Source organism: Falco peregrinus, chromosome 4 (assembly GCF_023634155.1).
Source record: "Falco peregrinus isolate bFalPer1 chromosome 4, bFalPer1.pri, whole genome shotgun sequence".
Classification (NCBI taxonomy): domain Eukaryota; kingdom Metazoa; phylum Chordata; class Aves; order Falconiformes; family Falconidae; genus Falco; species Falco peregrinus.
Window position 1 is genome coordinate 44379044 of NC_073724.1, and position 72089 is coordinate 44451132.

The window sequence follows — 72089 nt, forward strand, 5'->3', positions numbered from 1 at the left end:
ACAATGGCCAAAATTGCCCAAGCACTGGGGTTACCACTAACAAGTGTCATTTTGGACTGTGGTCTTCAAGGTTTGGTAAACACACAGGTGATAGCAGCACCACCACTGAGAACTAGCCATACTGACCCTCCAGAGAAGTGTGGTGCTTGGGACTTAGCTGCAGGATCATGAATCCAAACAGCATTTGTCTGAGTACAGGTAAGGTCTGCACAAGTCTCTTCCAAGGGAACTGGCAAATCCCCCATTTATGAGCTGCTTAAGGCTGGAACGGGCAGAGAAATGGGGAGCACTGCATAGGGACAGGCCTCACTGGTGGCTGTCACTACTCCTCACTAATAGGAATCTTCTTCCCTCTGAAAACATAAGTCATGGGATGGGGACACAGTCACGATGCTGGGCTCTAGCTGGGAATTTTAGAGATTGCTAAATGTGTAATGAAAAGTGTTCATGCATATGAAAGCAAGAAGGAGGGATCTGTGAATTCTGGAAGGCACTGCCTGTGGAAAGTACACATCCTGAGCTTTCAGATCCTGGCGAAGCATCTTTAGGAGAAAGTGGAATTTTCCCTGAATAAAGAACAATGCCTGTATTTGTTTAAAAGGAAAAAAAGTGTTGGGAAGCCAGCAGATGTAGAGTCCTGATGAGGAAGAAAGGGAGCGTTGTGCCCAGGACATTGGGGAAACTGCTCAAAACCAGTTCATCCTTACGACGAGCTGTCCCATTGGCTCGCCAGTGGTCGCTCAAGCTAGGGCTGGCTGCGGGGTGGGCAGCATGCGAGGCTGAGACCAGGGGGTTTGGGACCCGGTCCTGACTTCAGCAAGAGACATGCATTCTTGGCATCTCCCAGGGGCTGGCACTGGAGATGGGGAAAAACAAACAAACAGGTTTGTTCGGAGGCATGTAGGAGGAATGATATTTCTTTTGGAAGAACTTCTCTTCCTCCGCAGGGCAAAAAGCACCCTGTAAGAGAATGAGAAGTCCCTGCGAATGGGAGGGAGATAAATGGAAGAACTGCATCTGCTAGAATGCTCTTTGCCTTCTGTCAGTAGGGGGAAAAAAGTAAGGAAGAAAAAAAAAGGATTGATTCAAGATTCATCAGACAAAAGAGAGGCAGCACAAATGGGAACAGGTCTCTTTAGCCTAATAATCAGGCATCCAGCTGAAGGAGAGGGGGAATTCTGGTCTCTGCACCTGAGACTGAGTTTTAACCTACAATCATTTAATGGAAAACACTTTCCTCCTTTTCTGCACTTCACTCAGATGTCCAAGGTGGGAGATGGGTTCTGGAAACCTTCCTGTGGCAGTGATCCCAACCCAGACCTCACCAAGCAGGCGAGTTGTACATGAAGCCGAGTAGGAGCCATTGCTCCACTACCATCCCTCTTGGCCATGCTTCAGGAGGGCAAGCCCAGCCCCTCTTCTTCTGGGAAGAAAGGGTATGACCACCAGCTCTCCAGAGGGATTGCAGGTTTTAGCCCCTGTCCGTGTTGCCTTTGGCCTCATGCTTGAGTACCTGGGATGGGGCTAGGAGAGCGGGGTTAGCTAGCCCCAATACACAGCAGTGGTGGCCTGGGAGAGAGAGATCCACCACTTGGTGTGATGGCTCCCTCCGTTTCCAAACAACATGCTTTCAGCTCAGCTTGCCCACCTCCCTCTGGGCTTTGGATTTTCCTCCTCAGTCTAAGCACTGAAGGTTAAGTAACACATAGACAAACCTGTTTTCTTTTGTAGTTTTGCCCACAGTGAAAGAAAATAATCACCAGGTTTTGGATATGCAGGCTTCAGAGAAATTGTATCAGGACTTTGGCATTTTCTCTCTCATGTTAGGTCATGATGCAGAAAATCATGGCAAACCTTCTATATGGGAGTTTGGGCCATTTTGCTAGCTATCTAGAGAGAATCTGAGAAAAACGCCTTCCAAAGAACATACCCTTTTGCATGTGCAGAGATTTCATTATACTTGTTATAATTGATACTCACTGTATTTTGTTAAGCTCACCATTTACCTCTTTGTAAATGCCAAGAGAGACAGACGCAGAAGGAAGATGGTGAAATCTGATGCTTCTTCCCGAAACCACAGGATTATCTTAAAACTCTCCTATTCATAAATAGGACACCACTTGAAAATCTCAATTTGCACAGGCCAAATTATGCTGTCACTGGCCAAACCATTTTATTTATTTTTAATAATATCCCATTTTATGTGGTTCCAGACTATACATCACATGGCATACATTGCAAATGAGATACTAGACATCTTTATCAAAGATTGTGTACCCTGAGCTGAATTTTTCATTCCTCTTGCTTACAGGGATGCTTTTTATTCCCTCTAGCTTTTTGAGCATTCACGTGTCTAGCATGTGAAGCACTGCTGCAGTCACATGGCTGTGTGAACATAGTTCAACTAGTGCTCTGCTTCACACAGAGGAAAATATAAACAAGAGACACAAGACAAACTGCAATGGCTGAGATCTGGCAATTCTCTGTCAAAATTCGGACCATCCTTGGAGAGGGCATCAAAAAGGTTCTCCACTAATGCTGTGAACATGTAAATTAGGTTTTAGTTCTTGCTTCCTTTTCAATTCCAGGAGGCTTTTTTAGCAAAAAAGCACGAAGTTCCAGTGTCTGGTTGACATTTAAAGAGTACCATGATTTCAGAGCACTTTGCTGAACTCTCTTGAGGGCCAGATGCTGTGTTTCCATATTGTATAAGCTGCTGCTGATCTTGTTCATTGCCAAATGTGGTCCTGCATCACAAGAGTGTTGGCCCACAGTCTACTCATGGAGAGGGAAAGCCCAAAAGACATTTGACAGAACACCACCTTGCTGCTGCTGCTTGCATGCATGAGGGTGAGTGAATGACTTTTACACTAGAATAGCAGCAGCCCAAGGACTAGTCTTGAAATGTTTTACCTGAGGCCACCCAGTAAACCTGTGGAAGAGCTGGGAACTGAAAAGAGAAGAAAGGCTGAATCCTGCAGCAGCCCTCTTGGCCCTTAGCATAATAACGGCCACCTTGGCTCTGACCAGGGCCATAAATCCCAGGTTGATGACAAGACAGTGAAACGTCCAGGTTTGTAGATGCTACTAAGTAGTTTGAATGATCAAATGCCACGCTGCTGGTGAGGAGCTCCAGGAGGACATCACAACATGGCATGAGTTGGCAAAAAGTTGACAGATGAGTATCAGTATAGGGTAATTCAAAGTAATACACTGAAGGAAAAATAACCCAAACAGAGTGTATGTGATGCTAAACTCAGAAATGGTACTTACCAGGAAATGGATCTCAGAGTCATCACTGGCAGCTCTCTGAAATCATCATCTCAACATGCAATGACTGCCAAAAAGCCCAAAAAGTGTAAGGTACCATGAGGAAGGGTATTGAGATGAGAGCTTTGTCTTGCTGCTGAGCAAAACCTTGGTGTACCCTTACTTCAGACCATGGGTGAGGTGCTGTTCTCCAATGCTTGAGGACAAGTCAGTAAAGACTGACCAAGGGATCTCCTTATAGGTTGAACAACGTAAGAAGTCCTTAATGCAGCAGTAAAAGAAATGGGCAGGGTAACCCCTCCAACAGGGTGAATACCATGGGGGCGCTGGGGGATCACATGGGGAATGGACCAGCAGAAAGTGGACAGGTTTACTCAGTCCTTCTCCCACTGGTGAAGACACAGTACTGGGATAACTGATCCATCACTTGCCCCATTTCTCAAGCTTCTAACCTGTACCTGACGGTGACTGGCAGCTGGGACCTAAGGCAAGAGTAAGAATAGGGAGCACCAGGCCGATGTTTCCCAGAATAGCCTGCTGGATATCAAGTATTTGTGGCTCACAGCTCTCCCAACTTAGAACGGGTTTCTACCTTTTTTTCTAAATTTAAAAAGAAAGAAAAAAAAAAAAAAAAGAGCAAGAAAGGCTTTGAAGTCGAACTTTGTTATTGGAGGTGACATGCCAACCATGGATAGGTGCCAACTGCAAGACTCTATTTTGACTGCTGTCTCATGAGGAAAGCTGGCAGCTGAAAGGGCAGGAAGGCACGTCTTGAAGAAGGTGAAGAATTTAGCCAGACTGCTTTCAACAGCCTCTTTGATGCTGGGTGGCTGAGGAAACAGTGGTGTTTTCTGTGTGTGCTGTGACAAAATATCCTTTAATAATTGTCTCCTGGGTCGATTGGGTTACAGCTTGGGCTGCTACATTGATCCGATGCACTGCAGGATACCAGGTTTTGCTTCTGGGAGACACACTAGTGTGGGTTGCCTGTATCGGGATACTTTGTTGGTTTTGCTATCATGAGATTTCTTTTCTGCTGAGGGAGGAAAACAAACAACTTCCTTTTAGTCTCTAGGCTGAAGCTAACACTGACCACGCACACAAGAGGCAACTGAACTTTCAGTCTACGTGACATAAAAGTTCTGTGTTCAGGGAAAACAGATTGAGAGGACAGTTGGGGTTCTGCAGCCATGGTGTGAGAAAGTCACCCAAGGGAAAAAAACACATTTGTCGTGACAGACCATACATTATTTCCTGCATAATAAGGTATCTCCCTTCCTTAGGATCCCAGCTCCAAGACAGGTAATATATAGCACTACCTTTTCTTAAGGGTGTCAGCCAAAGCCCAGGATGGCTTGTTGGTTTAAGGGTTTGTTGGGTTTTTTTCCCCATCTTTGTGCTAAATTCTGTCTCAGCTCTGGGGATCGCAGCCCTCCATGCCCTCACACCCTTTTCATTGTCAGCGTGAGATCCATCTGTGGGCCAGCACCCCCTGAGATGCATCCAGGCCTGCAGCAGTAGCTGACGTGAAGGAAGGATGTGGGAGGCTTCTTTTCCTTTGCAGACAATGAAAATTAAGGCTGAAGGACAGTGTAGCAACTGTTCAGCAAGGCCATGCTGCAAGATGCATTGCCTACACGCTCAACTCCATCCATTTAGAAAGAAAAATTCTCAGAAAAAAGCCCACCCTTTCTCTCCAGAATTTTAATCATGCTGCCAAACCAGGGTAACTAAAATGAAAGCAACATCAAGAGATAGCTGCCATTTTGTAGAGAGATCAAGAAGTCTAGGAGAAGCATCATGTTTGGGGTTTTTTGTTTTTAATAACTACATTTTCTACTTTTAAAATGTGCTTAAGAGCAAATGTTTCTGTATTTCCTGGAGAAGAGTAAGAGCTAAAGATAGTTCAAACTATAGGATTCCTTTGTGGAGGATATGCTCAGGAACAGTTTAGGTGTAAGTAGCCTTAATATGCTTCTGTTCTTCCATGTATTCCTAAATCAGTTTACAAAACACAGTTCAGAAAAGCTGGTTTTCTTCTCAAGAGGCACAGCACGAAGTCATTAACTTGAATTTATATCTAAGCAAAGTGGTTGCATACATTTAGCTTGGTTCAAGACTACAAGCCCATACACTCCAACAGAATTTTTCCTCCAACAAACTTCCTACTCCCATAAGTCTCACTGGTTGGGTTTATTTTGTTTTTTTTTTTTTTTATGTGTTTGTTTTTTATCCTGCATAGGTTTAGGGGGGTAGTATGGACATGGGTTGAACCAACAAATAAAAAAGGAGCTCCTCTAAAACTTTCCATAAAAAAGCACACACACTTTTTCTTGTCCAAGAGGTTTTTATGAAGGCTCATTTTTAAACCTCTTACACCATACAACACATTTAAATGTACATCAAGCTCAGATAAAAAATAAAGCTTTCTTAAAGTACATTTTTCCAGTGAATTTTTTCTTTTTTTTTGCAGTAAAAATAGCTGCTACATAAATCCCTCCTGATCTTTGAAAAGGAGTCACAGTTATTTCCAAAAATAGAATTCATATTTTAATCATACAGGATAAACTGCAGGAAGAAGAGACAAGTCAACTGAAAAAATAAGGCTTGTATATAAATTTTCTTAAAAGGACATGCATAGAAGTTGAAAAACATATGCCATTTATAAAGGAAAAAAGGTAATTTTATCCGTATTAATATTTTCATTTTCAGTTACAGAAGAAACCACAAACAGGCCCTTTATGTCCCAGAATATAACATCAGTTTCTTGTAAAAATGCCAAAAATGCACAAAGAATTGCCAGCTTCAGTCTTGGCAAAATACTGAGCCAGCCCCGCCCCCCCCCCCCCCCCCCCCCCATTTCATACCATAGGCATACCATATGCATGCATACTGAGTACTTATGTTGTGTCTCAGGCCAATTAAATATTTGCAGAAAGTTGTATATCCTAGACAAACATGAAAAAACCATTTGATAAGTTTACATTCATCCTATCTCAGAACACACATACAATTAATTTACACTATACAGTATCTGTTAAATAGGAACATTACAGAGTTTCAAAAAGAATCACAGAATATATACAAAGTGAATATTGAAATGGTATGATTTTTCCTTCCCTTCTTTGAAAGGGTTTTGGGGTTGTTTTTCTTGGGTTTTTTGTTTGTTGGTTGGTTGGTTGTGGTTGGTTGGGTTTTTTTGCCAACAGTTGCTACATCTGGTTTTGGACATAGAGTGTTTATGTACCTAGGCAGCACATTTCTGGAGTACAACTAATAAAACGTACTTTAAAACAAAACTAAAATTTATTCTCCTTGCTGCTAATTTAAAATAAATTAGTTTTTTTAAATAAATTGCATGATACAAGACATAAGCAAGGATGATGGTATTTTAAAAACATCTGCATAACTGGTTTCTCATCCAACCTTTGGTTTTAAAGCCAACCCATTATTACATGGCAGTGTAAGTAGCCAAAACACTTTATACGACAGTACAGGTAGTCGAAATGCTTAAACCAAGAGCATTTCCATGTCTTCATGACAGAGCTAGGGTCTGTGCTGACTTCCATGCTGCTCAAGTGCCTGACATGGCAACACCCAAAGCCACTGATGAAATAAGGCCACTTCCTTCCAGCTCTCCCTGGTTACAAAATCGGTGAAGGTCCTTATTTCCCAACAGTTGCACGCATCTGAACAGCCAGAACTGACTGCAGATGGTTCCTAGACACAGTCCCAACACATGATCTTTGCCCCTGCAGCATCACATCATCAGGCTCAGTCCTCCGTGTCAGGCTGCACCCCCAGCATTGCATGCAGCTCTTCTGCTGTGTACCCCAGCAGGTTCTGCAGGTCACACACGAAGCGATACACGTAGCGTTTCCCTGAAGTCTTGTGGATGATGTTCTTGTCATAATAGTAGCGTAGGCCTCGGCTGAGCTTCTCATAGTTCATTTTTGGCTTGTTTTTTCTCCTTCCCCACCTCCGTGCCACCTGTCAGTCCAAAAAGAAAGCAAGATGCAAATGGTTTATTCAAGTCATGTTCTTCTAGTTGGCGGCTGATAAACACAGTTATTAAAACCCTTGCTCAGTTAGAGCATTTTATTTGTTTTGGAGGTCCCAGACTTAGATAAAAGAAGAGCTGGTGACTGATGCCACAACTGAACATGATCTGAGACCATTAACAGTAGCAGCTTCAGCAGAAAGTGGCTGACAGCAAATATCAGTGAAAAGGATATCTACAGTGGATAGGCCGAAACATGTTTAAGGAGATCAAGTTTATGGGAAATACAGTCTCCTCTCTTTCAAGAAGACACCATTTAACCATTAATTTGCTTTGGAGCAGCATGGGACAGCTGTTTAACCGGAAGTTGAATGATATGAAGTTCCTTGGAGTTAATGATTTCCCTCCCTCTTTTTTTTTTTTTTTAAAACTAAAGGCTTCAGTAGACTTTATATCACATCTTAGTAACTTTCCTACTGATGACAGTATCAAAAAATGAAAATGCATTATATTTATTTTTAATGACTACAGCTATTAAGTTGCCAAAATATTTCAAAAGCAGCAATACCATATTTGTTGTGTATCTAGAAGAATGGCGATACCTTTTCCCCCCAAGCCTTCGTGCAATCCCAGACACTGTTGATCAAACTACATCCAGTAAGCTAGTCTACAGTATTACACTCTGTCAAAAGAACTAATTTTGTATACTACCTTTAAGTTTCAAGCTATACAACGTCTTCTCCTAGCTACAAGCATATGCTGATATCCCTGGGTGGGAGGAGAGGGGAGAACAACCCACAGTAATCCTGACTGTACAATAAAGCATTTGCAGATGAGATTTCAGCAAGTATCTGATCGAATATAAAACATTTACACAACGCTGGGACCACAAATGGCAGATTAGACCCGAAATCTTTCTGTTCGTTACAATTAGCCACATACCTCATCTGGGTCAGCAAGTTTAAATTCCCAACCATCTCCTGTCCAACTAATGAATGACTGACAGGACTTGTCAGTCAGTAACTCCAGAAGAAACTGCCATAGCTGTATAGGTCCACTGCCTGTTGAGAGAGGGGGGCAGGGAGAAACCACAATTAATATTTCTGCAAGCTTTTACCACAACCAATGTACGTGACCACACTCATATCACAGAATAGATCTGTAATTACTCTTGATTTGCCTTGTTTTTAGTATCAAAATTAAAATCTTAGGTTTCTTTCTAATATGTTTAAAAGCAGATTTGTGTTATAAACAAGTCAGCTTTTTCATGGTAACACAAGATTTGACATAAGCTATGTCTTTCGCTTTCACATGGATCCCCGCCACCCTTCCACTTCCCATGAGCTGCATTTCAAGCTCCAGGACTTGTCCTGCGGTCCTTGGCTTGGCAGACATTGTAGAGGAAAAAAACAATTTCAGTAAGGACTATAGGAACAACGTCTTAACAAGCAGTGTCAACACCTGCAGAAACTCTCAAGTGTGCAAGATTTTGTCCAAGTTTCCCTCTTTTTTTCAAAGAGATCAAAGGGCATTTAATTTTCACGTGTTCTGACATACCAGCCTAGATGGTTTAGATGCTTTAGATGGATAGTCCTGTAAGACTTTCTTTGTTAACACTTCAAATTGTAAGTCTTCATGAATAGTGGTCTCTGACTAAGGTGTAAGGCATACCTTACAACTACACAACTATCACCATGGTACACTTTTATAGAGAATATTGACGTTATGTAAGAAGAGGAGTGACCATTTTGCTTCACTACTTACCGGTAAAGCCAGCTAGAATCGCTGCTGGTATAACTGGTTTCCCTTGCTCTACAGGATCACTTCGTTCTTGAATATAGTCTTTGAAAGACATTGTAGGTTTGCTCAGGCACAATGACTGGCTACAGTCATCTTCAAAACTCTCATAGGATGGCACACGCTGTAAATCCACTAATGACGACTGGCTGTTCCAGGACTGTAGCATCGAATCTGAGCTTTCATAACTTTCTGCACCACTGTCACTAGATTCATGTTCTCTAAGCTTACCTTTATAAAACAAAACACACAAAAAAAGTGTTGGTTTTTTTCTCCTCCTCAGTCTAGCTTGTACATATAAATTATGCAAAGCAGGAAAAGACATATAGAATATGGACTTGGACCCATGGTTATCATGCAGATTATGACTCACCAGAATTATCTATAAGCAAGTTCAGATTGCTTCTTGGGAAATCTTGATTTACTGCACAGTAGTTCACACCAACAGTATCTGCTTGGGTTTTAGGGAACAATGAAAACTCTTGTTCTGGACTGAGGAGATTCGGTCCTGTGGAAGTCTGACAGACATCAGTCAGGAGACTGGGTTTGGGATAACCAAGGGCTTTAGGGTATCCAGGCATTTGCACACCATAGGAGTTCTGATCTACATTAACAGCTGAAGAAAGAAATAAAAGAATTGATTATTTTCCCTGCAGACCCTTACATAGACTAATACACCTCCAGCACCTCACCACAGTGGTGCCACCAAGAAGTAATTCACCCATGAAAATCTGACTAAGCGATAGATGCTACAGGCCTACTGGAAAGGCTACTGAAGTCAGTGATAGGAACTCCATCTAATGGGCTCCAAACCAGATTCTGTCAATCTCCTTCTATAACTTGCTGACCACAAATATGTCTATTGTTGGTTCTTCTAGGAAACTACAGTGTTACAGAAAAAACTGGACAAGCTTCAGTGGTTTTGAGTAAGGCCTCACCATTAAGTGGTATAACAAGGTTGAGCTGGAGATTGACTGTGGTAGAATGTAATACAACACCAACCAAACAATCTGAGGGAGCTAGCACCATGTCCTACACACTTGCAAAAGCTCTATTACACTTCCATGTTCTTCAAAAATGCATAAAAATAACTCTTGCTGCTCCCCAGCAATATTAGGTTTTGACTGTGTAAAAGGTGGGAGCAGTCATTCTGCTCCACAGATGTGGGCTTTGGCATACCAAGAGGAAATTTGACTTTCTCAAAGCCTTTGCTCCTCAAAAGGTTTCCAATATGAATTGGATGATGCTTAAACAATACTAGGAAAGAAGGCTGCAGCAATTCAAGTCAAGTGTTCTCCTCAAACACAGTAACTATTCTGGTGCTTTTTTTTTGTTTTAAAATGGCATCTGTGACATGCTTACAATAAACCAAGGGATGTAAAATATCACATTTCTTAAAATACTTACTTAAGGAATTATTATTGACCCAGTGAGGAACTGAGGTGAGATGAGAGTTCTCCACATATTGGTCCTGTGTTTTCTCTTGGCTGTCTGGGGAGAGGAGGGGGAAAAAAAATTGTTCTTTTTATTTTGAAGATATGACCTGTATGCCATGAAAAGCTTCTGACTCTCTTTAGGATTGAGAGGTCATCACTAACGTAAATTTTCCTAGTGTACTGCATTGCACTCTAAAAAAAACCCCAAACAAAAACGAACAAAAACAAAACAAAAAAACCCCAACCACCCAAAAAACCTAACCAACATCCAACAGGCTTGAAAACCATCATACCAACTGAGTAATACAATGAAAAAAACCAGAAACAACAATAATTGTACTGTGTTTCAAGGTCCAAGTCCTTAATATATGCAACTATTGAATGCTACAGTTCAAACCCAATGGAACTCACAAGGCACTGCATGTAGGGTTTTAGCAATTCCATCAGTGGTCACTTAAGACACCTCTAGGTGTCTTTGACTTCTTTGCATTCATTCACTGAATTATCTCAAAACACTACATTAAAGCAACTAAACTGAAAACTTGTAATAAGAAGTGAAGAAGTTTGCCCAACTCTTGGTTATTTTTTTGAAGGGGTATTACAGTAGCCTTGCTCTAATCTCATTTGTTTCAATGATTATTCCAAATAAAACTTGACCGCAATAAGTACTCAACTTGAACACGGTATGGTTTCTGCAGATACTTGCATGTGTGCTTTGTGTACCAAGGATGTTAGGTTAATAAAAGGTTAGGATAATAGGTTAATAAAAGCATTAATCAGAAGAAGTTTTGAAGTTAATTTTGAGTTTTCATATGTAATAAAAGTCCTCCATAGTGAAACAAGCGTTGAGAGTCCTACTTTATTAGAAAAGCCTTAAAACAGAAGCTCTTTCTGTAACTACCTTTTATCATCTGTTCCAGGTGTTCCCACAGAATATCACCCACATAGTCAGGTGCCAGTTCCAGGAAACGCTCCTTGCCCAGGTTGCACAAGTCTTGGCCACTCATAAGAAACTGATGGAAGTTCACATTTGCCAAGCTAAACTCATTGGTAGCCCATGAAAGCCATTGGCACACTTGCTGTTCAGTCCACAGCCAGGGATCTGCAAGACAAAATATCCAGAATTTAGAGATAACTCCTGACCTTTGTCAAATAATCTTCATTAGAAGGCAGTGAATGAAAAAAATTGTTTACCCAAGTTGCTTCATTCTGAATGAATTCAGAATGAATGTATTCTTGAATTTAAAACAAAAAAACCCCCAAAAAACGCTAACAACCAAAAAACACCAAAACAGTCCTCTATTTTCCATCTGCACTCACTTGTAAGCAGAGACATTCTCAGCTTACTTGATTCTCTTCTGCTGCCAAAGCATGAGCTCTCCATGCACCCATTTTTAATACCAGCAAGCCTGGTCTTTCCAAGTCAAGCTGTGCCAGATTCACATAGGATCCATTCTTGTATTTCCTACTGACATCATTCTTTCTCTTTTGAAAGAGCCGCTATTCAGCCTCCTCCATAGCATTAAAAAAAGGAGCTTATAAATAGAAAACACTTACTATTTGGGATACCCAGCCGACACTGTTCCTTTGTGAAACCACTGAAAGTATCTTTCAAGGCTTGACTCATCACAGCCTTACTGCATGGGGTTAACAGAGGCAATTCACAGTTGTTCGTCTCTACAAGAAAGAAAAGGGGTGGAGGGGAAAAAGAAGATTCACTGGCCTAAAAGTTAATGTAAGGAGTGACAGGTTTTTGCTGCACTACTTGAAGAATAAGAGAAGGATGTTAGAAACTAAGTATTTAAAAAACCAGCTGATCTGTTTTCTGATACATTATCTCTGACTTGATATATCAACACTAAAAATCTCTGTGCTACCTGTTTGATAAAATTGCATCATACTAAAAGGTTTGCAGCTTTCCATGAGATAGACCCTCATTTACTCTTAGTAGTTACATGAAGTGCTTTTGTTGCAGGGAAATTTTACTATTACTTTTTCTTTTAAAGGAAACAAGAGACTGTTTATCCTTTTTAGCCACCTATAGTTTGACATCAGCCTTCCTTATAGCCCCAGACAGTCTTCATTTAGTTTGAGAGCAAAGTGAGTGATAGTAGGGTTGTGAAGAACCAGCTTGCGCTATTTAACACTGCTTTCCAATGGACTGTATTTCAAAACTTCCCATGCAACTCTCCAACACCCTAGTACATGGTGCATTTATTCTGTCATCAGAACTAAAGAAGCATGACTGGTAACAAGCTGGTACCCAGTAACAAAATAATGCCACAAAATCCGAAGTCAGTAATTTATACTGGCATATGATGGTTCTAATCGCTTAACTGATCTTTAAATTTGCAAGTAGATTCTATTTTAAGGACAAATTCGGCTTCCACTCAGTCTTTTTAATAGGGCAATTTTCACCAGAACATGCCACTTTTTACTCTGAAGGAACTGAAGAAAGCCAACCATGCTACCTAGATGTTTTGGCTAAGGAAACCTTCTACTGATATTTTGTTTGTGATTAGTGTCATTAAGCTACGGGTAATTTGAAGACAATTTCATCAACTCGCTACTGCATCCCTGAATATTTGAGAGCCTCTGAGAGCTCACACACAGGCTGCATTTGAAGGAGCTCTGCTGTGGTAGAGGCATATAATGGTGGCAGGGGATATAAAGGTGATGCGCTTGATAGACTCCAAGTCAGTTCATAAAGCTGAGCGGCTCTTCTTGTTCTCCTAGACTACCTACAGGCTCCACTTGACCCAGCAAGTAGAGCTCATTACCAGCCCCTGCTTAACTTCTGTTTTTACCACACCCATCCTCAATATCTGCTAGAACTTGCTTTGCTGACCAAAGCAGGTGACTGATTAGAATCACATTAGAACAAAGGACTGGTGGTTTCCAGAGGTTTGAGGGTGTTCTTTTTTCCTTCCCTAAGGGTAGATAAAGGCAGAATCAGGTAAAATATCTACATTTTGGACAAAACTCCCCGTTTTGTCGGGGATTTTAGGCAAAGATTTGTAAAGAGTTCTCAGTAGGTACTGCCCTACATACAACAAACAAACAACAAGATTCCCATCCCTGTTTTGTAAGGTATGGATTAAAACATACTGGGATTTAATATAAAAGGGTCAAGAAAGGAACTTGCAGAACACTTGCATTTTAATTATGGTTGAGATGTTCAAGTCTAAATATACATAAAACTTTATTTTTATACTGTCTTAGCTCTGTTTTACTATCTGCTAAGGCTTCATCCATGGACAGTCTGTCTATCAGGCCACTGAATCCCAGTTGCTGTTCCTTTTCAGTACAGCAAACAGCAACTGTCCACGGAGCAACTCACATGGATAAAAATCAAGCGTGTACACAGTGTACTAAACCACTTTTTAGGGAAATCCATGGTGCACTTGTAAAAGTATAGCCATGAAATTTAGTTAGACCCCTCAAATTTCTGATCTGTTGACTGGACTATGGAACAGAGTGAAGAGTTACCATATGAAGTTGAATCAAATCCTGTTGGCACTTCCTGAAGGGTTTGATCTTCATTTAGTGAGAAAAAATATCCAGCAAAGAGAGAGTTTGAGCTATCAAAGGTGTCAAACGCTGGCTGACGCTGCAAAGCAACAGAATAGATAAGAAAAAACAATGTAAACATATTGCTAGAGCACTGTCAACTTCATTGCTAGGAAGTAACTGAGTTAAGTTTCCTAGATTTGGAGATCATACACAACCACTATCTTGAATCAGCTAATGTGCACCTTTGAAATAGAAACACAGTAATAGTATAGCTTCTTGTCCATGAATACAAAACAACTAACATTCAGACCACAGTGCTAAGTGGGTGGCATGCTCTGAAGGTTACAGAAAAGGCAAGTAAGGATATTCTTAGTTTTCCTGTCATTGAGGCTTTAAACAATAGAGAATGCACATGTGTGCATAGATATTTACATATCTTTATTTCCAGGTATATTTTAAAGAAATCCTTATTTCCTTAACCCTTCAAATTGACTATCTGCTTGATTACTTGACAGAGAGGCAGGATCTGTACATTATGGAAAAACAACTGCCAGTGCAAGCACTACAGCAGATTGATGCAGTTGATTTTGTGTGTGTGTGTGTGTGTGTGTGTGTTGTGGGTTTTTTTTAAAGGAAAAGTTTAATTTGAACCACATCATTTGAAGCCATACAGCCAGCTTTACAGGACTTGAGGAAAGATGTTACTTCTTTGCTGCGACTTTTATACTTTTGAGTTCCTGGATTTACCAGCTACACATTTTGCAGCCTTTCAAATCCTCAGATGCTCAGTGAAACACTGCTAGTTTTATTACACAGAAAGTGATAAACAGGACTGACAAAAATGTTCCAGATGAAAGAGGATTCTACTGATATGTTGGCAACATTCAATAACTATTGTTATGGTTTTGAAAACCTAACTTCTTTCAAACTTGTGTATGCTAGAAACATTAGTATATTTACTAGATCCCCCTCAGCTACATTAGTTTTCAGGGGTGGGGGTGGGAGGTAGGGGCAGAGGGTATGTTAACAGAAGAGGAAATAACTTTAAAAACAACTTATGCAACTTGTCTGCTAGTCACAAGGAAATCATATCTGTAATATCTAGAGGCACAGATAGATAGAAGTTGCCACTGAGATTTTTCAAAGCGCTTGAGTTTAGAACACTGTTCTGGAAAGCTACACTTTGCTCGTGGCAGCTACTGTAGTTCAGGGAGCTGGAGATAAAGGCATCTTGTTTGTTTTAGGCATCCACTGGTTTGCCAGCTTATGCCAAGATAGAGGATTTAGCCGAGAACAAGGCAAAGATTTTTCAGGGCGGTATTCATGTACAACGCGAAGGCAACCTGAACTGTGTTTCTGGCATAGCATATGAGAAGTAGTATTTCCTCACATTTCCTAACGTTCCTTTTTGTGTCACCACAAAGTTTCAAGTGGCATGGAGTCTTTTTGCACCAGGTGCCTTATGTGCCATCTGTCACAACTTACGTGCCCCTCCCCAATCTCCCCAAATTACATTAAATCTAGTAACAAACAAGAAACCATAATTTTTTAGTTGTATTTTGTAACAAGCTGCAATGCATCCTAGTACATGTATTATGAAAGCATACGCTCCACAGAAGAAAAAGCTGATAAACAGTATCATGCTTCAGTTAACTGAGTTCAAAAATTGCCCTCGAGCACTGGCCAGTGGAGACAAATTGTGTACAGTTGGTTCAGGTACCCCCCACAACTAGAGTCAAAGCCAGCCTGTGAAAAGCCTCACATTTGAATGAAACAAGTTAGTAACAATTGCCAAATCTGCTAGTAAAAGATTCTTTATACATTACTAGATAAAAGCATTGACTCATCACTACTACCTAAAAGAAAGGGCAAGTTCTTTCAACACAATCTGGAAACTCCTGCGTTTTGTGTAAATAGCTGACCCTTATCCTGAGTCACTGGAAAAAATGCTGTGGCATGTGAATGAGTAAAATCCATACTGTGCTAGTTTCATACTTCAAAAAGGAGAAAATTAATGTTTAAGCAGGTTCTTGATTTAATAGTAATAAAAGGGGGAAAACCCAATGTAGAATGAATTCTGCTTTGCCCTATCAGTTATGCAACCATCTTGTTTGGCTTTTCAACATACATAAGAGTAATTGTTACTGAACAAAACAAAATGAAATGTTAACAGCTACAAAAGTAGTAGAATATAGGTCTCTATTTTGACCTAATTATATGACAACTGAATACTGAGTAACTGCTTAGAACAACCACTGTGTTACAGAGCACACAGCTGTAAATTTGGGGGATCTCATGGATTTTGTTATTGTGAGCATGACAGAAAGTTAAGAGGGAACATAAAACATCAGAGAAGTTAGCACACCAGAGTCTCACTGATTCTGGTGAGACCTGGACATTACTCAAAGTTAATGAGAGCAGAAAGTGCCTTCCTAACCTTTACTTGGCTTACATAAATCAGTATTGTGTAAAAAATTGATACCAGGACTAAAAAGCAACTTGTATAAATGGGGAGGAGGGAAGCCCTTAAAGACTGAGTATTTATAGTCTGCTTCTCATTTATCCTTCGTTTTTAAGTTCCTTTCAAAACAAGTTAACAGACACAGTCCATCTAAAGATAAAATATATTTAGTAACTACCCTTGATTTCTTACAACGCATTTGACTTATATTTTACATAATTATATGTAATAAGTGAATAACCATTATTTTATTTTTTTTCATACAATGCTCTTCAGTCCATGAGACCTAACCCATTGTATCAGAACGTCCCTCCGTCAGTTCCACGAAATTGAGGATACAAAGACCACCCCTACTGCCAGTTTAGGCAAAAGTTCCACCAGCTCCAACAAATCTGAGCTCAGTCCCTGTCCGCCTCTTATTTTCAGCTTCTTAGGATTTGAGGGAAGGAGGGAGGGAGCCTCTTTGGGGGAGAGGGTTGGGGGTGCAAGATTTACATGTTCCTATTACAGTTCAGCTCTTCACATCTCTACTGGACTCAGTAGAAATACTCTAGAAGAAGATTAGGCATTACAAGCCAAGCAATTAAAACCTGAGTATCTGTGTTCACCTTGCCGTGGTTACACAATTCCTGTTCTAGCATTAAGAAGAATGTAATAAATGCATTAGCTGGGAGATGCCCCAGTTGGGTTTATGAGGTTACAAGAGTACTCACCTTGAGCATTCCTCTGTACATGTTAGACACAGGAGCTACTTGATCCATGTTCCTGATCCCAAAATCACTCATCTGAAAAATGAGAGGGGTCACATGAAAAACGTTGCCACCGACAAAGCAAGCATGTTAACAGATATATCTCACCGCTTCAGTACAGATTACAGAACAGCTCTTGGAATGAGACACAGGCAAAGCTTTCCTTCTCACTGCTCACATGCCCACCACACAGGGCACAACTGTCTTGCTTAAGCAGCTTTTTAACTGGAAGACCTTTCACAGGCATCACTGGTGTTTTATGAAATGAGCAAACAGGAGGCTCCTTAGCTTCTGATATCCAGTGTGAGGACTTTTAGTATCTGACTCTGTGAGCCTGGAAAGCCTACAGAAGTCCTTTGTCCACCAAGTATCTATCGCCTTGAGATACTTTCCAACCTTCACCCATTTTCTTAAACATTGTTTTGTGTTATTTTTGCTTTCTATATTCCTGCTGACACGCCACGATTCACTTTGGACTTTGGCTTTCAAAGGAAGGAAAATGAGTGACGGAGCACTCCCCGTGATACACCTTCACGTATAAGGTTCACCCCTTTATGACCAACCACTGAAAGCCAATACTCAGTATTAGCAACCTGCTTCCTTTACTAGGCAAAGCATGTCCAAACCATGTTATCTTGCACATTTTGTAAACACAGGATTAGCATATTTGTAAAGCTCTAGAGGGCCCTAAATTTTAATTGAAAATGGTTTATGCAGTAAAATACCCTTTTTATAGGTTTGGTAATGGGACCACCATCAATACGTTCATGCTACTGAAGTCAAAGGTATATCATGTTGCCTGTATTACCAGGAACAGGGTTGAGTGAGGCCTGTATAACTTGTTCTCCTGTATAGCACTTAAGAAGAGCGATAAGATGCATATCCTTTTACTGGCTTATGGGAGAGATCAAACATAAGAAATAAAGCCGGTTTTATGGCCATTGTTCAGGTTTATCACAATGCTGTAATTCAGGTGTTGGTGAACTATACCTTATCAGACTACTCCGTGGCAAGCTGTCTCTCAACAATTTTTGTTCTGCTTTTTCACAGCATTGGGCTAAATTCTCTTGCTCCACAGAAACTGTCTAATCAAGCATTTGTATTTAAATAGTCACACAGGACACTATTCATATTTCCACAAAACTGATCACTTATTACAAGCAAGCTCTCTTGTTAGCCATGTTAACACAAGAAGAAATCAAAATACAATCTTAAACTCAGAAAAAGATGGCAAATTAGGAGCTTAACAAAATAAGCCCAGCTTGTTAAAATGACATGTTCAAATGCCATCCATATAAGCAAAAAGGAAAATAAAAACATCCAACAGCCAAAGACAAGGAAGCCTTTCACCCTCCTATATAGTCGAACACTTAAAAAAAGAAAAAAAATAATCAAGAGTCCTTAACCCAAAAGGCCCGTTTCAGCTTCACTGTTATCAGATGTATGGGGCTGATCTTTGAAATAAAATAGATCAACTGACTATGAAAGGAATATTTGGCTTACACTTCATTAATGTTACCCAAAAGCGCAATCTACTGAATGATGGTTTTTACCTCAAATAGCATGTACAAATATTTGATCTGAATTACACATCTCATTGAGCAGCAAAGAATTTTACACAGCATGAGTCTCACTCAGCAAGCATCCTAATCTTTTCATTAAATTTGCCACAGTTTAAACAACTGTTTATCCTTGCATTCAGCTGGGCTTTAAAAAAAAAAAAAAGTATAGGCCAATTTCTAATACCCTTTGTTTTGCCTTTGAAATCTGCTCTAGTGTCTAGGTATAACTAGCTGTAAGCCTTACCAATCTGAAAGTACTTGTGGAAACATTATACGTATTTTCAGTTGTTTAGTTCTGATCCCCAGTTAGGGCTACAAATAAGACTTCGACACTTTCAGGTGTAATCTTGGCCTCTACATGAATCCTGTCAGGAACTTCCCATTGACTAGAAGGACTGCGATTCTCCCCGTCCTGGCTTTTTGTTTTGTTTGTTTCTTTAGAAATGTTTAGGGTCCCAAGACAAAAGGTTGATACGAAGTCTTCGTTACATGGTATTGCTCGTTAACCCAAGTCACTGTTTCTCTGTGCTAGGCTGCCAGTTCGTTCTGTGGCCTTGCCTGTGCACCACGCAACTTATGAAAAACCAGGTATCAAGCTCTAAGAACAAATGAAGACCTGCACCATGTTTTGTAACACTCCAGTTTTCCTCTTCCAACAAAATCTCTCATCTTGTTATGAATTTCAATACCCTTTGCTCATCACGCATCAGCTTTCTCCCCATCTGCAGCACACCTTTCCAGCCCTGTGATGCCAAACCCTTACAGAGGTAACACCAGGCAAGCGGAGCTGAAGAGGCAACATGGCTTTTCGTGACACAAAGGGTTAAAGGTGGCTTTCTGCTGGACTTGGAAAGCTGCTGCTTACGTTCAGAAAAGACACCAGGGCACAGCACTGGCGAGACTGGGCCTCACATCCAACTCCTCCACTAACGCTGATGACTGCTACTTGCCAGCTATAATTGGTTTAACTGGCAGGACACCTTCTTCAACACCCCCGCATAGCTGAGTGGGTGAACCAGAACAGGGTCAACAGGATCAGGCACTTATTAACTAATACTCCTGAATTCTGATCACCTTCTTTTCAGCAATAGCCAGGTGCTTGCCCACAGCTGGATTCGGCTGGGAATCATCCACATGGAGAACTAAACCCTGCTAGTGTCCACAGCACACCTCCACTGGTTGCGTTTGGGTGTTTTGTTTGTTTTTTTTTTTTGTTGCGGGGTTGTCTGTTTGTTGTTTGAGTTTTTTTGGGGGGGAGGGGGGAGTGCCTGGTTGTTGCTTTGCTTTTAAATGGCAATTTTTTCAGATTAAAAAAAAAAAAAAATCGTGCCACTCAGTGAAGAGACAAGCGCCTGCCTCCGGCGCGCCGCTCCCCCGCGCAGCCGGCCAAGTACCGAGGGGCGAGCCAGCCGAGACCGGGGTGGCTCTGGCACATACGACACACTCGCCCACATGAAATTCAGATGGGGAGATCACACAGCCCAACAGTTTTGAAGTCCCTTTAAAGTACTAACCAAACCCAGAGTGCGCGCTGCCCATTAACCCCTTCCTCCCGGGCGCGCAGCCGCCTGCCGAGCCATCCCCGTCCGCCGCCGCGGCGAGCGCGGCCCTCCCGCCCCCGGCTCGGCCCCGCGGGCTCCGCTCCGCCGCCCCCTGCGCCCGCGCCCCGGCCATCGCCCCCGGCGGGGGTCGCTCAGGGGGCCCGGCCGCGTCCCCGCCCGCGGGGGGCTGAGGGTCACGCTCGGCTTCCCCGGGCCGCCCCGGAGACCCCCGCCGGCAGCGCGGGTCGGTGCGCAGCGGCCAGCCGGCCCCCTCGCCGCCGCCGCCCCCGCCTCACCTGGCTCCCGAGCCCGGTGCTCGCCCGCTCCTCCGCGTCCCTCCCCGGCAGCGGCGGCGGCGGCACCGGCACCACACGCAGAGTCCAAAAAAAGAGGCGCCGCTGCCTCTCCGGGAGCCAAGATATCCTCGATGTGGCAGCACCGGCCAACAACAACAGCGGCGACGGGCTGATCCCAGCGGAGAGTCCCGGAGGAAGAGGAAGGGGGGCGGGGGGCGGGAGGGAAGGCTGCTGCCCGGCGGCGGGTACGTGGGCGCTGCCGACCGAGCCGCTGCCGCCGCCAGCCCGCGCCGCGCCGAGCCGAGCCGCGCTGTGCCGCGCCGCCCGCCCTCGCAAGCGCTCTTCAGCGGGGGGGGGAGGCGGCGGGTCCCGCCTCCCCGCAAGCCCGGCCCCTCTCGCCGCCACGGGCCCGGTTGTTGTCGTCGTCGTCGTCGCCGTCGCTACGGCGGCGGTGGCCACGCTGCGGGCTGCGCCGATACCGGCCGAGGCTCCCTCGGCCCGCGGGGGCTGCCCCACGGCCGGGCCCACCCCCCCGGCCCCGACACCGGCTCCGACACCGGCTCCCGGCCTGGTGCTGCCGGGCGTGGGGAGAGGGAAAGCCTGAAACTGCTTGTCCAGAGACAGATACATTTTTTTTTTTTTCCTCTGGCTATGCAGGAGCTAATTCAGGCTGGATGTTCTCCATGCTTATTTTTAATTAATACCTGTCCTCGAGGTAGATAAGATTAAGAGTATTAACCCATAAGATCCAGGTATCTGTGTAAACAGTCTGTTTTCGTAAGTCGCATATGACACTTGCTGCAGTGGAAATTCAGCAATGATGTCATGTTGCATCTTCTGTGGATGTTTTGAGGAGTTCTTCACTTGAGCTAGGTGCAACGTGAAAGCTGTACCAACTGTCTCATCCCATGAATTGCAGATCCAAGCCCCGCAGCCAGTAAAGCAAGAATTGGCTTGCTCTGACCTTGAAAAAACTCTGGTAGCCCTTGGAAGGTTGCAAGGAGCTCTACTCTACCAAACTATAAAGTAAACTCACTGTTACATTTATTTTGTCAAAGTGAGCTCCCCCTGAGGGCTTGGAGAGCCTCAGTGGGCAGGCAGACAGGAGGCATGGGCTGCTTTTCTTCCTCTGCTCCGCACTCCTTGGGGCCACCTAACTTTCCCCTGTTGCCACATTACCTACGACTGGCTGATTTTATGTGGTGTTACAACACATTGGGTGCGCTTCACTGGTGGGATCTGTGGGGGCTTCCCAGCTCCCCGGCCTGGCTGTGCGTTGGAGGGCTGTCCTGGCGGTGGCTTGGTGTGAGACCCGTCTGTGTACCCTGCATGCCCTGGCTGGGAAGAAGCCACAGCGTGTCCATCCGGCAGCCATCCTGCTGTGGGCACCCAGGGGACCTGACAGCAGGCTGTGTCCCGCAGCACCCACTGCGCAGCTGGCAGATGCAGTCCTTGGTAGCGGTGAATCGCCCAGCCATAAGCAGAAAGCAGCCTAGAGCCACAGTTTCTTGCTGCTTCCACTCTTGACTTCTCTAGATTTTCAGTGAACACCAGAGACCTAAACTGCACTTAAAAAGTTGTTCTTTAGGCTTGCTATTACACCTTGCTTTATTTAAACTAACTCCCATTTCAAATTAACACTTGTGTCATGTGGTTGTAACTTTTGTTATAATAGGAGCCCAATAACTGCTACCTCTCAGTTCCTCACCAGATTTCAGCTAGCTGACACTTTACCATGTGCCTAAGCTGTGATCATTTTTGCCATTAAAGAGCCATAGTTTCTTTGGCTGTTCGTGATGCAGTTGTCAGGGCTCCCTCCTATGTTTTCCAGCTATTTCTGGCCATAGCAAAAGCTGGACCACGTTACACCAGAGTAAGATGCTCTAGTATTTCTTTCCAACTCTTCAGAAAACTTTCTCCTTAGAAACGTGGGATATATTTCATTCCTTAGGGTCAAATGTTACCAGGCAAATTGTGACAGTCTACTTTGAGAGACTGAAAGAAGTGTCTTCATTATGCCAATGACATTTCTTACTTTAGGAGACTCCTGATCTAATAAGACAACATCTGTTATAATCCTAAGGGAAACCATTAAAAACTGTATGTCAGCTGCACAGCAATTTTAATTATAACACTCACAAAAACAATTCTGCCACCCTTTATATAGGGGAAACATCTGTCAAAAAGATAAGATGAAAGGCTGGGAGTTATTTATTTCTTGCTAAACTAATGGTCTGGGGTCCAGAGCAAAATTATTAAGCTGGCCATATTTTGCTCTATCAAAATTTCTTATTTTTAGAGTAATTCTTTTTACGTAAGAGTATTTAATTTCATTAAGTAATACTTATTGTTAGTATAAAAATACACTATTGCTCCATTAGAAGCGGTACATGCTTAGTGGGCTGGAGCACATGATGCATGAGGAGGGGCTGAGGGAGCTGGGTTTCATTAGTTTGGAGAAGCGCAGGCTAATGGGGAATCTTGTTGCTATTTTCAAGTGTTTAATGGGAGCTTACAGCAAAGAAAGAGCCACACTCCTCTGGAGGTGCACAGTGGCAGCAGGGGAAATGCCAACAGGTTATTTGGAAATAAATATTCCCAGTGTGAGTGAAAGCTTCCTCCATGGAGAGTCTCTGATCTTGACTGGCCAAAGCCCCAAGCAGCCCCTGCAGAAGGTCAGAACAGAGACCTGCAGCACTCCTCTCCAGCCCAAGTTTATCGTTCTGTGATCCCTCTGCACTGCTCATTTTCAAATGGTAACGTCTTTAAGCTAGAGTCAAAGAAAAAGTAGATTTGGTTTTGTTTTGCTTCTGTAGCGTATCTGTGTGTTTTGTTCTATTCTGGGAATTGTCCATCCTCGCAAATTCTTCAGCATACAATTCCTTTAGCTTCTTACCTGTGCTTTTATGCATGTGTGTGTTGGTGTGCATAGAGGCAAAAGGGGGAGTTCTGTATAAACTGAAGAATAATCACAGTACCAGCACCATGCTGCAAACTTTTGAGATTTTGTTGTTCTTGTTGTTGCAGACCTACTGGTACTTCTTTTTTTCTTTTTTTTTTTTTCAGAAGTGAGGGACAACCAGCTGTAGTACTCAAGAGTGAAGTGACTAGAAAGGGAAAAGAAAAGGGATAAAGACTGTAGAACAAATTGCTGCAAAGTTCTTGTACTGGGATTCTGTGACAGTCCAGATAGATAAGAATTTTTTTCAATCCTTGCTCATAAGTTTCTTGTTTGAAAGAGGGCCCATGCTGCAAGTGAGTGTTAAGGGGTTGTTTCTGTTTTTTTAAATTGCCTTTCTTTGCAATGGTGTCTCAGAAATATGCTGGAGAGTTACCTTCTTGTAGTGAATTAAGGAACTTGTTAGATATTTTTTTTAAGTATGTAAGTACATGACATTTTGCTCTGAAAGCAATGGATGGTTGTCTGAGGGGATAATCTGATCTGAGCAGCTGCAATGTTGATTTGTGAGTTCATTGGCAAAGACGGGGAGAAGAGCAGCAAGATGGTCAGGGCATCCCAGGGAAGGGCTTCACTCAGCATCTGCACACCATATTCTCACTGGGGCTGACAAAGAGAGGGAATAAGATCCTAAAAATGTAGAGGTTTAAAGCATAGAGAGGGAATGCGAGGTGGCAGGTATGTGGAAGAGCTGCATTGCAGCCAGTGCTCCAGAGCAGCTGTGACTTAGCCCTCCAGAATTTCTCTTGCGCCATGGGAGAGGACACACAGGAGTGGAAACCCTGTCGTGCTGTCAAAGTACGCATTGTGAAATCATCTGCATGGTGGCTCAGCTACTCTCCCTGAGTATGTTTGGGGTGCATGTGTCGTTCCTCCTCCTCCTTCTCCTGCTCTTCCTGCTGCTGCTGTGGGGAGCAGCTTGGCTGTGCTGGGCTGGAGCAGCTCTTGCTGTGGGAGCCCCACGGGTGTCTGGTGGGCACTCAGGGGTGCTGTATGGCTCATAGGCCCGCACACCCTCCCACTCCCCCTCGCATCCCTGCAGTACTGGGGATACCTCGCTGTTCATTTGCCTTCAGTAACATAAACAGAGTCATCGTGAATTTGAAAGAAAAGGCTGTATATTTTTGCCCCTAAAAGACAATTAACAATGAAACTCCAGTAGTGACCATCTATAAGTTCACAGTGTAAAGGGTCTCAGGAAATAACATCTTTGAAGAATAAAGTCCCAGCTTTCTCGGTTTGAAATAGCAACTTCAAACCAGATGCTATTATGATTGAAACAAAGGATGAAACCCATTGACTCCACCATTCAAACACAACTAAACAAAAATATTTATACAGGGTTGGGAAAAGTGGGGTATCAAATGACCTTTCACTCAGACATATATTCTTTTCTATTAAAATATAACACTGCTGACTGTGCCCACCAAAAAGTTCTCCCCATGGTGTTTGGTGCACAAAGTGTGACCAAGATCATTTCTGTGAAGGCATCTCGGTGAGTCACAAAGTATGGCAAGTTATTCATGTGCGTGCCATTATTCTGAGCACATGCAAACCAACATGAATAATTACTGTGGAGAAAAAAATACTATGTCAAAGTTCTGTTGGCATGTTTGAGCAGTAACAGAAATTGCTACATTTTGCCCATAAAGCGCTACATTTCACCTTCATAAAACTGAAGGAAATCAAGTAAACCAAAAGCTCTGTAATATATAAAGATTTGAAATCCTTATGCTTCTGATTTTTTAATTAAGTGAAAATATTACAGGCATGCCTCAAATAATGTTGCCAGCAGACAGGAGAGATGCCTAACACATGAACTGTAGGATGGTGTCTCACATGATTGGAAAGCCTAAGCCTTTACCTTTCATACTAAAGCAGAAGATTAGTCGTTAAACTAGCTAGTGCTTAAGGACTTGTTCATACAATTTTGGGCATATTTAATTCATTTCAGGCAGTCTGAGGCATAAAATAAAAAGCACATGTTAATATTTTAAGGCCAAGTGTATTCAAAAACAGCAGAGTTTAATAACAGCTTTTGGATGACTGTGTTCAAAAAACCTACACTTGAGCTTCCTTTAGCAACAGAGCTTTTTCTTTTATTCTCTGCATTTCATGCACTGGTTTCATTTAAGAATTAGCTTGCTTGTGTACAGGCTTATGATTCTCCTGTTCAAGTCACTAATCACTGTGCTATGCCCTTCATCACCACATTTGCTCTCCCACCTATGTGGGCAGCGGCATGCTTCTCCTACCAGTAAGAGCAGTACTTCATCTTGCAATGGACTCTTCCCCTCTTCTCCCCCATCACCAAAAAATACGGGAATTTTGCATCATTCTTTTGTGGCTGTAAAAGTTGGATGATGACACTTGGTAAGTTGTCACAACTATTTAAAATTTTACATTAGCCCTAGGTATATTGATAATTATGTTTACACCGCAGAATGGGAGAGCCCATTGCTAGGAAGCCTTGCTTGATGCTGCTGCTCTTGTACTTCTGTATGTGGGAACTGCCTGTGTGAGCACTGGGTATATTTTTGGAACAATGACAAGATAATTTTTTTCATACTCATACTCCTGTGTGTGAGTGCTCAAGCCCTGGCATAATAGAGTTTGTTAATCTTTTGTGTTTTCTATTACCGTCTCAACCTCCTTCATTCTCATCCCTTACCTTTCAGAGAAAATTCCCAGTTTGCTTTTTAATCCTACTGATTTACATTTGTGTAGCGGGCAGTACAAGCCAGTCGCTGGGTGGTGGCAGAACTTGTGGCACAGAAAGTGAGCACAGAGTCATAACTAATTGCTTGTTTCTTTCTGGCATGAAAATACTATGATTTCATCCATGTAGCCCTCTGACCGTGTGTTTAGTGAATATACAGAACCTTACGTAAAGAGCAGCGGTGAGTCTCATTGTGGTCAGTGAATAAGAAGAATATCTTTGTTTACACAATATTTTGAAATTAATGCGCAGCCTGGCAGGTGCTACATGTTGGGACCTACGGAACATGCATTTTTCAGTACTAAGAGTGAGGTTGCTGGCCTCTTCCTGACTTAATGAAAAATTCAGGTGTAGACTGCAGTACTCAGGATCATTCATCCCACTGTGTTGAAGCTCTCAGCCTGAAGCATCCAGAGCAAAAAATCATCTGTTGAGTGATGTTGACTCAAATAATGTCTATGCAAGACCTATATCCCGTTTTATTGGCCTGCTCTTCTGTTGGAAGACTATTGAGGCCTTTCTACCTCAAGGAATTTAACTGCAATCTCACAGAAGTAGGAAAAGGAAAGGCGATGCCAGCTTCAGCTGTAAATGGATGTATACAGTGCTGTGTCCACTGGTGCATACATCGGTAAAGTTGGCAAACTATCTTTGATTCATAGACATCTTCTCTGTGAAGTACTGCTCCATCCTAGCCAAGTTGGCCGTCTTTTTGCTTTTACTTCCCCAGGGGCATAATGTCAAATTAGTCATTTTTACAAGAGAGGGAAACTTTATAACAGCCACAACATACGTTCTTTGGAATACTGACAAGATAAATTTGCTTTATACAAATACAAGCAGCAGTTGCTTTATCTGTCCTGGTTTCTTTTCTTTCTTTCTTTTATTTTCCTTTCTATTTTTTTTTTCCTTTCTATTTTTTTTTTCTCCCCACAATGAAGCAGGTGCAATGCCTATATCTGTTATCAGTATCTAATATGGTTTGAGCAAACACTGAATTGCTCATGTTGTCTAGGTGTTGCATGTAGTCTATTAGTCATCCTGTCTAGTGCTTATCAGAATGCAAAAAAAAAAACATTTGAGATGAGTCATTAAGATTCATTAAAGAATATCTTTGTCATAACAGCAAATGAGGGAGAAATACGGAAGGGATAGGTGGGGGTATGTCTAATACTTCTGGAGAACATGTGACATATGCCATATACCAGGGATCTTGAAAATAATACTGTTCGTAAGAATATTATTAGCAGAGCAAGAAGTGAGCTTAGTTGTGTTGATCAACCCTGGTAAGCAGATTCTATATTTGGAGTTTGAAATACTTAGCTTTTCGGGGGAACTGGATTATAGGGTATCAGGAAAGCTGATATCCCAGACCAGTGTCAAACTGGGGCCAAACCATAAGTCTTGCTTCACCCCATGTGAAGCTTTGTTAGTGGCAGAAACCCTGGGGCACTGTGGTCCCCTTGCACTGCTAGCAATGTCCCCAGCAAAACAGACATTCCTGCGGGATGTGACATGGCCACTCGTGTGGCCACATGACCCTGTCCTGTGCAACTGTGGCCCTCTGGCCTTGCACGAAGCTCAGATGCTGCAAGCACTCTGCAACGCTTGGTGACACTGAAACCACCACCTCTGTGTTGTCACTGGCTGGCGAATCCTCTGAGGGGGATAGCCTGTGCTGGGCTGACATAAAACAAGGGGGGAAATAATTTTCTTAGCCCATGACAATCTTCTGGAGCTTAGGCACTGGGTTTTTTCCCCCCACAGGAACAACATCAGTCACAAAAAAAAACTTTGTGAATTGTATTTTGGAAAAAAAACAACAACTCAAAACAAAGCAAAAACTAGCCATGATTGATCAAACCCTTGAGTTCTTTTTGCTCGTGGCTTTTTTTTTTTTTTTAACATGTTTTTATTTTAAATTGTCTTTTTAACAAACAGTGGGTTTTGGTGGAGCTCTGGACACATCAAGCAAAGGCTTCGTCTTGTGGGAGAGCACTGTAGGCAGTTCCTTTCCACACAAATCTCCATGTAGCTTTTTCCCCAGCAGCATGAATTCCCCTCTGTCAGCCAGATGTGCCTTTTTTATTCATACAGATGAGTGTTTCCATAGCTGAGGAGCTGGTGCTGCTAACAGCACTGAGATTTCTGGAGTCACTACTTGCTCGCAGGTGTGAAGTGGATTGCTCTCTGGTCTTGGGCAGATAAGCAGCCATAGGAATTTGTTGCTTTTGTGCCTTTTCCCAGCATTAAAAACCTTTCAATTAGGGGAGAAAAAAATTGTCCACATGATTTCTTTTTATTTCCCGGTGCAATCTCTTTCCTTTGTCTCAGTACAAACTGTTTTTCTTAACATGTCTGATTTATAAAAATGCCTGATACTTGCCCACACGTCTTTAAATGAGCATATATATTCTGCTGTGACCTTTACGGTAATCATTCATTTGCTTTTTTATCAATGTCATTCAGTGATTGCTACCCACATCACAGCTTTAACTCTGCCCACATGCAGAGACTGAACTTTGGAAGCAATATGCTCTCAGGTGCTGCTTGGCCGAGCTCTGCTGATTTCCATTGGGTTCCTTTGAGCAGAACCTGTATTGCTTTTAATGTTCCTAAATAAACCCAGGACAAACTGTTGTGTGGAGTGCTTATCTCAAGAGAACATGTGCTTTGGCCATGCAGGAAACAAATTGAACAGATTTTAAAAGATAGGGATTTTGATCTCACCTTCTTTAAATTCCTTCTGTGCTCTCACAGCAACTTGGCATTTCTGGGAACACACACCCAGAGTGTGCTGGAGTTTTAAGTTTGGCAATGATCTTTAAACACCCTTTCCCTGCACTTGGACCTTCTGTCCCTTCCCAATGTTTTTGCAGCTTGCAGCCCTGCTCAGGCTGGTTGAGCTTTTGCTGCTTGTTGCCGGCAGCTCCCGAACACCAAACACGTTTGGGGCAGTGCTGTGGAGATGCTTCCCAAAAGGGATTTGGTGGACTCTGACTCACAAGGGCCAGCATTTAAGTATTAGCAGTGTCTCCTATTGTAAAAAAAGAAGGTTAAGGATTGTGTATAAAATGTCCCATAAAATATAAATAATGCATCTGCTTCCCACATCAGACATTTTGACAATAAAAGCTTCCCTTATTTCTTTAAGTCTTTGTATCCTGTGTTGTTACACGGTCCAAAGGAGAGTTTAGCTACAGAGGAAGAGGTGAAGAGCTTTTAAATGAGCACACTTCACTCCTTTTTGCTGTTTTCACAGATATTGAAAACACCTAAAGGGATTTGGTTTTTCTGGGATATTTCCTTCTCCCACCTCTGCATGTATACCCTCCTCTTCCCTTGAAAGGAACATGTCCCTAAAGAAAATGTTTGTTTATCAAGTATTTGTTATGCAGGTTCATGCTTTCTCTGCAAGGATGTGTTTTAGCTTGAATTTAGCTTAAGGAAATGAGAGTCACGGAGTCACTTCAGGCATTTTTTTCTTCTGGCTTCCTGTTTCCCCCAAACAACTTTCAAACCCTTTGGTCAACTTTAACCAAAGCTAGGAAGGATCTCATGGTCTGAGGGAAATAAAGTTCTTAGGCATCTTAGAAATAAGAGGCAGTAGAGTAGATAAGACACCAGAGCTAGAGCCCCCGTGGAGATAAAGGCAGAAACATGAGCTCATATATATTTGTTTTCAGAGAACCACACAAGAAATAAATGCCATTAACAAGAACCTTTGATCAGAGCTCACACCTTACTAGGCTTGAGATAAGAGTTTGTATCTTATTAGGGATGTGATAAGGCACCCTTTGACACAAGTCATGGGAGCCAGGCATCATTTGTTCTCCTGCTCACAGTACTACTTGTTGCTTTGGTAAAGTGCAATATTTACTTCTACTGGGTGGTTTCTCAGCACTATTTAGGCTCTGTCTGAGCCAGCTGTCTTGCGGGGATATTTGGTGAGATGGGAGAGCAACCTGTGTTGCTGTTTCAGTGTTGCCTGAAGAGCAGAATTGCTAGGATCAGCCTTACATCTGCTGCCAAGCCTACAAGTGGTGAGGCTAGGTGACTCCAAGGCTTCTCAGGGAGATGCCAAATGGACCCATTCCTGTCCAAATGAGATCAATAGTGACTGAAAGTCGTGACTGTCTGAAGGCTATTCAAACTCTATTTAGTGAGTAGGCAGTTTCATTTGGGAACCTATTTGGCAAATGGCCACTGCTATTGATACTTACTTAGGTTTGCCAAATCTTACCAGGAACGAGTGAGCAGGCATGGAAAATGTGCATCTATCTATCCCTAGAAAGTGAATCATATATCTTATTTCAGGAAGATCATGTATGTCTCCTTTTCCGTTTTTTTTTTGGTTTTTTTTTTTTTTTTCCCCTAATGTGCCAAGCCTGTAAGTGACTTGGGGACCTCATGCTAAAAGCCCCAGTGGGAAGAGTGGCAGAGTACCTTCCACACTCCTCTCCCTGCTGTGGCAGTCTTCTGGATTTCAGTGTTCCCTAACTAAATGTCACTGGCTTCCCATGTTTCCAGTATTTCAATATGGACAGTATATTACATATGTTCATTATGGAGAGTACTCTCCATACCCAGTAGTGGTGGAATAGGAGATATATTCTGTTTTCTGATATCTGGGATACTAATCATGCAGGTGATGATCTTAAGTGATTTAAGTATGTGTGCCTAGCAGTGTGGAACTTGGGACCTGCACATATTTTGTCTTCAGTAAATCTTTCCCCATTATCTTTTTGACATCTTTTCTAAACAGTAAATTCAAGAACAAACTTTTTTAAGCTCTTAACCCTAATCTTCCTTATAAATTGCAAAGGTCAAATTACCAATTACGATCTGTGTTTGTTTTCATGCTCTGGGTCTCAATCTTCATGCTTGCTTTTGCTCCCAGGGACTCTGTGAGGCTCTTAGTTAAGGTCAGGTATTGTACAAGCAAAGCCATTCGTTCCTTTTCCAAAGACCTGCCATCTAGTTTAAAGAAGGCAAGGGAGTGCGAGAATATCTTGTACTTTGTAATGCCTAAGTGGCAGGTTTTGAGTCAAGGTTTACAGAAGGAGAAGTGAATTAATTTGTACAGGGTACCAGCTTGCTCTCTAACTCCATTATTTAAAACATGTTTTCTGTGCCCTCCAGAAGAAACCCAGTGGATAACCAGCTGCTTTGCATTTTTCAGGTGGAAGAAGCAGCAGAGTCATGCTGGTCTGAAGTGCATTGGGGGTTGTGGGACCATTGAGAAGGTACAAAAGAAGGTATGTAGGAAGGACCAAGTGTCATGAATCATGTCTCTGGTAAGGGCTGAAAGCCTGCGGCAAATGTGATGTAAAGCCTTGGGGGAAAAGGTGTTGAAGTGACAAACCACAGGGATGACTTTAGTGGCAGCATTTTCAGAACAGCTTGCATGGGGAAGGATTGAAGACGGAGGAGACAGAGAAAAGATTGCAGCCATTCAAAGGGAAGAGAAATGTCCATCAAAGAATTATGTCTCCTATTGCTTCTCTGTGGGATACTAGTTTAAAGCCTAGCAATACTTAAATGAAGCCTGTTTTCCTATGTCTCTCCCTGGTGAATTCCAGATTAATTCAAGCTTCACAAGGTTTCTCTTTCACTGAGGATACTGACATGGGCCCTCTCCTCTACCCAGTTGCTCGTTTTCAGTAGGAATGTAATTCATTTGAGACCTCCTGTCTTCTGCCAAACATGACTGCAATTGGCTAGGGGGTCAAAATTTATTAAAGGAAAACAGACAGTCACCTCAAACATAACATGATCACTTATTTCCTTATTAAAACATGATCAAAATAGCAAAACATTTGAATTAGTTCACCAGATTTTAAATATCAGTTCAATGCACCTTAATGAATTATGGACTGTATGTTTCACGTAAAAATAGAGCATATGTAACTACTTTCTCAAGTTAAAATATGCCAGAAGTGGCTTTTGGTGAACCAATAATTAAGAGAAGAGCTCTGAGAAATGTTGTTGATGTATTGTGCTGTTGGCTGATGTTTTGGTTCTCTTATTGGGGCAACAAACTGCTTCAGCCCTGGAAATGACTTCTCTGAGAGATGGTGGTACTTCTGAGGAGCAGATATTTGATCAGACAGTTTGAATATTTGAAAGCATACTCTGAGGTGTTTGGATTTGGTAATTTAAAAACAAAATCAATAGGCATGCATCTCTAGAGAATAGTAAACAAAGTTGGAGTCATTCCTAATTATTGGGATACAGCTCTGTCATCAGCTCCTTCTCTAGATACTATTATTTATAGAAATAATTATTATGCAGCATTTAAATTTGGGATGCACACGGTTCTTTAATTGGGGGATGAACTTGTATTTGGTGATCTGGATTCCTATCCTTACTCATCTGTCTATCATTTATAAAGATTATATATCTGGAACGTGACCTGTACATAATTACAATTATTTAAGTCACCAGCAGTATGCTGAAAAACTCGCATTTAAATCAGGGGTTGAATAATTAAAGCAATTAGTTAGAACTGGCTATTTGTAATACGGCTTCTTGAAAATGTGGAATAATTGCTAATCTTCTAGGCAGAGATGGACAGAACATCAGCCTGGTATTTAATTTTGTAAATATGAATTAGGTGAGGTGGTGCAGGTATGAAATCCATTTTTTCCCCCCAAATTTTCAGAGATCATATGAACTGGTAAATGATGTGCAACCCAATGGATTGGTTTAGACCATGGTAAATTTAGGATGTCCACATGAATCCTGAACCTATTAAAACATTTCCCTCTCTTGGCTTTCATAATTTTTATTTATAATCCTTAATTTGTGTTGTTGGGACACTGCCACTCAGAGAGTAACAGTCTTTCTTTCACACCCTGCTCTTCCATGCGCTGCTGCCGGTGCTTGTCCGTATGGCTGCATACAAGCTGCAGCACGGCAGGCTACCCACGGGCTCCACGCCTCCCTTAGCAAGCTCCCTGTTGATAATATTTTTTCAGGAAGGTGTGAGGGAATATAACACCCACGCTCGGAAAACTCACCTCCCCGTCACCGCGCACTCGTTTGCAGGCTGCGGCTGGAGCAAGCACGCCACGTGTGGGAGAAATCAAGAGGAGATCAGCTAGCATGGAGAAAACAGACCCAGCCTCCCCTCCCTTCTCCCCAGCTTTGGCTGGGGCTGGTGAAGGGGCTCACTCGTCCCCAGCCCAGCCTGCTGGCTCTTTGCTTCCAGGTAGATGGCCCAGATAGGGCAGCCCTCCAGCCTGGTGTGAGCACCCTGCCTCTACTAGGGGTAAGGCGGGTGACTCAGAGAGAGATGTAAATGAGAAGGTGTCCAAGCAAGCCAGCCCTGATGGAGGAGAGGCTGCTCTCAGCCTCGCAGGGCAGTGGCTGGGTCTCTTACTCAGTGTTGTCATCAGGTGGTGATGGGTGATACTATCAGCATCTTTCCCAATTCGGTTGCTGAAAAAATGTGTCATGATACCAACAAATATCAATCGGCCACCCTTCAGGGAAAGGGCTGGGGACTTCTGAGGGCTGTGGTGGCACCAACACCTCCTCTTGCAGTCCCAGCCTGGGGATGGAGGGGGTCTCCACAGGCTGAGGTTTTGGGCGTGACCTGAAAGTCTTCATGGAGGATGGGTAGCTGTGGTACACATGCTGCCTAATGTCTTTTGTGCTTCTAGCTTTTCATTTCTCTCTGCAGCTGACCCAACAGGCTGCAACATGGACTGGTGAATTTGTTCTGTATGGTCGGGCGTAGAGGCTAGGATGTGTACTCGTTGCGCTGTGTGGAAGGTGAGCGTGCTGTATAACAGTCATAATTTTACACAGATTTTTGCTTTCTTTTTAAAAAATGTTGTGTTTCTGGAACTACATATCATTATACAAGATAGGTTGGTTCAATTATTAATTGAAAGCTCGGTTAAGTAATTTATTACTAGAGCTTAGCTTTTGTGCTTATATCCCAGGAAAGTTAAGAGGATACTGCCAAATTTTGTTCCCAGGAGCACACACGCATTTTCCAGAACTTGGATAATTGCTTTCTGTGTTTTTCCTATGTCTCTGTTCTGTTGAGGTTTTTTCCTCAAATCCCATTTTGATGACGCAGTCTACAACTGTAACTTGCATGGAAGTTTCACATGCTTAATGTTGGCCATATGAACAAAGCAGCATTGGTGGGACATTAACAGGACACCCAGCCCATCTCCCTGCCCCATGGCTTTGCCAAAGCAGGCTCTGTGCTTTCAAAGCCATCAGAACAATTCAGTGTCCTGTATGTGGGGGACAGCTCCTAACCAGTTTGGAGGTATTTTTAGAAGCTGATAAAATGATGTGTCATAAAACACCAATTGGACAGCTCAAAAGAGGAAATAAGAGTGGAAAGCACTTGAGAAACATTACTGTATTTTTAATTATCAGGCCTTTTGATGTTGGCAGCCCATACTTTGAGCAACGGGAATAATGGTTTAACTTCCTTTCTATTTAATGTGGTCATTTTATGGCTTACAGAAATGGCTTTTGCTGGTAACACCGTTTACGGCCGTGGCTCTGAGACACATGGGGCTGGCCCGGGGGGAGGGTGTTTCGGGCCACACAGCTGCCCCGGCAGCATGCAGAAGCATCCTTCCCGCAGTGGGCAGTGGGATGCCTCCCTGCCCACTGCCCGCCATGGGCAGCTGCCCTCCTCCTCCTCCTCCTGGCCTCGCTCCCTGCAAAGTGGCCTCTTGGTTCCCCTCCTGAATGTACGTGGGAGGCTGACAGTAGGCTTCTCCTGGCCCCAGTCCCAGCAAGGCTTTTCCCAGCTCCCCGCAGAAGTGGGGGCTGTGGGATGGCAGGGAGAGGGGAGGGTGTCTCGCCTCTGCTTTTATGGGGCCGTGCATCTCTGAAACCTGTCTCCTCGCACTGTTGTGCAGTGTTTCTTGCAAAGCACTGCTCACTTGTGCCTCTCTGCTGCTCTCCTGTTCATTTTAAAGGAGAAGTTGGCACTCATTAGTAATTATTGCTGTAGCAAAGATGCACTCCATGAATCTGGGTTCAACTTTCTCCATTATTAGAGGAGAACAAGAACGGTGCTGGTGAGCAGCTATGCCTGCACTCGCTGGTTTGACAAACTGCAACTCTGTCTGGGCTGTAAAGCATATTGATTTTCACAGGAAGCATGCCTTCACCCCACAGAGTCCACCGAAATTTCAGCTTGCTGGGGCTGAAATGTTCCCACATATGGTATTGGCACATAAATAGCCATCTGCTGAGCCAGCAAGGGAGTCTGAGCCCTCTGCTCCTCTGCTGACTCCTGAGTGAGTGGGAGGTTCTCTTTGGGACAGAGCAGGGGATTGCAGGTGCACCCTAGAGCTTGCTAGCTGAGCTGGGAGAGGACCACCTTTCCCCCCAAAAAAGAAAAGAAGGAAGCAAGTCCAAGTTTGTGGAAATAAATGATTTCATTACAAATGGGAGTAGGGTCTCAGGGGTGCAGAGGTACCAAAATATACAGGAATGCAGAGGTCTAAAATTAAAGCAAGGTTTTATCATCTTCTACATTATATACTCAAGATGGATGAGTCAACCTATTCTCACTGAATTTGGCCAGTCCATGCCTATTGAAGGTCTGGCCCTGTGGATGAAGTCTAAATGTATTGCTAATTTTTATTTTTCTCCATTACAGTCTTGATGGCCTCGGGTAGGACATGCTCAGCTCTTCAGATAAAGGAATCTTCACTCAGTTTTACTTCAGATTTTTTTCACATCACTTACACAACAAAGAAAAGAAAGAGTTAATATTTTTTTCAGTTGAAGTTCTTGCCTCTTCATGAGTTAAACCTGCTAAGAAACAAAGTATGATGCTGTCCACAGTATGCTCCCTGTTCAGTATGACAGCTCATGAGTCAGCACAGGGAAAGACCATGATACTCAGTAGACTCCCAGCTTGCCATGGACCATGGAGGTCATCCTTAGGATGTAGATTTCTCCATCACAGTGTGGAAAGAAGCTTGGATAAAACAAGCAGTTCAGTTTCCCTTGCCACTGACAGCAGAAAGGGTGCTCGAGGTGCTGACAGTCAAGGAGATTCACATTCATCCCCAGAGCTCCATGGAGCCTCAGCAGGAAAGATAATAGTGAAAGGATGATATTCCTGTGTATGCAACTTGCCCAGAGAGGGAATTCAACTCCTGGAAGAAAGCTGGGGAACAGGGGTCTGCAAAAAGGCTCTGAGAAGTTGCCTAGATACAGGTTCCCTTGTCCACACATCTTTTCCTGAGAAAATAGGGCTATTCTGCAATTGCAAAAACAATGGCACAGATATGCTACGTGTGTTTAGCACTGTGCTAGATACCCTATATGGCAGAAGAATTTCCAGGTAGCAAGGTAGTCAGCTTTACAGACCCTTTATGTTCTTCCAGAAGTACAAAGGGGCTGCAGCTGTGGTAGAAGATGGACTCTGTCTTAATCCGAAGGAATCATCCTTAAACTAGGAAGTGCCATCACTCCAGCAGAGCAATATGACTGCTTCACTGCCTCTTCATTATTAAAAGTACAGCCCTGGGGATGACAGGCCAACATAGACTGGGAGTGATACATAATGGAGAAAATTACCTGTTTCAAGAGAGTCTTTCCCCAGTGATGCAGCGAAAGACATCTGCCACGGCAAAACTGTAACCTCTGGAGAATTCCTCTGTGTGCCACTAAATACAAATAATGCTCCACCCTGAGCATTCACATCTCTGTATTTGTAAACATTCTTAGCATATCTCCTCGTTGGGATACATACAAGCTGTACTGTACTAAAATGCTGTTATATTACTGCTGGCTGATGCAGTTCATCATACTTTTTGTTGTGTTTCACTTGTTTTGATTGTCACCAAATAACTTTCAATGAGACAATCTTTTTTATTATGATAGCTGGTGAATATTGTGTTGGGGGGAAATAAAATTTTAAGTGGGAATTTTCTAATCAACACCACAGTCCTTTGTTGTTTGTAATCTGGAAGAAGACAACACACAAATGAAAAAGGACTGGTAGATGGATGAGTCAGTGTTAGTGTGTGATGCTTTTGAAAGAAATACTTCTTATGTAAACACCTGGGTGATGTGATGAAATTTACTACATGTACTTGTGATAAATGAATTTCTTAAATACTGTTTGAGTCTGAGAAAAAAATGGAGACCCTCTTCTAGTGCTATAGTATTAGTGGAACACATCTTTCAGATCTTCCATACAAGCCGAGACAGAGATTTTAGCATGGTTTGGGGTGGGTTTTTTTTCTGAAATTTTTAAAACTGTGTAAGTGCTCATTCATGCTTAGCTATGTGTAACTGGATATAGAACAGTAATCCTGGCAATGTTTTTTCTTTCCCTCTAAAATGCATATTTTCCATTAAGTAGTGTAGCTAATGAATGTTGCTACTTGCATGAAGCCTTTTTTCCAGGTTACCAATGAATCACTTCAGGCTGTGACCTTATCTGATCTTGCATGCTCAACAGGGCTGAGACTAATCAATAATTGGTGAGATTTCATCACAGAGACCAGGGGTGCTGCAGGAAGCAGTTTGGTGATTAAGTCGTTGACACTCTTTCTCTCAACCATTAATGAAACTCTGTCCCATCAAAGCCCTAATAGGACTCCGCAGCCTTTCAGATGGGATGGAAAATTGAGATCTTCACTGCTCATCATTCATAACTATCTCAAGGCATTTTTTTATGTGTGAGTGCGAGAGGAGGACTATTCATCCAGGCAGTCCTGGCCAAATTCCAGTTTTGATAATTGTTTTCTGCCTAGCTTCCTTCGGTTTCAATTTAGACTGTTATTCTTCTTTGTTTCCTAACCCAAGGTGTTAAGCTGCTGGTATGAGTGCTTCCCCGGCCAGGGCTGGGAATGCTGCCTGGCGTGGGGGGGTGTGTGGTTGTGGTGCAATTCTGCTACCTCTAAACTTTATTGAGTATTTTGACATCTTCTCAAGGGACTAGCTCTGTGAACGACTGATAGCGTCATGTGGAAACATCTGGACAGAGCGAGATTTTCAGCCTCCTGGGCCGGAAAGACTTTAGCTATTGAGGTGCACAGATGTAGCCTGATCTGCAGTTTGATGTTTAGATCATAGGCAAAACTCATGCTTTTTTTTTCCCTGTGAAAACCTCTGGGAATTATTAGTGTTGGTGTTAAGGTCCTCTGTAAAACACGGAGGGAATGTCTGAATGCCTTTCTTGTTTGTTTGTCTGTCATATGTGTAAAGACAGCTTGGAAAGCTCCTGGTGTTTGTTGTCAGTGGCATTCTCTGAATGCCTCCATCTCTCTTCTCCTGGAGAAACACAGGAGATTTAGCAGCTGATCTTCTGCCCCATCTCCCCACTTCTGCTGCAGCGCTGCGCCTCCAGGGACAGGGAAAGTATCTGGGACATTGCTCTGGGTTAACAGGGAATTGGGGCTCTGGGGAGGGCAAAGACTTGATACTCCTGGAATCTCTGAGAATCACAGACTCTGTTCACAACCAGTAATATGTGCTGCTGAAGTGAGCACTAGGTTTTAGAAAATCAGTGTTCCCCCTCCCATCAGGTAAACCAGTCAGGTTATTAAAGTAATTCACATGGTTTCTGTGCATCATAGGAGAAACCAGTTCCAGTTCCCCACTCCTCCTTTCCCAGTCCAGCTGCTGTTTTTGCCTGGCTTGCTTCTTTGCAGCAAGAAAATTCAAAGGGGTAGGAGGAGAAACTGACTTTCTTGAGCTGGGGCTAGAGCTGCTCAGACAAAGCCAGATGAAGTCAGAGCAAAATAAACCTATCAGAATCAGATTGGCTCAAACTGGTATGAAAGGTTATAATTTCTGCAGAGAAAATGAAAATCCTACACCTCTGGCTGAAGCCTGTGATATGGATGCATGCCTTCTCTGGGCTGCATCTTTGCCAAATGGAGCTCATCACTGCTTTCCCCATTCAAAATTATCCCTTGTCATATCTCCTGGTGGACCTGTTCCTTGGGCAGGGGTGGGAGGACTAAAACATGTTTTCGTCAAAATGAGCAGGTTGCCTTGCGCAACAGACAGAAGGTCTTTGCTAACTGGATTCATGTAGTCCTCAAGGAAGATCTGCCTCGCTCTCTAGTAGCTTCAACACACTTCATCTTGAGCTGTGACCTGACACTTCTATGTCTTAACTTTCCTTAGGATGCCTCACAGATAAACTCTGAAAGGCAGATTCCGGTTTGTTTTTTTTTCAGCTGAAGTAACTCCCTGGTGTGGCAGAGGGCTGGTCCCTCCTGCGTCAGGCAGCATCAGGCAGCGTCCATAGTGCGGGAGCACTGCTGTGGCCAGCCTCTCGCCAGCTGTGCTGGGTGGATAAAACACTGGGCATCCCTGTCCCTCAGCCTCCGAATACCTCCCTACAGGGTCATCCTGTTGGGCCTGTTTGGGCACACATTGTTTTGCAGGGTATTGTTAACTGGAGAGTCCCAATGGAAATTTTTGTTGCCATGTCCTACATGCTGCATAAACATATGAGGAGAAATAGACCCAGAAGAGCTGTAAACAATGAAGCCTAAGAAAGGTCACAGCTCCCCAGCTATGCCACAGTGACATGACTGCACAGGCTGCGGGCAGCACTGAGCTCCAGCAGAGCAGGCTTACATCTGCCTTTACATGGCCACGTAAAGGCTGGAGCTGTGAGAGGCAGAAAGCAGTGTGCTGTGTCTAGATGGGAAACTGAGGCAAGGAGGTTAAGCAACTTGGCTGTCTGCCTGACGGAGCTGAGAAATGAGTCTGGACTTCCTTCCAGTATCCCTACAGCAAGCCCTCCATCGTAGCTACTAGGGTCTGAAAATGATCAGCTGCCTGAACTGGTCCCAGGTGCTCAGGACCAGTTATTTCCTGGTATGAAATCTCCTGTAGTTTTAAGTCACAGCTTTATTTTTAGATCAGCTCTACCTCAGCCATAATTACATTTGTACCAATCAAGTATGTGGTAATGCTCATAGGTCTCTGACTAGTTCTTTAGTGTAAGAATTAATTTGTGGGTTTGGAAAAGGCAGAATGGCAGGTGTTTCATGGTAGCATGTCATTGAGGTTTCACGTGCCCCATAAGGCTACTAAGAGGTGATGTCTCAAGAGAAGATAGCAGCAACAGTGGGCACTTCATTGAAGAAGCGGTGGTTCAGGGTCTTTCTGTACCCTCTAGTTTCAGAAGGGGTCCTCTGGTGCTGACCAGATCTTAGCCCTAGCTCTTGACAGGGAACACATTTTTAATGCTGCTTTATTAGAGAGTCAGAAGCATTTGTGGGATTGGTGTGGGAGTACAAAATTGTTTTCTGATGAGGAATTGAGTCAAAGTTTGTTGGCATCTCATGTAGTGGCTGTTTATACGTAAACTTGAAACCAAACCAAGCAAAAGGAGTGAAACCATCCAAGGCCTAAAATGTCATCTGGCGGTGAGGAGCACTGCAAATACCAGATTAGGAGAGCCCAGAACCAGCTGGCTGCTGTTTGCGCTGAAGTGAGTGCTCACCAGACTTTCAAAAGCTGACCACAAAGCCTTTCTAAGCTCACTTGCCTAAGCTCCTATGGTCACTGCTACTCACTTTAAGATCACAAGCAAGCATGAAAGGTGCTTCTGTTCAGCTGTGGGAAAGAAGGCAGGGAAAACAGCACAAAGTCAATAGTTTTAGACTCCTTTCTCCTGCGGTCCACAGTGAAGACCTGACTTCTGCTCCCTCTGGAGTCAGCTGCAAAGATTTTGCTGGTTTTCAGCAGGTCTAGAGTGAAACCAAAGTATAATGACAAGACACAAAGGCTATATTAAAGACTGACGCATGCTCCCCGAGAAAACAGCTGTGGTGGTTTAAGAGGTTCTTGCCTCTTCTGGTTGTTTTGCTGCTACTCCTCTGACAGAGGTTACTGCTCTGAAAATGGTGCCAGCAGAAGGGAATGTCAGACCATGCTTTGCTTCACAGCCTTCGTATAACCCCACTTTCCTGGGAAACCAGCCTGTTTGCAGTTGCAGGCTGTGAACTGGAGCAGGCAAGCTACTGAGTCACACAGAGGCATGGCTTCTGGCACCTCCACGCTGGGGGGCAATCTCCAGCAGAAGGGTGGGCCAACCAGATGGGGGTGATAAGAAACCCACAGCAGCAAGGTTTGTCAGGGTCATTGTCAGAGCTTGTCATTATCCATTGTTCCCTTTATTGAATGCAGTTGTGCCTACTGCATGTCTCCATATTCATTATGACTTAAAAATTAGACCCGAAACACAATGGGTAGAGCTTGTTGATCAGGAAGTGTTTCTTTTTATACATTAAAATACATGAACCTTTGTTGTTGTAGCAGCAATATCCTGATGCACTTGCTGTGATGATGGGTAAAGGAAGTTTCATTCTTAATATAGCTAGTCTCATACTAGAAACTTAACACTTTGAGGTCTGGATGTAACCACCACATCTGAAATCTCAGCTATCATCAGGAAGGATGAGTTTTAAAAGCCAACTTTGAAAGATTGTCATTAAACCAAATCTTATGCAACTTTGGACTCAGAGAAATCAGTATTTGCACATATGTGATTCCAGTGACTTTGATGGAGCTGTTTCCCAGTATAAGTAAAACCAGAAGTGGAAACAACAACTACAAGCAAATATGTCTTTGCACTGTACTTCAGACAGATCAGTAATGTAACAGCTCCTGTATAGTGTAGCTCTGTCTCCTTTAATATTTTTGGGTTTTTGTTTTGTTTTGTTTTTTCCTTGATGTTACTGTAACTTAGTTTCTTCAGCTAAAAATCTCACAGCTCTTGGCATCCTGCCCCATGACATTTACCTGGAGCTCTTGCAACCTTCTGTGACATTAGTTTTACTGTTGAGCATGTCATTGATCTTACCCCGTCTCAAATGTGTTTATTATATATTTCATTATGGTTCTTTCTAAACACTGTTATTTGCTCATCTCAGGAGGGCTCTGCAATATATATCTTCATAAAGTTTCTTTAGTTGTATACAACATGACTAGGGGCTATATGGTTTTGATCCTCACAAAGTGTAGATCAGAACATCCAGGACAAAGAGAGGGGGAAAAGTATGGAGAAAAGTATTAAAGACAATTGCAGGCTGTGTTGTCTTTGTGAACTTAGTAGACTGCATAGGTTTTTATGTATTTCTTTTCTTGTAGTGATGCTTTTGCCAGCTGGTTAATTTACAGTCAAAAACTTAAAGCGTCCAGTAGTTCAGCCTCTCACTTCAAGAAGCCTTCATGAATCATACTAATACGGTCCGTGAAAATTCACTTTAGATGAGAGACTATGGGGTAGAGGGACTGGGAGATCTGTCTTGGTACTCATTTATTAGCTGTTGGTCCCACCCCAGTGGCAGGGACTCCACCATAATAAAGTTGAAGACCTTAATTCACATGAGGTGGATGGAATGTATAGCAGACTACCTACAGAAAAATACAATCAACATTGTATATGGTTTAGGGTGGGTGCATTTATAGGAAGAGGAATTTTCTCCACTTGTCTCCAGGAATCTGAGACAGTTTCATTTTTCTAATAATCAAGCATGGTCAGTGAATAGCATAAACATCACAGCTGAAGTAATACCTCATCACATACCATGAAAAGGATGAAGATATTTAGATGACACATAAATACAATAAGTTTTCATCCACAGTATACAGTGAGCTATTTTCAATGGAAAATCAAGCTTTCAATGCAATTCATTTAGCACTTGCCTTTTAACACTTCCTCAAAGTCAATTACAGCAGAAGACATGAAGCTCACTGTGTTCCTTCAAACTGAGACACAAAATAGCCAAGAACTTCTGCTATGAAGCAATAAAACCCCTCCAGGACTAAAAATGCAACCATTTTGTACTAAGACATGGCTTAAGGGCTTTTCCAGTCTGCTGTCAAATAAAGGGTACGTCTTCACTGCTGATTTAAATGCAGTGTAATTAAGTAAAGTTTTGTTTGTTTTGATGTTTTTCCCTCCCAAGTCACTTTAGTGGGGGTAAAAGCATACCCTCCATGAAATGAAATGTGGGCAGTTGGGTACACGCTGGTCCTGCACTCAAACATATATTGTGCTAAGGTTGCTGAGGGGTTTATCCTGGGGGTCTCTGCAGGAATTTAACTCATTTTATGAATTTTTACAGGGGTATTATCTCAGCACACAGGGTAGCTGGGGGAAGTCATTAATGACTAGTACCCAGAAAGAACAAGGTTGCCAAAAATGTCCTGTTAGCAATTGAAACTGTGTGCTAGCTAAAGCTTTAGCCTGTGCTTCCTGCAAGGAAGCTAAGATTGGTTTAAGAGGTACTAAATGCAAGTAAAGATCTTTATATCTAAGTGGGCCTCAACAGAAAGGCAACACTCGGGCTATATGTTTTGCAGAGAGGACAATCCCTGAGTATTTCTTTCCAAAGTACTTACTTTTGTTTCATTTGTTAATGGCTTCACTGGAATTCCCTTTATAATCAGATTTTGGGGGAATAATAATACCAAGGAAAAGCCAACATAAGCAACCTCCCATCCTGTCCTTTACAAATAAAAATTAAAAATAAAGTCCACCAATAACAGTTTGTTCTTTGGTAAGGGGCTAATGGGATACAGAACTTGGCATGCTGAAACAGCAACTGGAATGAAGATATTATCATAAAAATCACTTAAATCTTGACTTCATTAAAACCTATTTAATAGGATCAACATTTTTTTCCTGGCCAAAATTTCTTAAGTTATGTAATAAACTCTGTGTGCCTTCTCCTCCAGGGTTATTTCCACACTCCATTAACAGGCTATAGCAGGTTTTTAAAATATGCAGCATGGTATGGTGTGTACCTGGGAACAAGGAACAGAAAGTTCTTTTAAAGATTGTATGTACATATGTCTGTAGGCTGCATGAGCTTGCCTAAACAATTCACACCATTATCAAGAAGATCTTGGCAAAAACAAGAGAAAAAGAGGTTCAGTAAGTTACATAACAAGCACATATCTCTTTCCTTTTTAAGCAATGGCTGCTTGCACTTAACAAGTTATATTTCAAGCATTTCATAAAAATTGCTAACAAAATCAATTCCTATGGCCTCTTCAGGAATGGAATTGATTACATGTAGGACAGTAAAACATTGGTTTCAGTTGCCTAATCTTCTGGGTAACTCCAGATATTTATATTCCTGGAGATTTCAAAATTTGTATTTATAAATATCTGATCGTAAGAGGTAGATACAGAAAGCATTAAGTTAGGAAGAAAAGTGGAAGGGCAAATAGTATTCTTTTTTCCTAGGCAGAGACAGACTTGACTGCACTGTAACTTTAAGGAGCAATCGACCTGGAAATCTCCCCAAACAGCTACTGAACATGCACAGATCCTGTATTTCTGGATGTATGTGGCTATTTCAGAATACGGTCAGATGATCAGATGTGTTCACAGGGTGGGTGGGTGGAGGTGGGGGTGTCAAGAGTTCCAGCCTGGCCACCTTCCCCAGAAAGCTGTACTCACTTTAGGAAGCTTTTGCCACTTATTTCTTCACCTTCAGATGCAGCAAACCCAAGATTTCTATTAAAAGTTACAGAAATGGTAAGAAATCGCCTAAATGCTTACAGAAATTTTCCACCTAGAGGACCGACAGGTGTTGAATATGACTCAAATTCCCAGGTCAGTGAAGGTTTTGACCTAAGCGTTTGTTCCCTTGTAGAAGCAATGCCCCACTGCAGGGGGCCAAAAGGCCAGCCAGGTGACAGTGGAGACCCAGAGCTGGGTGCAAGACGGGGGCAAGCACACACTCCGATTTCCTCCAGTGCATCCTCCCTGCTCCTGGCAGTCGCTGCACAGGGACTTCCTGGCCCAGGGGCCGTATTGGTGATTTTGTGTTTAATAGCTCATGGTGGACTTCTCTTCCATGAATTGCACTAATCTCTCCAGTTATACTTCTGGCTTCCGTAACATGGTAGTGCGTACCACAGTGTAGCTATGCGCTTCAGGAAAAAGTGTGTGTGCCTACGCACTCATGTGTGCATGTGTTTTAAACTATTTCTTCTTCTCTCCCCATCTTGCAGTGTGAGAAACAAAGGAGGAATGTCCCATGTTTGCCTCCTCACAATCACTCAGGCTGTCATGCTCTCTCACTCGAACGAGCTGTGTCATCTCTTGTGCAAGCCACAGGCTTCTCAGCTACTGATAGCTATTTTTACCCAATTTGCATAGAAGCTGAACTTCTCTAATTCTCTTTGATGCTGATACAAAAAAAATCAGAGATGTGGGTGCATTTATATTAACATACCTTGTTTTTTATTACTTTGGCTGATATGTCTGTCTTGTGCTTACTCCTCAGCAGTGCTGTACTTTGGTTCTATCAATGCCATTATTTTCCTCTGATAATGTAAATTGCCTCTGCTCCTTTAAGCACCATCTTAGAATAACATCTTTGAAAAATGCAAGGCAGGATTGATGGGAGTCTATCTTTTATGTGCTGAGTTAGCAACTCTGCTAGCCAAGACAAGAAAGCTCTGGAAACAAAGTGCTTTGTCCAGAGGGGAAGTCTTTTCTATCCCTCTCCTGCAGTTAAGAAATGGTTTTTGTGGAGTTACAAGGAAAGTCACTTATACAACCTATGGTCAGAAAGCTGGGCTGGCATGCTTTTGGATGACTGGAAGTAGAAAAAAAAGTGGTGGTGGTGGTGAAACTGAAATTTCCCAGCTGACCCCAAAATGAAAACCTCCCATTACATTGGCACTTACTGCATGGCTACTGTGTAATTTGGTTTTGTACTGACTCTTTAAATTGGGATTATCTTTATGTCACTGTAATTTATTTGTATATGTGTTTTCTTGTGGAAAATGCATCAACGTCACCGCTCTCATATGCCTGGAAATACATCCCCCAACACCTTTCCACAGCTCTCCATGGAGACCTGTTCTGCTTCACTCCATGACACTGCTCTCTACTCTGCCCATATTTAGGGGATCAAGTGGTGCATCCACCTTGCTCTGCGGAGAGTGGCTTTCCATCCTTTGGCTGTTGGGCCTAGGTGGGAGAGAGTGCCAGAGGCAGCTCAGTCAGACAGGCTTGTGTGGGTGGCAGGCAGCTCCCAGCTTGGACAGGTCTCCCTACAGGTTCCTGGCATTTTGTTGTCTTGGCAGTAGGACTGGAAACCCCATTGATACCAGCCAAATACAGTTCCTTCTTCTGCCTTGATGACAAACATACTGTCTCGCTGTGAAAAACAGAAAGAAGTGATGCTCTAGGGATGATGAACTCCATCTAGCCCAGACCTGCTGATGTTGGCACCTTCAAAAATGGGGGGAAGCCTGACAGGCAGACTTGTTCTGCATGTGTGCAGTGACTGTCTGGAGGGATTTCCAGGTCAGCAAAGCACTGTGTTGTCTTTGCTGGGTATGAGCTAGTGGTTTTTAATTTTTATTTTTACTTCATGCCTGACAATCTTGAGGAACTTTCCAGAATACATGTTTTATACCATAGTCTTGATCTGGATGGTCAGTTGCCTGTGAACCAGCATCTCCATGATCTTCTGATCATTCCTGTAAACGATCTGTGAGTCAGTGAGTGTGTCTGTGTGTCTATGTGGGACATGCAGGACAAACTGCATTCTGCAGAAATTCTGTAAAGATTACCCGACTGATCTCCTGCAGTCTCTTCAGAAGGGATGGGATCCAGGAATCGCCTGCCTACTCATGAGCTGTCCTTAACAGAACCTCAGTGAGCTCCCCCAAAAGTCCACCAAAGTCTAGCACTATGAGTTCTTTTGTACAAACACACTTAAATATGTGGTTTGGTTTGTGTAAGTGAAGACTTATTTCACAACTACAAGAAAAAACCTGATATGACAGAAGACTGGAAAGCAATTTCTTTGATTGTTTTGGAGGCTTTTGTGGGACTGTTCCCAGGCTGTAAAGCATAGTGGTTACCTGCTACTTTGGAATACTGGCTTTGATAAAGGCTTCCGATGCAAGTTCTACACTGTGTTTTTACGCATTCCAGCACAACAATGGCATGATTGTGTGTCCAGTATATTCACCTAATGAAAAGGTGTAAATCTCATTTCCTTACTGATCAGAATTTGGTAGTCAGTAAGCTATTTTAATGATGTCTTATTATCTTTACTTACATGTAAACAAGAAATAAATGAGTACATGTAACACAAAAATGGAATAAAGTGTTTAGCATGCATAACTTTGCATTAGTATAAATGCAAGGAATAGTATAAATGCAATAAGAGTATATAAAAGTACATATGTGCTTATATGCATATGCTTATATACATGTAAGTCTAAATGCATTAGATATATTTATATAAAAGAACATTTGATATATAAAAATATTAGACATATTTACACTCAGAAAACGCTTAATTCATCTGAAGACTTAAATAAATCCCTACATAGCACTTTTATTGACAATAAAGGTTGATTTCTGCTTCTGATGTGAAAGTGTGAGAGGACCAGAGGACTCGTCTTAGATTGCATCTAGATTCTGCTGTTGTAGAAGGGAAAGAAACTGTCCTTGGTGTGTGCAGCAGAACATGTAATTGATTCCCAAATTCTTTACTTTGTGAGTGTGGGTTGCTTATGTAAACTCCCTGTGCCCTTGCGTGCAGCATTGCTCCCCAGCTTCCACTCTCATCACACCACAAGTACCTTGCAGCGGAAGCACAATGCCCTGCTCCCCTAGCCCTCATCGGCACTTTGACCAAAGGATGTCCTCATGACATTGCTATGTCAGGCAGTCTTCATGGGGATGCCAACAGAACTGCTGCCTTGTCCTGCTCCCTGCGCAGGATGAACGCTTGCTTGACCATCCCCAGTGTGCATCCTGCCTTGCAGGGTCTGTGCTGTGCAGCGCTGAGCACTCCCGTGAGCCTGCAAAGAGAAGGATCCCTGCCTGGGAGGTTCTTGATCACATGTCAGCTTACCAAAGTGCTCTTTCAACTTCTTCAGTGAAAATGAATGGCCCGTTGTCTGACACATTCTGGAGAAGCAAGAGTTTTGTTCCTCCTGCCCTCAGCTGTGTTTTGGAGCATTGCCTGATCTGGTATGTTAACGTCCACAAACTCATCATGAATCTTTGCCATCATTCTTTCTCTCCTCCTATCCTTCCTCCTTCCAGCCCCCATCCCCAAACTCCCTTATTTGCAATTATAGTCATCTTTAGTGAGGAGCAATGGCTTTTTAATTTTCCACCAGAAAGGGAAATGTACAATTATTATGCAAAACAGCTTTCTTTTAATTCCCCAAAATTTCCGGTGTACACTGTAATCAGTCATTTTCTACTGTACGTTTTACTGCCTGAAATGGTAAGCCTAGACCATTAGAAAACCATAATAAATAATTCAGCGGTTTCCTTTCAGCTTCATATTCTATTTTGCTGAATATGTTTGGAGGTGTAAATATCTGTCTGGAGGGGGATAATTTTAAGTTTAGTTTTCTAATTTGATTAAGGAAGTGGTGCCTGCCTGTTTCATCTACAGGCAGGAATTTGAGTGCACCAGGGAGATGCTTAGATATCTGTGTAGGTGTGTTTAATATGTTCTGCCTAATTGTATTTCCTTTTCACTAAATAAGAAAAGTTGTAATGCAGTGGGATTAATCTTCCCATTTCCCCCCACCTCCTTCTTCCCGGTTTTAATTGTCTTGCTCCTCACAGCCACAGCGGCATGCCCTGGTAATGGATTTTGGTGAATCAAGACACATCCTGGCATGGATGACTGTGGCCAGCACAGGACTCCAGCCCAATGGCTTCATCCAAGTGGCACCTGGTGGGTAGTCCAGGGGTGGAACCACAGAGCTGGATTCAACCCCAAAGCTGCACATGAGTTCCTCATCAAACGTGATGCTTTGCAAGGGACACACTTGAAAACTTTTGCACTGGTTTCACTGCCTCTGAGAAAGAAAGAAGAGATACCTGCATCAAAGTGTACAGCGTGCTCTCTCCATCTCACGAGTAAAGGAGGGACCACATTACATGAACAAGTCTTTAATGAAAGCAACTTTCTTCTGTTTCCATATGGAGTTGTGGCTAGCAATTCACTGTAACAAAAGAACAGATTTCACTTAGCAGCTTTTTGGAAATGTTTTAACATATCTTGAAGAGGTGAATGTGGTAATTCATTAGAAAAAAAAGGCCATGTGATATGTTAAAAAAAGAGAGAAAACACAGTGCATAGCTACATAGAAGTACAGGTGGGCTTAAAATTGTGATTTTTTTTTTCTTACATAAGCTAAGGATTCTTGAGTTTGTTTTCAGAGCCTGTGAGATGAATTTGCTTTATCTTTTCAAGGTATTCTTTGAAACCATGGCAGCTCTAAACCCCAGGTCTTCAAACAAAATATGAAAATGAAAATCTTCATGCAATCTCTTGGTTTCTGTAACTGGAACTTGAAGGGGAGTGGGTAAGACAGCAAACATTGGCAATGAGGTTGCAAATGTTGGCAGTGCTCTTCTGTGCATGGTAGGAGGGGCTGTTGGTGTGGGCAGGCACCTTCCACAAACTAATCCTTGTTCACCTTCTTTTTGCTTCTGCAGAAATTGAAAGGGCAGGTGTGCCTAGCCCTAGTTTCTGATTTTGCAATTCATATTTAGCTATGTGGTCCTCATTCTGCTGCCATCAAAGTATGCAAGGTTTATTGGATTATATGTGTTTTCTAATGTTCACTCTCTCTGCTTCTGTAGACAACATGACCCCAAGTAATTATTTCAGGTTTTGAAACATAAAGGTGAAAAACAAAGTTTGTAGTGACGTTACTGATACCTGAGCCTACAGATTACTCATACATACAAAACAGTTTTGCCCAATTCTTATTTTAAATTCTGTAGCCTTATGAAGCAAAATCCTATTAATGCACACTCAGGCTTCTCCCCAAACCATCTTGAGCTTTTCTGAGACAAAGTAGTGCATTAATTTGCAACAGGTGAAGTGGTGAGGCCATCACAGACAGCATCCAATTTGCATCCCATCTACTCTGCCACTCCTGCTCATGGGAGAGACTATGTAGGGCTGCCTTGTGGCTGAATAATCCAATTTTACTTACATGGCTGAACCTGTGCTGTGCCCAGTTTAGCAAGCTCCATCCACACTGCAGCTTGATGCTCTTGCCGATTGAACAGGAGAAAGACTATTGCCTTCTCCCTCCATTTTCTGTCTTCGGTGCCTGTACTGCTAACAAGCTAGTCACTACTAACCCTGGGTAAGTTGCTTTTTGAAGAGTAATTAAAACATGCCTCAATATTGCCCAAAATGTAAAGAAAGTCTAAATCAGAGCATTTTGGAAAATGCCCAATAATACTGCAGGAAGAATATTTTCTTTCTTACTCATCACCAGGTTATTGGAGGGCCTGGAGGCTCAGAGAGTTTGTGACCCTGAGCCCCCACTTACTTCTGTCCCCAAGTACTACACTATTTTTTGCTCCCATGTTTCAACACTGATGATGGCTCCTACCTTCTTGAGTTCACAGGGACAAAATGTTAACAGGAAAGCATGGCATTCCTCACCCAGGATAACCCATCCTGGAGATTAATGTGCTTTTTTTGGAAAGTGTGCTTGACTCCCTACAGCCTATGGTGTGTTGTTTCCAGCCCTTTCATTTCCTTAGCAAGTATGGCCAAAAGCTAATTAGCTGGGCACCTCCACCTGCTATAGCCTTATTTAAAATAAATCCTTCTGAGCACCTTTTGTAAGGAGCCTGGGCCCGTTTGAGGTGTGCTCCAAACACCCTTGGCAGGTGCAGTGCTCCAGGGGATTTAAGCTCAGTGTCTGCAGACCAGTGGAGTTTAAGTGGAAGCTAAAGGCACCAGAGTGAGGCAGCACTTGGAGTGGGGGACACCTAGAAAGTTCAGACCAATTTGAAGGACAGGCATCCTGTCTGGAGGAGGGAGGCGAAGTGCGGAGGAAAGTTCGATTGGGCCATAAGCTATAGCTGGGCTTAAATTCTTTTTGAAGTCAGTCCTCTGTCAAGGGATGGTTCACCCTACAGCTTTTGGCAGGCTCTTGAAAACACCCTGTTTTCTGAGGAAGAGAACTTCCTTTAAGGACTCACCCATTCCCTCTCATAAACCTTTGTATTTCTTGGTTCTGCATAAGGATCGAAACGAGACATGCAGAAGCACCACAAAAAAATGCAACTGGAGCATTCTTGGCAAGACTTGGCAAGTGGAAACAGAGACAAGGGACCTGATAGGCTTCCAGACGTGTTCTGCAGACTCAAGAAGTGCAAGTGGTTGGATAAGCATCTGAACTTTTGTATGTTTATCTGCACTGAAGTCGAACTCCAAGCCATTTCAGAGTTTACCTAGCAGTGACTAATAATTACTAGAACACTTGTTAAAATTGGAAAGTAATCTCAATAGTGAATTAATTCACAAAAAGACATAGACAACCCCCCTTATTTAAATCATGCTGGCCCAGCAATTTGAAGCAGACATTCCTGTCAGCAGACAGTCTAGAAAAACCTTTGAAGGAAAAGAAAAAAATATTACTAATTCTCCTCTGCTCTAAAAACTGTTGGGGAACTATGATGCTGAAAAAAAAGGGTATTTGATAAATAAGAAAGCAGTAGACCTGATTCTAGTTCTTGTATATCTTTGTATGTCAACGGCAATACTATGAAGTTACCTGCTGTAGTGACGTGAAGCTGGTATAAGACCAGATTTTGCCTGACATTTCCAAAGATGGAGTTATATTATCAAAAAAAGGGCAGTAAATAGAGGCTCATTACTGTGAAAAATGTGTTTAGGATCCTGCCTAGGAACAACATGGTCAGCTTTCTCAGGAAGATGCATTATTTAATTAAATAAATAAAGCTTTTTTGGTTATGTAGGCACAGTTGTCATTTACTACCTCTTTAGTGACGTTAAACTTTAACGTGGTAACAGTGTGGTGAGCAGAGAGAACAGTTTCCACCCACATGGATAAATATTGATCTCTGTGATAAAGAAGAACAAACATTCTGATGGAGTGGTAGGAAAGAAATTGAACCTGATACAGGAGGGTTATTTTTACTGCGCAGTAAAAGAAAGTTAGCCTTTCAACTAAGAACAGGGAAGGGCAAGGGGATGGCTTATCAGAGTGATATTACAGGGTAATAAATTCTCTGACTTCAAACTGTAATATTTGCCAGTAAGTTGTGCACAGAAACAAAGAGATGACCAGGGTGAAGTTCTGGTCACAGTCAAGTAAGTGGCAGCTTTGTTGCTGACTTCAGTAGGGGCAAGTATTTGTAGCTGGAGTGCTGCGCAGAGGCTCTGATGCCCTGTGGAAGTCTCCTGTGAGCAAATTGTTCCTTTAAGTCACTCTTTCCTTAGCCAAAATCTGCTTGAAACTAAGCATGCACTTCTCTGCTCTGCTGAACCTGGCTCTGAGGTTGATGGCTAGTCTAATATTTCAGAAAAGTTTGAATCAGTAAGATACAGCAGCTTCATGATCTGTGTGAGAGAGTGTGTCTGGGGTTCAGCAGTGATGCTAGGAGCAGGGAGGGTGACGTGACCTACGTGATGGAGTGATGTCCCCTTGTCACAGGGCATGACTAGGCAGCACTAACCTCTGGAAGGTGAAGCAAATGAAAGCCTTGATGTCTTTAGATCCCCAAAAGTCCTTCTAGGTAAGTCTGTGGATCAAACTACAGGGTCAGAATGAGCAAGCGTGATTTGTACTCTTGAAAAGGGTTGAAGTACTAACCATACCTTCAGTACTGGGGCATGTGGGTGCTTGCAAGGTGGGGAGTTGGGAGGGGGGGGATAGGAGGGGGTTAATCTGACCAAAAGTAGGTGTCTTCAATATCTGTGTCAGCGTTAGTCATCTAGGCTCCACCTGCAGTCAGTGGGGAGGTTCAGACACCTGTAGGGCATGATTCCTTTCTTTCCACTGCACCTATGGATCAGGTCAGATGAACTGCCTCCTGCTAGCTGCTCTCCATTGGCTGTGAAAGGAGCCCCCCTGTGACTCACTATCTGTGCAGCTATCTTACCTGTTGGCATGTAAAGGTAGGTCACATGAAAGCCCTGCCTTTGTTTTGGCAGCTACCCATTTAGGAAATGTATAACACACTAGCAGGACCAAATAAACAAAGTTCTGATGTGGTATTTTCAAAGTGTAAATTCTCTGCTTTTCTCATGTCTTACTATGTCATCTTCTAGACAAGCCTTATCCATCACTTTTCCTAATCATTCTCTCTCATCAAATCTAGCTTTCTACACAGGGTTTCTACTGCTCAATACAGTGTGTGTGACAGGATATACCGCTACACACAATGTTGTGGTGCAGACATCTTTTTTTGTACAGATCCCCTAAGAAGTGGTTACATGGTCCCATTCCCATAATGTCTTAGCACCTCATATGCCTTAATACATTTTCCTTTAATGTACAGATGCTGATTCTGTTTCCTCTGTCTCCTGTCTAACTGTTCCTCTTGGCTTTGGAAGGACCTAGGGAGAATTATACTTAGGGAAGAGTTCCCTTGGCTTTGAGCTCTTCCCAGCAGCTCCATTCGACTGTCTTCCTCTCTCTTTATATGAGCAGTTACGAGTCTGTGGGGGAGGCAAGCAAACTCCAGCTACCTCTGACCTTTGCCTGTTACCTTATGCCTCCTTTACATGACGCAGAGAGGTTTTCCAACTCAATCACTCTCAGCTACCAAGAGCTTTCTGACAGTCAGTAAATCATGCCACAGCCTCTGATCTTGATGGGAGCTTCTGCTGGCTACTGTCAGATACTTACTGCAAATATTTGATGTTACTGTTACATTAAATGAAGTTTTAATCACAGCCATAGCTAATTGTAGGGCAAGGGTTGATGGACTTGTATGCCTTAGAACAGGATTTGTGCGGGGATAATAATACATGTTCATTCCAGACCAATATTTCCTTCCTGAAAGTGATGAATTGAACAGGGAAATGGTTTGGAGTCAGTGGGTCTTTGTATAGCAAACAAGGTAAACAGTATTTGGCTTTGATGGGATTACCTGGAAGAGCTTATCTGTGGTGGAAGGTGTAGCTTCTGCCTCAGGAAGTTTTGAAATGAAGATTTTTTTCATAGCTGTTTGAAAGTCAGGCAGAAAGGTGCACAATAAAATAATCACTTCTCATTCCAGTTATTCCTAGCTAGCTAAGTCACATTCTTTCTCATGGGAGTGTCCATGATGATTAAAGAGCCTTTTGGCCTTGGGAGCCATGGTGGTCTGTAATGGCTGCAGTGGAGGCAGAACTATTGGTCCCCAGGCTGTGTGGACCCACTCGGTGCTGCGAGGGTTCAGCTTCATTCAGCGCTACACATGTTGCCAAAGTGTGAACGGCAGAGACCCTTGAGTAGCTGCTGGACTTAGCCACCAGGTATCAAGCACATCCATTCACACTGGGATTGCATCCCCTACTGTCTGATGTCTGTCTGGGGGCTGTCAGTTCCTGAGTCTTCGTTTGGCATGAGGTTGCCCATCTAGCAAAATATTTGCTGTCTTCCCTGCTTTCCCGGACCACATACAGCTTTCCCACACACAAACTTTTAATTAAAGGTCTGTCATTTCCCCAGACATCTTGAAGAAATGATTTTGTCTTGGCCTCCTTCGTAGTTTCAGCACTGAGCCAGAAAGCAGCTCTTTGGAGCAGTCTGCTCCCTCACTGCAGTCTCATTCTTGTTCACCTTCAGCATCATAGTGGGCTTTATCTTTCCGTTTTTGCTTCTAATTTATCGACACTGAGAGCTTGCCTGGGTTTTGCAGGCTTTCCTGTAATGAGGCAGCTGGTTTGTGAAAGGCTGTGTCACAACCTGGCTTGTTCATGTCAGCAGCTTTTATCTTCCCTCTGCAGTCACTTCTGTACCACTCCTTTTGATTTTTGTTTTAGTTATTCTAGCTGGTTTTAGCTGAGGTTGCTTCCTCTGTCTGTAGAAAGACTATTTAGTTCTGCTGAAGCCTGGCAATGATAGTACATAATAGCAGTATGTATTTTTAATCTAGATTCAGCTCTGTGTTTTACAGCACCAGGGAGAGTCTGGTTTTGTGTCTGAGGTGCCACTAAAAGATGTGTATGATTTCCTGAGTGTTGATGATTGCAGTGAATTATCCCAGATCTCTTTTAGAGCTGTTGCTTAGAGAGTTTTTTGTATTTATGTGCAAAGCTAGCCAAAAAACCAGTTGTCTTTCCCAATTCACAAAAAAGATCATCCTGAAGTTAGGTTTGCATCTAGAGTGCGCAGAATCAATTCTTCACCCTCTCTGAAATCTCTGATAGATTTGTGAAATAGGTGCCACATGGCGTTGCATGGGTGTTACCCAGCGCAATTTGACAAGCATGTCACTTTAGCAAACTTGCCTGTCATTGCCAGAGCTTCAGGGAGCCACCAGCCACCAAAGAGTCCTTGTTCCCCAGTAGCCAGGGAGCCCTGCAATTTAAAGGGTTCCCAGGCCCAAGGGGGACAGACCAAGCGTCCTAATGCTGCTGAAAGCAGTTTGAACCAGAGGTTGAACGAACAGTTTCAGGCTGAGCAAAGCAGCATTTTTCTGAGAGTCTCTCTGCACCGTAGTACTTCTCTGAAGAGCCATAGGGGTAAATTTGGCCAGTTTAGTTGTATAATTTAGTGCTAAGACTGCACTCCAGACAGATGTGGTGACATAAAGCCTGAAGAAATCCACGTCTTGAGCTTCTCACATCGTCAGCTTCTGGAACCCCCAGATTGCCTGATCTGGAGGTAGTTTACTGCTGGGTGTGTTCTACACTGCTCTGGAATGAAGCGCTAGGGATTTGGGGGCTGTCTCTGGGCATTTTTGAGGCTTTGCAGACACTGTTTTACAAGTGGGCTCATGAAGCTTGTGCGTTAGAATGGTTTTCTAGAAGATAGATGACTCTCACATGCTTGTTTTGGCTCCAGGCAGGGTTACTCTGCTGTCCTCCTGACCTCACCCAGCATCTCCCCAGTGCTCTGTGCAGAAGGAGCAGTGCTCCCTGCCCAGCAGATCGTGTGTTGGAGAAGGGTCCCTTTATACAAACTTTCTGTTTGTCAGGATCGTGTATTATCACGTAGATGGCCAGACAGTGTTTTCTTCATCTACTCTGGTCCAAGCTCTGCAGAGGAAGGGAGCTTGGCCTGATAAGAGCTTAAAACTTGAGTCAGAGGAAACAGCACTGAAGCATTTTAAGTGGAAACTCTGTTGAGTTTGTTATTCCATTTTATATCACAATATGTGGATTACCCTGAACTATAAAATGCAGCAAAAGGAGGAAGGTAATGAGCAAATTCGGGAAAAGAAATTGTTTTTCTGTATTACTGATAAGGCAAAATTAACTGGTGAAGTGAGTCTAAAAGAGTGATTCCATGTTCTTCCTGGCAGCGCTCCCTTATCAAACAGCCTCTCACTGTCAAGCTGGTGATCTCACCTGGGGCCAGATCCTGCTCCTGCTTTCAGCATTGGTGGTCCTGCTCCTGACCAGCAGTGCGAACATGGTGAGCCCTCAGGAAAGCATACACACATGAGCAGGCTAGACTCCCAGAGCAAACCATTTTGCTTGTCTCATTTTGCTGCTGAGTGATCCTCATTGCAATACTAGCAAGTGGGCCAGAGCCTGTGTGATTCTTCCTTACGGGCTTCCTTTTTCACCTGATCACTGCTGGGGAAGATAAAAGATCTAGCAGAGAAGCTAAGGAGTGGGAGAAATGAGTCTGACATGAAAAAGGCTGCTTAAAGTGTACGTTGAATCAAAGCTCTTTCGTGTGATGCATTTCTGCACAAAGACCTTTGCAGGCCTTGGCTGGTAGGTTGTCACTGAGTTTGAGTTTGGAGCTGTTCGTTAATTCATCACAACTTTGCCCCCAGTGTGGTGATTGAGGATCTCCTGTAAGACTGCTGATGAGTTTCTGTTGAATGTCTTGGCTTCAACAAGTAGAGCAGTACAATATCCGAGGGAAATGTAAGCTATTTCCGTGCTGCTCTGCCAGCCTGATAAAGTCCCATTGAACTTATTTTCTGTAAGTTGAGCAAGGATAAGTTATGGAACAAGAGGAACCAAGTGGCATTGACTAACATGGGAGAGTGTGCAGAAATGAGCTCATGCTCTCATGAGGATATCTTTTTTTTTTTTTTTTCACTGGGAAACCAGAAGTAAAGCCATTTTTTTTTCTGAGCAAAGCAAGAAGCAAATCATGGTGACATTTCCTCATTTTCTGTTTCCTCAAGGACACACTTAGTCAGTCTGATTACTCACTCTGAGACATGTCCTGAGCTTTCTTTGCATTCTAGGAAGAAAAAAAAAAAAAAAGAGTGTATGTATACACCCACCCACCCGCAACCCATCATATATATCGTTTAACTTTGTAGATTGATATCCATTCTTCCCTCACCTCTATTCAGAGCATTTTCATTTCAGTGTGGGAACTGATCACAGTAATAGTTAACCTCTTGTAAATCTAAGGCAAGATAACTCCCCATGTTTTCATAAGTCCAGGCCTGAACAAAAGAAAGGTGTATATTTTGTAGAAGGTTATGTAGAGGAAGAAGAACTTTACGTAGAAGGTTATGCTCTCTGGAAGTGATTTAAGCTTTATGGAGAAAATTTGCTCTAATTTCAGAATGACTCTGTCCAGCCTCTTTAATGATATGAATGTATGCTTCAGGTTCTCCAGTAATTTTCCTTCTGTAGAAGTCTACAGAGCTCTGTTTCATCTGCTGTTACCTCTTATTTGACCTAGTGTGGGAAAATCAGGCAAGGTAGGACAGACTGGATGGCTGATCACAACCGTGGAAGATCCCTCCTAAAAGCAGGACTTAGTCCAGTGGGTATGCATAGTAATGTTATCAGTTTTAAGGAATGTCTCTTCTGAGGTGGCACTGCTTATTTTCCATGGTGGTTGGGAAGGGTCATCTGCTATGCTATTCACAATAGCTGTGAGTCTCAGAAGGTCTGGAGCAATACACCTGGCTGGAGGAGTACAGTGAGAGAAACATTATTCACATCAGAAAATTGTTGCCTTCCCCATGTTTGTCATCTGCCTTTTTATCATATATGTATAGGTTGGTAAAAATCTTCCTTCAGGAGAACTGGAATAAGAAGCCAGATGTTCAGCCCTTTTGTATGTGTGCTGTGTATCTGTAAAATAGGGTTCTTTCTTTGGCTGTATGGCTGTTGGCCGTCTACAGTTTCGTTATATAGTTTTTCTCATTTGCAATGCAATGAATAATAGTGATTTTGCTATGAACAAAGTATCTTTATATAATTGTGGCAAATCCCTGATATTAGCCATATCTCTCAGCAGCGGAAATGTCATGTTTTGAAACCTCCTGTATAACCTCAGCTATTGCTGCTACCAAAGTTGAGAAGGTTTTGGCAACAGCATTCTTGACTTTTCACCATGAAAAAGACCAGGGAAATTTTTATTGTGTGTTTTTTTATGGTTAAAGAAAAAAAGTAAAATCCTTTATTTATTTTTAATCTGGACTGTTTTGTAATTCAGAATTATGGTTTTTACCACAACTTTGGATTTTACTACTTTCCTCCTCTTTCCTATTCTGAGGAGCTACTGCTAAAAGCAGTATTTTGCTTGAAAATGAAAAACTTTTTTCAAGGTAGTTGAGGAAGAAGAAGAGAAGCTGTTAGTGGATAAGGTCTTGGTCCTCAAACACTTTTGCACACAAGTAACTTGGTGTATCTAAGTAGCAACATCAAATGCTCTCATAAAGTTTTTCAGATGAACAAGTGTTTGCAGGATCAGTATCTAAATCATTTTTCTAGTTCTGAGTTCTCTCATATTTCCCCATCTGTAAACCAGCGATGTTGCAGGCTTCATTTGGCAAAAGCTTTAAAATCAATTAGTTTAAAGCAGTATATATGAATGTGTCATTTATTCATGTCAGAGAAGAAAAACAATACTGACCAACCAAATGGGTATTTTCCACTTACCACAAGAAAGAATGACAAAGTATAACAGTTAGGAGATTATCCTGGGAATAAATAGTTCTTAAAAAGGAATAATCCCACAAAAGTGATGCATGAAGGAAGGCAAATAAGCCCCTAGAGAAACAGTGGCAAATGCAATTAAAGCAGGAGAAAAATGTTAAGTAACTTTGTTGTTAGCAGGGGAACTTGGTTAGTATGATGTCCAGAGGGCTGCATGCTTATTTTCTTTCCTTCCAATAGGCAGAGCAACCGCTGTGTATGGATATGTACTTTCAGACATATTTTCTGGTTGATTCTCCTGCCACTCTTCCTCCTGTAAACCAGAAATGGCTCTGTTGATGCACGTGGTTTCACACTTCTATGAAAAAGTCAGGCCCTGTATATTTTCATGCAACCCTTGGCCACACAGAAGTCAATGGCAAAAGTGCCACTGCCACAAGAGGAGCTTTCCTCCTAGGTTTTTTATCTTCCTAACATTTCTACTTTATACCCCATAGCAAACAGGCAATCTGTATGTTCCACAAATTGCTGCTGCTGATCTATTGAATATCCTATACATAGATATAGATTGTTGTCCTATACAACCTGTCACTTAATCTGCTCAAGAAGCAGTTTTGAGTTCAGTGCCCTGTACTTTCTGTGTTTGATATATTTTGATATCCATGCACTGATGTTAGTGGTGTGGTGAGAGAGGTCATCTAGCAGCCCACTGGGATTCCCCCCTGCTATTTGAGAACGGTTTGGAAAACTTGGACCAGAAGGGTAATGGGGAAAGAAAGGGTTTTGGTTTGCTTTTGAAAATATTTTTTAAAATGTGAGACAGTCTTAACGTCTTTTCAGCATGCTGTTCATTAAGCTAATGGTTTGGGATCAGTAACAGGCAATTCACCTATGTTTAGCCATCTGTGAAGGTCTCTCATAAATTAAAAGATGCAGTGCTGTAAAATGATACTGCAGTTGTTACCCTGGTTTATTTTGTGGTTTTTTTCCTCTTTCTAATGCCCTTATGATAGCAAGTGCTCATAGTGCCACCGTCTGGTGAGACAGCCACTGTCTTCAAGTTCAGATTTTATCTTCAAATGAACGTTTTGCTATTACTAAATGAAAATACAGACCACTTTTTTGAGATCGCTAACACCCCCTTCTCTTGATTTTTAGTTGTTGATAATTTGAAGACAGTGTGTAAAATGATTGGCACTTGAGAGGTACTTGTATCGTCTATAAGGGGTATGAATAACTTAATTGATCCACTTTGTAAACTGTGAATATTAATCTATGTTAATATTTTAAAGCTGTCATTTTAGCTAGAGTTTTGAAATTTGGCATGTGTTTTTATGTTCATTTAACTTAAAATTCTTCTGTACATATTTAATCATTCCAAAAAGTGTCTGTTTTTCTCATTGCTTCACTAATCCAGTCAAGCTGGGCAGTGAAGTTACTTAGTACAGCTAATTTTTCCTTTTTGATCTTTGCTTTTCTACAGTCTTATCCTGCAGCTGTCAATGCCATATGAACAACGATTATAGGATCAAGCATGCAAAATAAGCATATAGTGTTTGTGACACCCTCCCCACTTCAGTCAGATGGATCTGGCTAAACATGGGAGCCCTGCAACAAGCGTCTGTGAGGCAGGTAGCCCTCCTGGCGAATAAGTGTCCTAACAGGCTGGGCTGTTTCATAATTCTACCTATTTCTTCTGCATGTTTGCCATCCCATGGGTACTACAACTCCGCCTATGCATGATGCCCAGCAATTGATAAAAACTGGGTCTGTGCTTGCTGCGCTGCCCTGTACTTCAATCTGCCTGCTGCCAGCGTAGTCTTTCCAGTGCACTAGCCTCAGGTCTTGGTCTCAGCACCGGATCTGAGGACTTCTTCACTGCTTCTTCCCTGGCTGACAACCGGTATTACCTCCATCTGCATTAGATGCCTGAAGCTGCCTAGAACACCTCCAGCAGCTGGGGTGGTTGCTCCATGGCTCTCAGGGGAGTCACAGGGGTACAGAAGTGACATAAGCCCACCTTTGCCTTTGTGGCCAAGTGGAAAATCACTGCCCTCTGCTTTCTTGGGCTGTGCCTTTACCATTGGAGACCCTCAAGGAGGAGGTAAACCCAGCAGCAGATCTGTGCTTGCTCAACAGATGGACCCCATGCAGTCTGTTTCTTTGACCGCCTTTCCTCTGTGGCCAATTCCCTGGCAGGGTCCTGCTGGAGAATTTGGGCCCTCCTATAGGACAGGTTGGCTACATCGTGCTGCCTCTCCCAAAGTTGGGAAGACCATATTGGTACTGTTTGCTGCTACTTGAATCTTCTGTCCTTTCCGTCAAGCACAGGCACATGTGACGGTCACTGGAGGACACAAAGGTAGACGTGTACGTAACCTCGGTTCTTTTATGGGTTTCTTCTCAACAGCTACGTTGCGCAGGTGCCATAAGCAATTACCAATTTTATAGGATACTTGAATGAAACATTTTCAGAGAGGGAGATGTGGGTAATCTCCGGCCCCAAGGAGTTGTCTCATTTTTAACTGTGCATTTTAGGGTCTATGGGGCTCTGATATTTCAAGTTCTGTGCAAACAGCGAGCACACTGCTATCATTGTGTTCCCCTGCTCAGGGCTTGAGGCTGAATTACCTCATGACAGGCTTTTTAAGTCTTTTGGCCTCCTTCTTGGCCTCATATTTCAACACAGCATGTGAAAGAGATGAAGAACGAGCTAAAACTCCCTTCCAACTGTTGCAGAGTTATGGGCTATTTTATTTTTCATTCCATGTGTTTTTTAGCAACCTCTGACTTTGCTAAAGCAATGCAGGCTGGGTGAAGACGGCACAGAGGGAGGGAGTTTCCCCTCTGATATCAGCGGTTTGACATATTTACCTTCATCTAAAGAGGTGGAGTTTTGCTTCTGTTTGCTGCAAACAAAGTGAAGGTCCCTTCCCCAGCATCCTTCTCCCTCTGCAAGCATCCATTTGTAAAGCATGGCCCACATGTTTCCTTGAAAGGAAAATGCATCATGACATTTCCCTAGCTGTGCAAAAGGCTTTGCGTTACTAAATGTCAGTCAGTTATTCATTACAGTAATATTTTCCCAAGGCCTGCCCAGGCCCCTGGCAAAGCTGGCTGTGCCTTGTGCAGGCGTCCCCTGCCTCAGCTGAGAGCTGCTGAGGGCTGCGGCTGCAGGTGCGCCACACACAGCACTCAAAACTTGCCGGAGCTGGTGCCACCAGTCTTGATCTGCCATGGCCTTTTCAGCTTTCAAGGAGGTTTTGGGCTGCCATGCCTGGGATTCCTGACATGATTCTTCAGGAAATAAAAGGGAAATGGAGTTCTAGGGCAAGATGGAGACCTCTCCCCCTCCAGACACAGTCCTGTCCCAGGGAGTGTTTAAGAAGTGTGCCAGTCTAACTGGAGGGGAGCAGTCGTGCCCCAGCAGAAGGTGGGCAGCTCCCGGGCTTCCCACCACATGGCCACAGGCAGGAGCGGTGCTGGTGCTGGCGGTGGTGCAGAGGGGTGGCAGGGCGGCATGCCACCATGGCAGCAACTGCTGCAGATGAGGACAGAAGGCAGCAGAGTGGTCAAGCACTCCCATCCGCTTACTCTCCAGTGCCAGTGGAGCCCCTGCGATGGTTGCAGCCTGGGAATCACAGAAGTCCTTGAAAGTAAACTTTGTTGTCACTCTGCATTTGGGCAAACCCAGGTGTTCATCTGCTGGTGACCCAGCTCTGACCTTTCTGTTGTTATTTCGTGACTGTATGCATCCACTGGCACAACTGCTCCTTGCCAGAAACCTTTGTCCTTCCAAAATATTAATATTAAATTTCAGTCTTGAATAGAGAACGGCAATTCCCATGGAAACAGTGATAAACATCAGAAAATGGGGCATGAGGGGGAGGGAAAAGAAATGGCTGAATTTGTCTCTCGACCATTTAATCGAAGTGTATTCCTGTGGCAAGCTGCCAGGCTGTTTGAGTTACAAGGCACATGCTTGTGGACACCGCGGCACAGAACCAAGGGAGGCAAAGGCAGAGGATGGAGCTGGGAGCGCTCAGCAAGCCAGAGTGCTGCGGGGCTAAAGGATGGAGGAGTCGGCTGATACATGCTGCAGCACATGCAAGGAAATTTGCGGATGAGCAGATGAGATCTGAGAGAATGAGACCTCACTCCACAGCTAAGGTCCGGAAGGGCTGGGATCTTCACCAGAGTCTGTGAGGAAGAGCCAATTTAATATGGGGAAAAGGAATATTATTGCAAGAAGTGCTTACAGCAGAAGACATTTTTACTGGGTGGTCAGTACAAACTTTGTAGCCTGTTCTCTGTGGTGCAAGTCAGCCCAAATATATAAAAGAAGGTGGCTGTATTGAGCTGGAAAACTTTCTTCCATGCTATCATCTGGAACCGGTTGAAAGCAAAGTACATAAAGATGAGGAAAGGATGAGAGACTTTGCTTCTGTTGGGTAATTAAAGGTGAAAAAAGCTTCACAACCATAAAAAGGAATGAGATAAATCATGTCACAAAGACATTTGTTGCTGTGGTCATAAAAGTCTTCCCCTTTCATAAAAAAGAAGCTAATATGGCTAGGATCAAGCATGATTAGAGCTTAACTCCACTAAGAAAATAAAAATACATAAACTCTAGCAATCATAGAGGAAGAGTGGAGAAAGAGATAAAGGAGAACACAGGAACAAGATGTAGGTAATTTGTAACTTGGTATCGTATTCAAAAAAGATTTAGAGAGCCTGTATCCTCCCAAAGGAGCTTTGGAATATCATTAAAACCTTTAATGTTGTCTTGACAACTCTTCTATTTCTTGTATGTAGCTGACTGATAAGGCAATATTCTTAACTTTAGCATTGCTGCCTTTTTTGTTCCAATAGAAAACTGGAGTTGATCTTGCACTAAGAAAAGAAGAAGCAGGGTAAAAAAAAAAATTCTGGGTCCCTTGAGACACTTATTTTTTTAAGATTGGAGCCAGGAAGCCTAACAAAGCATTAGAGGAGCCTACAGCTTCTTTCCCTGCCCCTCCTCCCCTTCCCCACTTTGCTGCTGGAAAACATTTCTTCAAGATTTGTTATGTACCTTTGCTGCAAAACCTGACTGCATGTCTGGGGATCCATAGGTTATCTGCCCAGGGACAGAGTCGAGCTAGACGGTGAACCCCTTGCTCGTGACTTCAGGTCTTGCAGCCTGCTGACTTCAGTGGGGCTGCTGCTGTTATATGCTGGTTTTCAGCATGAGTAATGCTGTTACAATCTGGCCCATAAATTCTGGGTAATTTGTAAAGTGCCTGTCACAATGTTATCTAAATAGCAATGGCGCATTGGAAACCGTTCTGGGTTGTTGCAGGGAGGAGGCTTCTCAATTTGCCTCTCCGCTGCCGCTCTGTTCTTACATATTGTAGTATGCTCCTTTCCAACTTCATATAAAGATCATCTGAATGCTGTTCATATTATGGTAAACCATGATTCCTGGAGGCTTTGTGATACTTAGTGTTGGCAATAGACATAACTGAATAAAGTAATAAATGTTGGAATAGGTGTTATAGAAAGCAGCAGTTACTGCCTGTGTTCTTCTGCGGTTTCCAAATGGATTAATTTTATCTTTCTGTATGCCTTTCCTTTTTTCTGCTTTTTCTTGAGAGTTTTGAGTGACTGATTTTCACTGGCATAATTCCACGGAAATCAGATTTCTAAGCTGCATCTGTCGTTGTTGTTCCTGGTTGTGCCCATGGTGTCCATCGTTATACAAACTCGATAGAAAATGCTTCATTCATCACTTCCCGGTTTTCCATTCACGTGAAAGCATTCATGCCAGAAAATTTCGTGTGCTCCCCCAGCCTGGTGAGCACATGTGAATTACCTGAGCAATTAAATGAAGACACTTGTGTGAACAGTGCACATGGAATATTCTTTGAAGACGTTCTGTGATCAAAGCAGAGAAAGGAAATAAAAATGAGTATGTTTGCTAAATATTGAATAAATTAAATGTGAGGGGACTGCAACAAAAAGGCAGAACATGTGTTCGTGGAAAGAGGCTGTATCCACTTCACATTCATGACAAAATATTTTCTGTTGTCCTGTTAACATTTCTTCCAGTCGTTCCTGGCAGAGGAACTAGAAGATAAAAGAGCCTGAGACATAAGGGGGTTTGTGGGCATCTCTTTATAATTGATTGTGTAATTGCTGGGCCGATGTCAAATTTCTTTTATCTTCAGGAGAAGAAACAGAACTAAGAGGGCTACCAGGCATACAATTGTACAGTGATACCGGCACCAAGGTTCTGGATAGGTAGCAAGAACCATTAAGCATATACCACTTCTCCTTATGTTACCAGAGTAGCAGTAAAAGGGAGAAGTAAAAATCAAGCTAGGCTAGGTTAGAAATTGTCGATGGTTTAACCTTTCTCCACAGAGTCACCACCAGTTTGCAACCCCTTATAATTTACTTAATAAGCTTTCCGTGGATTGGAAACTGAACTTTTGTCTTTTACATCAGTTGCAGATTTAGCAATAGCTTAGTTCTTACTGGTCAGTAGGTGTTTACATGTAGAATGAAATGCACAGTGGAATACAAACACATAGCCCTCAAATCACAATTTCCACCTATTGTAAGTCCTTATAGATGAGGGCAAACAATTTCACCAGGTTATAATTGCGAATACAGTGGCACAAAACCCAGTGAACTGCAGATCGTATATTCAGTGTCAGAAAGGGAAAAAAATCCTTGGGTCTATTGACTCACTCCAGTATTCTGTTTAACAATCATAAGGTGCTAGTCTTGTTTTAACTACTACTGGGTAGGCAGCAGTTCTTCAAAGGAAGTACAATATTATTCGGCATTTCTTAAAATATCCAGTGGCAAGTTTAGTGAAGAATATGATGATGTACACAGATATGAAGTTGTGCTGTTGCTCAAATATGTGATTCTTCAAAGTCACAGTGAATCTGAGTGTGTGTGTCTGTATGTGTAAGAGAAACTCATGAATTAATTTTTCAAAGAAATCTCTCTGGTTTCTTTTTATTAATTAAAATTCACTTTCAGATGTCACTATGTAAAATTCTGAATTAGGCTGTCAACCTATTAGGCTGCTATAAATGAGTTCAAAAAGGCTGAACTTCCAATTACATTTTATTATTATTATACATTATTATTATAATAGTAACTACCTAATTTCTGTGGTTGCTAGTCATGAAGATATAAAGGTATTCTTGTACTCATCAGAAATAAGCTGGTGATTATATTGATCAGACTTTCAGTCATGTAAAATACAGCAAAAGAAAAAACTTCTCTTTTTTCATAAACTGTTTTCTGAATAGGACGGGCTTCCCGCCTGGTAACATAACCCTGCTCGGTTTCACTTCATCAGATTTCTCAGTAGAGGATAGAGCCCCGCAGCACAGACAGAAGGTGCTCAGGATTCTTCTGAACGTTAATTTCTGTTAATTCTGACTAATCAGGGAGTTTTCAGATTTTCTACTCATTTCTCTTTTAGGTTAACCCATTGATTTCAACTAAGTTTCCCTTAAAGGCGTAGACTTGGAAATCCTTAATTCACAAGAACAGCACCTTTTCCTGCTCTTTGTATGCTATATACATGAAATACAATACTTTGCATGGAGCTGTGCTGTACCTTTCTTAGAGTGCAGTATAGTACTATGGGATCATCATCTATGGGATTGTCAGACCTTGTGATGAAAGCGCAGGTATTTGGCAGCAAAGCACTCCTGAGGCAGAGCGATCGACATACTGCAATGTGGTGTTTCTTGAGTGCGGAAATAAGCAAAGCAAGTAAGATAAGGGAGAGCACCAAGGCCAGATGGGATGATTTCATACAGGATTCCCCATCAGGAAGAAATATGTAAGCTTCCACACTAGTACTGTTGATCTTAATGTGAATCCGAATGCCAGGATCCCCTGTGCTAGTTCCTCTGAGCTCCTCGGGACCTCCATGAGGGCTACTGGTGACACAGGCACTGGCTGCCTGCAAGGGGGTCCAGCTGGCAGGGGACCACTGGGTGAAATCTGCTGCTGCATTCATGTTCCACTCCCACCAGAAACGAGCTCATGAGCTCCCCTCTCCTGAGCCCTCCAAAAGCTGCACCCTGGCTTGCAGTGAGAGGGTTTCATTTTTGTAGTCTCATCAATACGAAGTAAGGTCTTTGGACAAATTTTACAAAGTAAAGTTTCCAGGACTCAATTGTTTATGCTGGAGCACTCAGATGTGGGATCCTAGCCCATGAGAGATGGATGGTGAGGAGCCTGAGAGAAACACTGGGTGTTCAGCCAGTCTTTGCTTCCATTTATGTTACCACAGCAGCACTGACTAAAGCCACCTCAATTAAATATGAAGTTACTAAGCTACAATCTCACTAAATACAAGGTGATGTTTCAAATCATGCCATCTAAGGCTTGTTATCCAGAATTAATGTGATTTACAACACACCTTCTTCTTCTAAACTAACTAACCTTTGATTGCTGTGGTTAGACTTCATGAGAAATCCATCAGCTGTTCTTAATAGGTGCTTAGCATGCCTCAAAATCTGGTAATTTTCCTTTCTCAAAAACATTGCACTTTGTTGTATACTAATTTCCTTATACATTTGCAAAACTACATAGGAAATGTAAAGAATGCAAACTTTGCCTCCCTTAATGTGCATTCCCAGAAACCGTCATATGTCCCATTCACCAATATGTCAGCATACTTCCTTCTAAAAATATTGCAGATTATCTGCAAATTCTGTGATGCCTGCACACGTGCTCTTAACCCTGTTCAAGTAACTTCAAAAAATGAAAGCAATGCTTCTTTATAGTCTACGTTTAGGAGAGATTTATTAACATGTCTCAATTGTAGACCCTGTTTTTCTTAGAAGAAGTGGCCATTACACTAGATCATGAAGCTGCAACTTGCTCTGGAAAACAATGGTTTGAAACTCGTGTTCCTTTTTGTTTTGGATCACTCAAATGTCTATAAGAACATATATTTCTTCAATGACAAGTTAACACTCAGGAAGTATTTAATCATAAATGCATGCTGTCTCTTCAAAGTACAAAACTTCTTTGTAATCTCTAATAATACAATGGAAAGTGAATAAGAAGATACACCATCATCTAGTTTAAATTAAGAGTGGCAAATAATGTTATACCTACCATCCCATTTTAACAGCTGCACTAAATGGGTGAACAAACCTGTTCTTTATGGCCACTGAGCCATGTTAAGGGTTAAGGGCATGGAACATCTCATATGCAAAGAGAGGCTGAGAAAGCTGGGCTGTTCAGACTGGAGAAGGGATCTCCCCAAGGTGATCTTACCGATGTGTATAAATATCTGGTGGAGGGTGGGTAAAGAGGATGGAGTCCAAGTCTTCTCAGTGATATCCAGTGAAAGGACAAGAGGCAATGGGCACAATCTGAAATATAGAGAATTCAATTGAAACATAAGGAAAGCCTTTTGTACTGTTAGGGTGAAGAAACACTGGGAACAGATTGCAGAGAGACTGGACTCTCTCTCCATGGAGATGCTTAAAATCAAACTGGATCTGCTGTGGCTGACCCTGCTTTGAGGACAGATTTGGGCTGGACAATCTCCAGAAATGCTTTCCAACTTCAGCTGTCTTGTGGTTCTGTGTTTCACATATTTAATAGAGAGGACTGTGCCTCGAGGTCACAGGTTAAATTTGCGAGGATTTCAGAGGATGAACATATGCAATGTCCTCTCTGAACATGCAGTATAGCTGGTTTGGTCTTGCTGAGGGCTGCATGAGTGAGAGGAGGACCATGCTGTGGGAAGCTTCCACTGAGGCAGTGGACACTGCACTAAAGAAACGTTTGGCTTCAGGGGGAGCAGAGAGGCTGGGCAAGGCACGCACTCTTTCCCCTGCCCTATTCCTGTGGAGAACAGAGATTCTCCCAAGTGGTTTCTGGATGTACATGCACCACCATTAACCTCGCTCAGACTCCAGGACTACCTCATCCGCCTTTGCAAGGAACTTCTCTTCCTCCACAAGGCCCACTTAACAGAGGGGAAGGGCTTTTTGGGTTTTGAGTCCTGTTTTTCTTATTCTGTCCCTGTAAGTAGATTCCTGGCACACAGCTGGGAACCTGTGCACTGTACTGGGACATGTTCTACCTTTATGTGCTTTGGTCAGACATCAGGCAAATATTCACCAGCAAAACCTCAGTAATCCTTATTACCTGTCACAGTGAACATACCTGCAGGAAACCATGACTGACAGGGATCATCACTCTTACTGTACACACAGATGTAGTCTGGTTTTTAATGCTCTTTCCCTGAGGCTTTAGTTCATGCAATACCTTGGATGCCACAGTTCTATACATTAGGGGTTCGGTGACCTTGCTTCCTCCCCTTCCCCTGCAGTCTAGTCTTCAGCCACTTGAGATCCCAGCATTTTCTTGTATGCTAAGTGACTGTACATTTCTGTGTGCTTGGTATTTACTGGCCCAGAATTTCCAGTCTCAGAGCAGCTACATTAAGCAGCTAATTCTCCTTTTCTTATTACATCCATCTATTAATAATTGCAGTCTTCAAGAATGGGAACATTCAGTATTTTCCCTAATGCAACACTCTCATTCAATCCAGATTAAATTCCACCCCCACATTATTTATTTTAAGGTGCAGTAGAGAAAAAAAACCATGTAGAAAATAAGAGACTGTTTGTTTAAGCGTGCAGCATATTCTGTGCAGAAATCTTAATTCATGCAGGAGAATTCTTAAAGACTTCTTTGTTATTAAGTTAGAGCCTGAACAGTTGCCATGTCCTAATCAGTCTTGTTCCCTGAGCCTGTCTCCTCTCTACAGTTACTTACTGGTGATACAAGATCTTTTCACTGCAGAAAATAGAAATCTTTCTTCCCATCCCACTTATCAGTAGCAGCCTTAGCCCACTTCACAATGTCTTGCTTTTTTTGATGCTGTGTTTTGACTTCTGTAAAATATCTGCCCAAAATGTTTTGGGGTCTCCAGTTTGCCTTGCAACTTTTTTTCTCCTTCTATTTACCTGGTTCAGGGCTGTAGGAGGCAGGGCCCAAAGGGACTGCTTGAAACATGAGGTTTTGCCTGATGTTGCAGGCAGCCGCTTTCCTAGACAGGTTGTGACTTCAGTTTCCAGGTCAACTACTTGCTTTGCTTCTACCTGAAAGCTGCTTAAGAACTTCACTCTTCTGATGGTCAGCGATCTCATCCCCTGTTTAAGCTTACTTGTGGCCAGTTTATATTTATTTTCTCTTTTGTCAAGGCTATCCTTTGCTTCAGTAGCTCGAATACCTCCCTAATTTACTTGTAGAAGGCACTTAGCCTTTTCCCCCTTAGCTCTAACTTTGTTGGACTAAACAAACCAAACTCTTCTAGCTTCCTTGGGTGAAAAGCCTCTCTGCTTGCCATCCTAGTAGCCATTCTTCACATCTGCTCTCATTTGGATGTTACTTTTATAGACACAGCTGTACAGCAAAGTTTGTGATATGGAAGATGAGGTCTTAATACAAATATGGCGGCAGTAACACTTCACTCTATACTGGCAGGACCTTCTGTTTGAATTTGTCTGTTTCTGAGCTGTACCACAATGTTGTTTTTTGTGAACATAATACACGTAGGTCTTTTTTCTTTCTTCCCTCTCATTTTCAGCTAAGAGCTGCTCAGAATGCATGCTATTTTTGCAGATATTTCTTAAATATTTGAGGGGACTCAGAAAATGTGGGACTTCTGGTTTCCTACATTGTGACCTTTTTTGGAGCCAAGATGAGTTTGGAGATACCCTTACGCTTAACAGAAGAAGAGTCAAGTGGGATCAAGTTTGAAGCCAGCTTGTGAATCCTTTTGCTCTTCATAATCCTCTGCAAACATGGATTCCATTAGATACTTCAAAACATCTCAGCAATTTTGGACATCTTTTCTAGCATTCAAACACAGTTGTTCAAGTGACACAGTTCAGCACTGTTATTTTAAAAGGCCTCTTACATATTCTTGGCCACTTTATTTGTCATGACTGGTTTTGGAATGCTTATCCTCAACAGTCCAGTGCTTTGGCCTTTAACTAATACTTAAATACTCATAGTTCAGCCTTAAAAAGAGCTGCTCTGATCTCAGCACAGACCCAAAAGGTCCCGTTTTTTCTGAAGGCTGACATAAATCAGGTGGAGTCTAGACTGGGTGTGACACAGGACTGGAGAGTGTAGGAGCAACTGTGGAAAAAGAAAAGCTTACCTATCCCCATCATAAACCGAGAAGAAAATTTATCAGAAAGAAACATAAGCAAAATAAATCATAGCTTCAGTATAAAAAATGCATATAATTAAGTGCTTAATCTCTTTGCAAATGTCATAGAGCATTTCAGACAGAGTCAGTGCTGATGTCCTGCATGCTGTAGCAAGGGCTCAGTAAATGATGGAAGATGAAATAATCCAATAGATAAGGAATTTCTTAGCAGTTTAATGGTGTAAGAAGTAGTAAAGAAAAAAAATGAACTGAAAAAAGAAACAGCATGAGGTAGATGTCTAACTTTGGAAGCACTAGAAGTCTTCTACAGTTGCCAAGATTTCTAGTTAGCCAAGATAGCTGTAAACTAGATGTCACACAACCCAAGTGAGTGTGGCTATATAAATGACTGTGCAGTGACTGTGTAAAGTAGCACACAAAGGGCAGATGCTGTATAACAGCACAGCTAGTTTTCATGAATTTCTCCTCAATCTACTGGCTACATCTTCTCTGTAGCAGCTCTGGAAGAATCATTCAGGGATTCCCAAGACATCTAGAATGGCAGTTCTTCTGAGAAGCAGGCAGTGATGAGTTATGCAGCATTCTCTAATAGCCCAGAACAGGGCAAAAATTCTTTCTGGTAGGGCACAGATGGAGAATAGGTAGTTTCTCCAGATTTATTCTAAGTTGCATTCTCTCCCTTCCCTGGAAGCTTGTGATCTGACAGATTTGCAGAATGGGAACTGG

General features: G+C 42.6%; 1 protein-coding gene across 1 annotated transcript; it reads right to left on the reverse strand.

The window, feature by feature from the left end:
• Window positions 1-5597: 5597 nt before the first annotated feature.
• ETS2 (ETS proto-oncogene 2, transcription factor) lies at window positions 5598-20943 on the reverse strand. Its single transcript, XM_055802740.1, has 10 exons — window positions 20626-20943; window positions 17191-17262; window positions 13993-14113; window positions 12061-12180; window positions 11405-11605; window positions 10475-10558; window positions 9441-9683; window positions 9035-9298; window positions 8213-8331; window positions 5598-7260 (listed from the first exon to the last, which is right to left on the reverse strand). Exons 2-10 carry the CDS (start codon window positions 17260-17262, stop codon window positions 7045-7047), a joined length of 1440 nt encoding a protein of 479 aa, XP_055658715.1. The 5' UTR covers window positions 20626-20943; the 3' UTR covers window positions 5598-7044.
• Between the last annotated feature and the right edge of the window lie 51146 nt (window positions 20944-72089).

What these genes read in the sequence shown, in the direction of transcription:
- ETS2 (XM_055802740.1), bottom strand. Translation starts at nt 17,262, where the DNA reads ATGAGTGATTTTGGGATCAGGAACATGGATCAAGTAGCTCCTGTGTCT. An exon ending in ATTTGATTCAACTTCATATG is followed by an intron (nt 12,181 to 13,992) that starts GTAACTCTTCAC and finishes TCTTTCTTGTAG; the next exon opens with AGACGAACAACTGTGAATTG. An exon ending in TCGGCTGGGTATCCCAAATA is followed by an intron (nt 11,606 to 12,060) that starts GTAAGTGTTTTC and finishes TTTGTCTTGCAG; the next exon opens with ATCCCTGGCTGTGGACTGAA.